Here is a 72089-nt window from a genome sequence, read left to right on the forward strand (position 1 = left end):
AAACAGAATTGTTCCCTCCCAATTGTTTCAATTTGTAAAATTTTATGTAACATTTTATGTGATGGAATATACAGATTTAAATATTGGTTTTGCTTTGGTTTGATCTACTATATATCCTTAATAAATTGTTAAGTAACACACATTTTCTACATTTTATTTACATATCAGATTACTATACTTTTCTTTTTCACCCAAAAGACCTTTGTAAGGGGAGCACCAGTGAAAGCAATGTATTAGAAAGAATCTGATAATCTGTTACTGCAAAATAGAATATTAAAAATGGATACAAGGAGCAGACATTTGTTGTAGCAGTTATGATATGGCTTAAGTGACTACACAATGTTGGGGTGCCTGAACTTCCTGACTTCTATCTCTACTTCTGATCTAGCTTTCTGCTAATCTATTCTGGGAATGATAATGTGGTATGTCAACTAGCTGGGTCACTGCCCAAAAGCTGGGAGACCAAGATTGTGTTTCTGTTCTCCTGATTTCAGCTTTGCCCCTTCATGACTTTTGTAGGCCTTTGGGCACAGAATCAACTGGTGGGAAAATATCTGTGTTTGTGTGTGTGTATGTGTGTGTTTGTGTGAGTGTGTTTGATTCTGTTTGTCAAATGAAATATAGTGTTTTAGGAAATTGATACAAAAATCGAGAATCTAGGAGAAGCTTGAGAAAAATAGACATATTTTCTGTTTCATAATTTTTTTCTGGGACAAGGTTGATGAAAATCACTAGTTTTGACCACTAGAATACAAAAGGTTAGGAAGATCAATTTTTCTAAATATTTCACATGGAAGAAAATCCTGAACACTCAATAGATCCTCTATGAAAACATTTAAATTTTGTTGCTTAAGTAATTATGATTCAACAGAATCTAAGCATACGCCTTTGTATTATTTTAAAGAACTACATATAATGATTGCTTTCAACCCAATCACTATTATCTAGAAATTCTGAAAACCCTGAGGAATGTAGAAGCTAATTTGACTTCTCAAAGTATGGATCGAAGTTAGTAATGAAGAGAGAGTAAAAACCTAGGTCTTTGTATTGCACTTCCCCTATAATCCCTGGAAAAATTGTGTTTTGAAAAGAGAAAAATATTCAGGTGGCTTACAGCAAGACAGTATGACTTAAGGTGATTACTAAATTCACTAAGCAATGTTTTGATTTTCCCATTTTGGTTTCTTAAATTATAATAATGCATCTTTAAAATCACATCAAGTATAATAAATAGTCTTTGCTCTTTCAGAGGAAACTTTTCATACTGCTCTGACATTAACTAGTGATTTTGAAATATACATCATTTGAAATCACCAGGGTTACCAGGGATTATTTATTCCAGCATTTTTATTTCACAGACATCAAAACTGAGGTCAACAAATAATTGTTATCAGGTCAAAAATGTTCAACCATCATTGTTTATAGACAAGACTAATATGTATGCCTTCTGACTTGCATAACCCATCTTGTTTACATAAAAATCTGCCATTTTGTGGGTTGGAAAGTGTAAATCACTGATACCCATTGGGCTTCTGCGAGAAATCAAATCTGAGAACAAGAAAGGCGGATTTCATTGTTTTGCTAACGTACACATAGGAACATAGAAGAATACATCTTCACAAGTTTGTCCATGTAGTTGCAGAAGAGTAGGGGGCTATTAAGCCTCAATTTCCTCTTCCAATAGCTGGGGGAATCAAGAAGAGTGTTTCATCTCAATAATAATTCTTATTGATTAGGAGGGAATGTGATTTTTCTCTCTGACACTATATAATGAAGATCTCAGGATATCTTATGCATGGGTATTTTTCGAAAGTTAATTTTTAAGCAAATGTAAAATAAGAGTAGAGTCCAAACACCCATTAAAATATCTGCATTCCACATCAGAAAATCTGAACTTGATATTCAGCTATTGGTCCCTGACTGCATCACTAGTAGAGAGCCTGGAAAGCAGGAGCGATGCCTGAAATAACTGGGTATTTGGGTTCCTATCCTCTCTGTGGGAGATAAGGATATCTCTTGGATCTTGGTTTATTTTGGCCCCCAGCAGTCATGACAGTCATCTAGATGGTACACGAGAAGTTTAGAGTTATTCTCTGTCTATGTTTGTTTCTTTGCTTTTTAAAATATGCAAGAAAATGTAGCTGGATCTAAACATACACTGATACTAAAATAGTGAGAAAAAATAAATGTATCATACATTTGCTACCCAGATGCATAACTAGACCTTCTTTGGGCTATTTGTCTTCTGCTCATTGGATAGTATGTTGCCTATTTCTTAGTCAACAGAACTAATACTGGTCATTAAGATTATTAAAAAACAAAACAAAACAAAAAACCTTTGGAAACATTCAAGACTGAGCACAAAATTTACTTCTTGTAAAGTGGCCAGGCCCATCCTGGGCAATATCAGAAGCCAGCAATGCATCTATGTCTCGCACGTGGATGGTGGGGCCTCAAGCATGTGGGCCATCTTCTGCTTTCCCAGGATCATTGTCAGGGAGCTGGACCAGAATTGGAACAGCCAGATGCTGACATTGTGGGTAGTAGAGGCTTAGCCTGGTGCACAGCAATGGTAACCCCAACAATTTGATCTTAACGCACAGGTTGTAAGCCAGAGAAATTAGGGGTTTAAATAGCTGCTCTCATAAGTGATGCTCACAGCTTTTCTGTGTAGTCCACCACCTGGAGCTAGTTTCCTGGGCCCCAATTTAGTTGAGAAAGAAGCCAGAGAGTGTGTGTACTTGCAGAACGTGATAAGCGCCAGGCATCTCCAGCACATACATGGGCCATGTTAATGTATCAGTTTCTGTACCCACATTTCGCTCAAAACCTCATGAAATGCACACCTGCAGGAATGATTTCATGATCATGGACATAATCATCAAGCAACCATTGTGGAGGAAATACAAAGGATGAAAATCATTCCTAATACTGAACTTTGCTCTTCAAATACGAAAGAGGAATATTATGTTTAATTTTATAATTAATAGTTTCATTATAAACCTCTAAGAAAATTCCACTTTAGAATCTTGAAAACTTTGCCTCTTTTTCATTCAATTACAATGAGCTTACTTTTCCTCATTCTGTCTTGAGTGCCCTGTACTCAGATATTTGATGGCTCTTTCTCATTCATTTATTCAAGTTTATTACAACTAACCACATTCCAATCTTCTTTGTAAAGTTGCTGCTTCTGTGTATCAAGACATATTGCTTTGTAGTCAGTGCCTTTTGGGCAAATTAATGTTTCTTTTGCTTTAATAACATAGTCATTTCTTATTTAATAAAGATTTATTGTTTGTTTAAAAGAGTTACAAAAAAGAGAAAGTGAGAAGAGACAGAGAACAGAGTGGGGCAGAGATAAAGAGAGCTTCTATGCACTGATTTACACCTCGAATAGCTTCAACAACAAGGGTGGGCTGAAGCCAGGGGCTTGATCTGGATCTTCCATGTGTGGAACAAAACACAATCATAATATAAAGATAGTGAATATTTTAAAAAAATGTTTAAGACTTATTTTTTATTTTAGTTGAAAGCTAGAGTTACAGAGAAAGACTAGGAAAGACAGAGAGAGATCCTCCATTCTCTGGTTTGTTTCCTAAATGGCTACAATGGTCTGAGTTGGGCAAGTTTGAAATGGATCCAGCAGCTTTTCCTGGGTCCCCCAGGTGGCTGCAGTGATGTAAGAAGAGACATCCTCTGATGCTACAGTGCCAGGGAACAGGATTGTAAGTGCAATCTCTGGGACTAGAACAAGCATCCATATGGAATGCAAGCACTGCATTAGCTTGATGTGCTGCCTATCAACCCCAATAGAATTTAAAACATTAAGCAATAAGTGGTGCCTGTGGGTTATTGTTACTACTTCATTAATTAATTCAACACAAATTTGAGCATTTATAACTTCCAAAGTCCCAGAAAGTGTTATAGAAATTTCTTAATCAAAATTCATGTGACCAGTGCAATTATAGCTCAGCTTCAGGTCTGTATATATAGTACATTTTACCAGTTTATATGCTAATTTCAAGAGTACTAAATACACTATTGCTCACTGACTGGAATTTCATTTTACTATGGAATGTTGCAAAGATTTATGAATGCAGGTAAAATATGACTGCAAAAGAAAAATAGTGCTGACTTCTGTGAAAGTCATGAATGTTTGAGACAGTTCATGTAAAGGTGAGTTATTAAAATATTATAGCCAATTCAGGTGTAACTGTAAATGATTAGAGGAGGGATAGAAAATATTTGAAATCAGTGTGTTGAAGAAATATATTCAGTTTTCTGTTCGTTTCAACACTGTCTCAATAGCCAGTTGTGAAATCAGTTTAAGTGATAATAAATCAATGTATAAGTTAAATGTGTATATCGTGCACACACACACAATGGAATACTATAGCTCCCTAAAAAAAGAAAGAGATCTTGCTATTTTCTATAACATGAATGGAACTGAGGGATATTTTCTCATTAAAATTAAGCAAGCACAAAAGTCAGACATTGTGTGATCTCACTTGAATGTATTTCTAATGTAATTGCCATACAGATGCAGAGAATAGAATGATGATTGCTAGAGGCTGTAACCAGGGGACAATAGGGACATGACAGTAAAAATTAGAAAAACTCAGCAAGGGAAACAAGAAACAATTCTATTTCTTTTTTTTACATACAACACTGCTTGTCCAAAATATTCAATAATAATGGATTATACATTTATAACTACCTAGAAAGTTGAAATATTTCTTTAACAAAAAAATATTTGAGGTGATGGATATGTTCCTGAATTGCTTTATTATCTAATATTGTATTCATATGATATCAGCTTTTACTCTATTGATAAAATATATGACTTTATTTTATAAATTTACCATAAAAATAAGTAACTTAATGAATTAGATTGATTCTGCACTCAGCAAAAATAAATAAGGCGTGATTTCAATTAACAGATATAAACTGAAATATATGGATCTTCGTTCAAAAGGCTGAAACTGCTGTGCTTTACTTTATCATTAGCATAATATATAGTTTTCCTTTAATGATCAGTCCCATAACTTTAGCTCAGAGATTTTTCAGCTCTATTATTCTTATTTAATTGATTGAAAAAAATTGACTTCAGATGAATTCAATGACTTTCCTTGCTCTTAACAACCAAAGGAGAATTATCTTGATTTCTAGTCTGCTGTTTGTCTTCTATACTGAACTACTTCTTATAAAGATATATATATATATATATATATATATATACACACACACACGTATCTTATAAAGACACATATATATTCACATACATACATATGTATATATCCTGCATCTTTTATATGTTATTGTATGTTATTGATCCTATATTCTGTAGCCTTGTTTTAGTTCTGAGAATGACTTTATAATGAAATGTCTAAAATTGCAATCTAAAGATTAAGGTTGGGGACATGGAATATGCTTCAAACAGCTCTTCAAGAGAACCTGCTGTGGGTTTAAGTTGAGTGCCATACTTTGCAAGGTGTTTCCAGGCAATGACTGAGCAGCGTCTGAGGCAGAAGAGCGCTGCTGTTGAGGAAATTCTTTAAAGGGCAAATTCTGTCACTAATGAGAAATAGAGGAATTTCCCCATGGAACTGCTCTAGGCAATGAGGCATAATCCATCCAAAGCTCTTTTGACTCCATCTTTCTGTTCCCTTTTCAGAAGTAAGACATTCAGCATAGCTGGAAGTCCTCCCTATACATTCATGCTGTTGCCCATTTTACAAGAATTTCTTCCATACATAACTTTTCATTAATTGTCTTTTTTGAGGATTTTCTGGCCATTGGTAATACTGGGATTAGTCTAAGAAAACTGGTGTGGAGCTAGTACTATTGCCACCTGTAGCAATGGAATCTTATGTAGGCACTGCTTCTGATGTTGGCTGCTTCAGTTTCAATCCAATTTCCTACTAAAATGCCTGGGAAAACAGTGAAGAATGACCCAACTCCTTGGGCCCCTGCACCCATTTGGGTTATCATGGATATCTCTGGGCTCCTTGCTTCAGACTAGCTTGGCTTTAGCCATTTATATCCATTTGGAAGTGAATTAGCAGGTGGAAGATTTTTTTCTCTCTCTGTATATTTTATAATACAAATAAATAAATGTTAAAAAAAGAAAAAAATATGAAAGTGTGGGGATTTGTCAACTGCTGTTTTTATGGCAAGAAAGACATCGCCTTGAGTGCAAAGTGATTGAAAGAGAACAAAGTGCCAGTTCACCCATTTACAGCAAGCCAATTCCCATAATAGCTTTAGTAACCAATTCATGAGTTTTGGATATGACAAACATTCATACCATAGCAGTGGATATTAGGGTTTCTAAGCAATGTCTCATGTTTTTAGCTATACACATGCCTCTTCACCCCAGAACATGACTCTGTGCTTAGAGGTACAGCTAGCTATGAAGAGCCACAATTAAGGCCTAACTCTTCCCAAAGCCACAGATTTCTGTGATAGATTTTTTTTTCTGATAGTTAATACTTGTGGTCAAGTTGTAACATAATGGAAATACTCAGTGGAAAGGGATTATATCCTAGCGGAGCTGTAAGAATTAGCTTGCATATTCTGACAAGGACCATGGTGCTACCAGAATGATCTGATTTTGGTCAGGGGATTGGAAGATAAGAATGGATAAGTGAGGACTTACTGATGCTTTTAGGGAGAAAGGCAGGATTTAGTAATGTGACAAAACCCTATAATACTGGATAATATCTTGCTGGAGTGATTCTTAACAGCCTGGAGAAGGCATGACTCATGTTGAAGAAAGTAGAAAACCTGAATCTCTCTGGTAGATTGAAGCAAAAGGAATAAAAGAATTAAGGAAATTGCATATTATGCACTACCAGAAAACCCATGATGGAATTATGTTTCACTTAATGACCTCAAAAACCACACCCTTCACCAGAAGATTAAAAAAAAAAAAATATGCCCTATTCTTTTGTGTCTCCCCTCTTCAGACCAATAATGACAGTATAATGGGTGTTTACAGACTTGAATTGTTAAGTGCTTTGAAGATCAAGCCCAACATTAACAAAGGACAGTAGTCTGACTTGAACTGAATAAAGTGTCCAACCTGTCAGGAGAAGGCCTGCCAGAAATTGTGGAGATTGTGAGTAAAATATAATAATTCTAGATGCATGCCATTGGGTATCTGCTGCAACTGCTTCTACATTTTTTTTATTTCCATTTTTATCTAAAAAAACATGGGGCAGGAAAGGTAGTGACATCATTCTTATGCTGGATCAGTTCACAAACAATGAGAGGCAATGACTAGGGCTGACCTAGTTGACCACAGAGAGGCAGGAACTCAATCTGATTATACTATCTGAGTAGCAAGGACCCAAATACCTCAGTCCCAAGTACTGCTGATTCCCATGGCACATATCAGGAGGAATCTGAAATGGTAGAACTGGGACTCAAATCCAGGTACTCTCATATGGAATGTAGACATCCCAAGAAATGCCTTGATTACTGTAAATATCCCAGCATGCGCCTTAACTACTGAACGCCACCTCCCCCAAAGTATTAGTTTTGACATCTAGAATTAAAAGATGGTAAGAACAGTGAAGAAGGAGGATAAGAGTACTTACTCTAATAAACTAAAAGTTGTGAACAAGTTAAGGTTCAGGCCCCACGCAATAGTCAAGTATGGAAACTATGATCTTACACTAAACAATTACACACTAAAATATCCACCTCTCTTAGGGGATTCCTGCCAGTAAGCCCCTGAAACCACGGAGAAGATGAGGCGACAGTGTGGTGTTCTTCAGAAAGAGCCACCACAGACCTTCTAATTGAACATGTCCACTCATTGTAATGCAAACACAAGCTTATATTGACTAAGAAAGGGTAAACCAGTGGGGCATCTGCTGACAGTCCTCCTACCCAACAATGGCAATGCCATTGGCTAGAAGGCATGTCTGTCTCTCTAGACCTTTTAATCATGTCATAGTTCATGTACAACAGTTATAGCTGGCAGAAGACTGTGGCCCACATAGGCAGGTGGGCTGGTGGGTGGGGCATGTGGACCATACTTGACTTCTAAGAGTTGCTTATCAGGGAAGTTCTAGCACAGCTCGTCCAAAGTCAGAGAAGAAAGACTGGGGTGCAGCCCAGAGCTCTCGCCTGTGTGACCAGTGAACAGGCCAGGTTGAGGCCAGGTTGAGGTCTCAGTTAGCCTAAACTGTTGTCAGTGCATTGCCCTGGAGACATGGTGTGCGGAGTGCCCATGACCTCCTGCATAGGCTAAGCAGGCAGAGATCCAGGGCCGATCTGCCATACACTTCCAAATATTTTCACGTTGGAAATTGGAACTCTACCTTGAGAATTTTATCAGGACAGGAGTTTTTAGAAATCTCTCCAGAAATTCCCTTTTAAACTGTCTTCATCTGCTGGTATACTTTGCAAATTGCCACAATAGCAGGAGCTTCTCCTGTGCCTTTCATGGAGATGCAGAGAAAAAAGCACTTATACCACTGTCTGTTGCTTTCCTGGGCGTGCTAGTAGGGGACCTGATCAGATGTGAAGCAGCTGGGACTTGAATGAGTGCCCATATTGGATGCCAGGCCTACTGGAGAAGGATTCATTTACTATACAGTGGTGTCACCCTTGAAAAATCTTAAATATAGAAAGAATTACCAAAATGTGAGGCAGAGATCTGAAGTGAATTCTTCTGTTGGTGCTGGAAGGGTTGCTGGATATGTGGCTGTTAGAAATCTTCAATTTGTAGAAGCTGCACCATCTGCCAAGTACAATGCCAAGTGTAGCAAGAGGCGTGCCTATACTGCTATTTTGTGTAGAATGCAAAAGTATTTGAAAAAAATGCTTCTCTTAGAAATGTGAAATTCAATACATTCATATATATATGATATTTTGATGATATAAACCTTTCCAGAAAAAAAGAAATGTGAATTTCAGAAAATAAATATATTTTTCTGACATTTTGATGATAATATTAAACTTCATGTGTCTCTTCATGTCTATTTTTTATTAGTTTCATAAGGCTGCTGTAACAAAAGTGATACATTTGGTGGCTTAACCAACAGAAATTAACTTTTTTCAAGGTAGTAGAATGTCTGTTTCTTCTCAGATCTCTCTCTGCTCACAGACAGCCACTTTCCAGGTCCCCAGATGTCCTGTATTCTGTGCTTTTCCTTTTACTAAGGATAATACATCATATTGGATATTAAAGCAATTGGAATTAAGTATTTGAGGTTCACATCTTGAATATTTGTGTTTATGACTAAGCAAGTGTACTTCTTCTCCCAAGGAAAGTTTTATTTGTGGTCTGAAAGCACATCAAAACTATGCTTTAATTTCTATAAAGGATACAGATTTTATGTATTTCATTTTCTGTGTGGTCTGGCATAACACTATATCCTGTGTAACATGTATTGTTGAAAATGTCCTAATTGCCTGACTTCTCCAGAGGAAATTTGGTATTTCTGAGTTGAAACATACAATTTCTGTGTATATGCATGCAGCATGCTCATTAGTATATGCAAATGTAGAGAGCAGAGACAGAGAAGCATGTCAATGCTCCTCATTACAAATTATTTTGTTCATGTTTTTCCCTTTCTGTATTTTCAAAAAATTCACTTTGGCGCTTTTTAAAATTATTATTATTTGCGCTCTTTTCTCCAAGATGCATCATCGTTGTAAATAATAGCAGTAATCTGGTTTCATATTCTTAAAACAACAATAGGCTACTGTGGCCCTTAGGTGATGTGAATGCAATCATACTGTATTTACTGCTATGAATTATGGGCAGGCTCTTTCTGTTTATAGAGTGAGAATGGGTGAAACGAAGCAATTGGTTCCTAACATGAATTTCTTTCACCAGTAGCTGTACTATTGCTTGCTTTCATTCTAAACTTCCCTTGATCATTATCCACATACAGATTCAGCACACAGAAGCCTCTACAGAAGCAAGCTTACTCAAATCCACAGGCAATAGTTACAGGAGCTCAGATCAACAATGAAGCCCATGACATAGGTCTCGCCCATCTTTGTCTACTTATCTTCTATTTTTGGAATGATGTTCACATTGTTGGTCAGGGTGGAAGGAATAAAGGGCAGGGGAAAGTGGGTGAGATCATGCCTCCAAATTTACTTTTTCCTCCTCCTGTGTCTGGGAGTCAGGGGGAAAGTGGACAATAGGAGAAGCCAAACCAAGCTTCCCAACCAATCCAGCACCCGGAATGGGGAACAGTCATCCGACATTAACCCAGGGTCCCTGATGTGGAGCATGTTCCAAGGGTTCTGCTTAAGTGGTTTTGCTGGTTCTGAGATACTGTGAATCTCATTGACTCAAAGATGAGGACATTCTTCCAACAACCATTGCCTGACACAATACACCCTAGCGTCCCCATTCACCCAGATATTTGCTGTCATCACATGGATGGGGTAGTGATATAATTTGTTCTGCCCTTCTTCCCATATTCGCTATGTGCAACTGTGGCATGCTGTCTACTGTGTTATCTTTTCCAGTGAGATCAGGTTCTGACACATGCACTGTACTGTCAGCTCATCAATAATGCAATTCCCTTATGGTTGGAATTTTGGGTCTAGCTATTCAGTTGGGGAATCCACAAAGAGACCTCATATGGTGATCCCAGACCCAATTCCTGTGTGTGCTTGCCATTACAGTACCTCTCTCAGTCCATCCCCTATATCAGTCTCTGTACACATTGGTAATGCATTTGCTGGGTCAGTTCTGTCCCCACCCCCGTCTCTTACACAAATCTGGGACTGTGCAGCTCAGACTAACATAACCCACTATACTCTTGGTGCTGAAGTACATTGGCAGGAACTGCAGCCTAATCGGAGTGACCTCCAATAATCCACAACAGACCTGCTCCAGCCCTGGTTCCTGTGCTTGCCAGTATGTGCAGCATGGTGGTCGAGTCTCTCCTACATCCCATTCCACTCTCTGTACACTTCAGTGGGCCTTGGAACATGGTTCAAACCAACTGACCCCAATATCGAGCTCACAATCATGCCAGAAGGGGCCACCTCCTGTTCAGCCAGGCTCTCATTGTAGCCCATTAAAGTGGTGCCCACAGTTTCCCCACTGAGTCTACTTCCAGTTCCAGATCATGCACTCTCCAGGTGGTTCTGCAGTCTAGCATGACAAGATTTGATCCTAGTTTCACTGATGCTGCTGCAATGCCCAACCAGCCTGCACTTACTCTGACCCATACATGCACAAGTGGATACACACAGTTAGTCCAGCCTGACTCTCTGCTAACCCTGGTCACATTCAGGCCAATAGGTGTTGCACAGTTGCCCAGCCTCGTCTGCCCAAGTCCTAGTTCTTGTGGTCACCAGTAGAAGCAGTGGCCCAGAAGAGGAGCCCACACTGCCCTCTACCAGAATTGCACCTCTCCCCCAGGGTCTCAAGTGTACTTGTGAGTACTGTGGCCCAGTCTGGGCATGGTCTGTCTCACATTGGCATTTGCCAGTGGGTGCTGTGAACTGAACCAGCCCAGTCTGCTCCTGCTTCCAACTCATGTTGGTGTTTGCTGCAGCCTAGCTTAGCCTAACTCATCCAGCCCCCAGTTCTGGCCCTAATGTGAACTGATCAGTACTGCAGCCCCACACCCCCCCGCCAGGGCTCAAAGGCCAATGTCTACTTAAGAAGAATTCTTAAGTAAGAATTCTGTGTAGGCTCATACCTCTGATAAACAGAAACATTTAAGTGAATGTTTCATGACTCACCTATATTTAATTTCTAATGAAATAACTGTTCTGTGCATGGAGCCTGCATTTTCATGACAGATAACACACAAAGTATATGGAAGAAGTTATCTCACAAAATATATGAGCTGTGAAATTTCTTCAACATTTAAATCAATTATTTTATCTATCCTTGTGGGTGTATCTATATTGCAAGCACTAATACTCATGTACTTGAGGAGTTTATAACTAAGTAAAATAAAGGTTAGCTGCACACAGTTTTTGTGGCACTGTTAACGTATTTGACTAATGAGCAGGTGATGTATTAGAATGTAGTATGGATACACTGAATGAGCAGATGATTTGTGATCTGGTAAGGACAGAATGAGATGATGCAAGATCCTATCATGTTATTCAGATTGATATGCAAATTTAACATTTTCTGATCACAATTGATGGTGTGCAACTAAAGCTTAAAAAAATACGGATAGATGAGAAGGATACTATTATACAAATTAACTATTTCTTAGGGAAAAAATGCTTGATACTTGAAGCCACAAATGGTTCAGATTTGGACTATTTCCAGATTTGGGCATATTACACAATGACAGTGAGATATTTTAAAGATAAAACCCTAATCTAAACATAAAATCCATTGATGCTTTATATATAACTAATTCACATATCCTTAAAGCAAATTTCCTTAACACTTTAAATAATTTTGTGCATAAAATTAAGTTTCATTATGTAGAGTTTCCACTGGTGGAATAATGTAAGTATCTGTGAATATTTGAATTTTCAATATTGGATTTTAAGATTAAGTGTTTTCAATGTATGCCACTCTTTTAGTGATCAATATTTAAAAGGTATAGGGATTAGAAAAATATACTTCATGTTCACTTTTTCACTTATCTGGGCATGGAAAACAGAAAGCAATGAGGGCTACAATAAAATCAGTCAAATATTCCAGTTGGATATGATGCTGGATGTTCACTCCGAGTTGCTGATGTGGATATCATTCCCATCCCTGCCCCTGCTCGCCCTAACTCAGGTGCTCGTCTCTCTCACCATCTTGATGAATGCTATCAATTAACTATTCTCAAGGTTCTGCAAAAGCCCAAAATAATTAAATGTAGAATGCATGAATGAGTTGTTTCTACTATTGTTGTCCTTTGATATGACGGCCCAAATATAAAAAGTTTGGTCCCAGTTTAAAAGATTTGAACTGTCGTCATTTGAATTGTCATAAACTTAACAGATAAAAGGCATTTATGGATACCTGTGTTGAATTCAGCAGTAAGGCATTTCTTTTAGTCAGAACACACAGTATCCTGGCAGTGAAGCAATTCAATGTAAGAGAGGAATCTCCAGGGGAGATCTTTGAACAAAGCAGACATTTAAAAAAATTTTTTTAATTAATTAATTTAGTTAGTTAGTTATTTAGGAACACAGCCTGGCAGATACTGCATTTGCACAAGAAGACTTTTACTACATGGTGAAGTTTGGGGTTATCTGTTTTTCTACATCAGGATTATAGGTATATAACATCACCTTTCTTGACAGTGTAGATTTAAATTGATTTTAACACAGCTGTACACAAGAAAGCATTATTATGGCAGCAGGACCATCCTGGGATTTAATGAAAGAAGAAACCAAGCATTTTGCATTCAAGAACTGCTCTGAAAAACACCTGTAACCTCTGAAAAACACCTGTAACACATCTAGTGGAAACTTTTGGAGAGCACAAAAGAAAAATTTTCATGTCACTGTCATTTCTTAGCCTTATCCAAAACCCAATGCTATAATTGTACTCTTGGCAAGCAAGCCTTTGTTATTTGGTGTCATGGCCTATTGCCCTGGCAAAAGAACTTCTTGAGTAAATAGGCAATTCCAAGATATCTCATCCCATACCTTTACAACATTATTTCCTTTTAAGTTCTTAAATCAACATATTGCAAGTTTGGTTAGAGTGATATGAATAGTACAACCTTCCCCAACATTTCTGTGTGTGAAGACTTATGAACTCTAGCATGCATTTTTGTGACTTTGTGCGTCTTTCAAAAATATGAGCATGATGTGACTCTCCAATGTCTCTTAATTCACAGCTTTGATAGTGGTTTCCTTTCATGATTTGGCTCCAGACTCAAAGCTCCTGACCACTCAGTTATATTCTGTAAATTTTCCAGTGTTCTCTAAAGTTCTTATTTTTCTACTTAAGTCAGTGTTAAGAAACAAATGAGAGGCAAGTTCAGTGGCGTAAAGGATGAAACTCCACTTGGAATTACCAGCTCCCATATGCTTGCTGACTCATGTCTTGCCAGCTCCATTTCCAATCCAGCTCCCTGATAATGGATTTGGAAAGTAGAGGTGGATGGCTGCTTGGGCCCCTGCACACATGTGGGAGATCCAGAGGAAACTTTTGGCTCATGGATTCATTTTTGGCTCAGCTCTGGCTATTGTGGCCATTCATGGATTGGACCAGTGGATAGAAGACCTGTGTTGATCTCTCCTGTTTGTAAATCTGCCTTTTAAATGAAAATAAAGAGATCTTTAAAAAGAGAGACAAATGACACATGAGTTAAAATACTTCAGACAAAATCTCTATTGTTTTTTTTTACTTTTCCTTTTAACAGTCGCTTCCTTCTCTCGCCTTACCCTTAAGCTTCTTTATGTTCTGCTTGTTTTAGACTGTATTAAATTGGATAGTGTTAAATAGAAGACATACTACCTCCTTAGGTGGGTAAAAACAAAAAATTCTCAAAATATAAAATCTTGCTTTGAAGATGTAAAAAAGCATGGTGGTGGCCTAGCGGCTAAAGTCCTCAGCTTGAACACTCTGGGATCTCATATGGACGCCAGTTCTAATCCCAGCAAGCCCATTTCCCATCCAGCTTCCTGCTTGTGGCCTGGCAAAGCAGTCAAGGATGGCCCAGAGCCTTGGTACCCTGTACCTGTGTGGGAGACCTGGAAGAACTTCCTGGCTCCTGGCTTTGAATCGGCGCAGCAGCTGTTGCGGTCACTTGGGGAGTGAATCATCAGAGGAGGGATCTTCTTCTCTGTCTCTCCTCCTCTCTTTATATCTTTGCTATAAAAATAAAATGAATCTTTAAAAAAAGGATGTAAAAAAGCATGGTTTTGATAATAATTGGCTAGGGAAATACTTTTGTTGCTGTGTGATTTTTATTTCTATATTTATATGTAGTAGTATTTATAGAGGGATATATATGTAATGATGAATTTGGTTATGCTTACATGTTTGTGGCAGTTTCATGTGTCTCCATGTATACATTTGTACATGTACACCTGCATGGATAAAGCAGTCTTAAAATGTCCTGAAATATCTCTACTAGGAAGCATATGTTATGAAGTTTAATTTTTTTTGCAAATAAATTGATCTGTTTAATTTTCTGTGAATTTTCTTATGTCCATGCTGATGGAGTCGTACACACATGCACACAATGAAATAAAATGTGCTTTCCAACATTTCATGAACACATTCAGAACTGACCAATGAGGTTTGCTTCAAGTTTAAAATGACTCAATAGATGTCTCTGCGGAAGAATAAGTACTAGAGAACCAAGTCATTCTGAGAAAAGCATTGTGAGAAAAGCAGAGGAAAAAAATTGTGCATAATAGGTGAAGAATAATTTGCCACAATTTATTTGTAACAACTAAATAACAGAACTTTTTTTTTCAAGCCAGAACAACAACAACAAAAAGAAACGTTTAGGAGACTCGCAGTTTTCATAGACATGTAAAGCTGCCCATTCAAAGTCTTTCTCTTTTGATTTCCTTGTTCCCCATCCCACCCCTGCACTCTCACATCTGTTAACTTGCTGGTATCTGCTCCCAAAGTTTTAGTGCAGGGACAATTAGTTGGTTACAATATTAGTAAAAAAAGAAAGAATTAAGAGCTAAACAAAAACAGTTTCTTCTTTTGATGACTTCTTTTTGATAACAGTGTGTGGAAATAGAATACATTGTGAAATAGGATGGAACTGAGAAAATTGACCTCCATTGCCCATATAACATTGTGTCTGTCCATCACTGTGCTGTTACATAAACCACTGCATTTCTGTATTCAAAATTTCTTTACCCATGGGATGAGTGTTGGTTCATATAATTTCTAATAATCTTTCCAGTTCCAACATTTGGCTTTAAATATGATTATAGGCTGCTTATTAGTTTTTTTCTCAGACCTCAGAATCTTTACTGTCTTGATAACCTTGTCGATGATTAAATTTTTAAGAGGCAGAAATTAGTGTAGCAAGGCTACATGACTCAAGGTTACACAGTCCTCAACCAACCAAAACAAGTCTATTCTCTCACATTCAGTCTTTTTCAGTTCGTAGATAATTACGCATCCTCCACTAAATGTACAAATGAGAATAAAAATATTCTCACAACATCATCCATATCCCAGAACTATAAGTTTTGGAAATGGTAGAGTCTCTTCAAATGCTGCAGTGTCAAGGTAACAGAACAGTGTTTTGTATAGAAGAAAAAGCAATGATGTGAATGCTATGACTTCCCGTAAGCCAAGGCCAACATTTGCACAGTTGAACAAGCTGACTTTCAATGACTATCTGTAATGACATGGGGCCCCTCTGTCGTCTTTCAGTATTTACTGAAAGGTCTTGAGAATTTCTAATAAATTTGAAAGCCAGGTCTATGCACTGCAAAACTATTCACAAAAGGATCAGGGTGGGTACTGAGAACACATTGATCTCTAATTTTTATCCAAATCTACATAGCTCAGAAGCCTATTTAATATTTGAAACTGGCAGAAATCCTCAGAATAGTTCTTGCCAGAACAATTTTGTGTAGACTGCATCATTGCTCTGTTATAATTATAGCAAATTAACGTGCATTTAGTGAGAGTTAAACAGACTTTTTCTCTTACAGTCAGGTTAAGATGTCAGAGTTGCTAAAATTAAATTTCTTCTGGATATTCTAAGGGAGAATCCGTTTCCTTGCCATTTTCAACTTTTAAAGGCAGCATGAACGCATTAAGTTTTGGCTCTATCTTCAGCTTCAAAGTCAGGAATGCATATTTAAGATCTTTATTGATGTCTCTGATATTTCTGCTATTATAAGGACTTTGTAACTTCTGGCTGTCCTGTAAGAATTGTATTGTTGGGCCAGTGTGGTAGACTAGTGGCTAAAATTCTCACCTTACATGCATCGGAATTCCATATGGGCGCCAGTTTGTATCCCAGCAGCTCTGCTTCCCATCCAGCTCCCTGCTTGTAGCCTGGGAAAGCAGTTGATGATGGCCCAATGCCTTGGGACCCTGTACCTCTGTGGGAGACCTGGAAGAAACTCCAGGCCCCTGACTTTGGATTGGCTTAGCTTGGGCCATTGTGGCCACTTGGGGAATGAATCAGTGGATGGAAGATCTTCCTCTCTGTCTCTTCTCCTCTCTGTATATCTGATTTCCAATAAAAATAAATAAATAAATCTTTTTCTAAAAAGAAAAAACAGCGATCCTGTTGATTATATAAGGCTTACTCGCAAAACACAGCATAATCTCAATGCCCTCAAATAAGTCACTTTTGGAAAGTTCTGTTGGCCGTATGTGGCAGCACGTTTTCAAGTTGTGAGCATGCAAATGTGGTTATCTTGAGGGTGTGGTGCTTCATTCTGACAATTTTAAACTGAATAAATCCACCTGGATTTGGTCTACTTTCTGAAACAATATTTATGATCTTTGACTGGATTCTCATTTGAATAAAATAGATTTCCAGTTACTACTGGTAATGATAGCATCTAAATCTCCAAAGGAGAAAATTCAGTCAAGAGCTATAGGAGGCTAAAAGACGTAACACTGATGGCTGAAATTCAATACTCTGGACTGCCAGGTGGAAATTAGAAATAACAGTAATCTTTGGTGCTGTTTCACATATTGTTTTTTACTTTTCTGCTGATTCAACGCAAGAGCACAGCAAGTTTCTTACTAAGACATCCTCCTTCTTCAAGGTATGTAAGCTGTGCCTTCTGACTAGGACACTTCTCAGCTCCTGCATACTGACTTTCTCACCTTTTTTTCAATCTTTGTGTGTTTTTTTCCAAGATTGATTTTATTGATTTGAAAAAGTTGAGAAAGAAAGCAATAGTGAGTATGAGAGGAAGAGAGCTCGCCCATCCAGTGGTTCACTCTCCAGATGATCACAAGAACTGAAGGCAGTAGCAAAACCAATCCAGGAGCCAACAAATTTTTGCTGTTCCCCTACTCGGGTCCACATATTTGAAAAATTTTGAACAGCTTTCCCATGTGCACCAACAAGGAGCTGGATTGGAAGTGAGTAGCAGGGACTCAGACTGTCACCATACATGATGTGTTGTGGCAGGTAGCAGCTCTTACCCACTAAGTCACAATGCCTATCCATCGATATTTATTATGATGCCATTTTCTCCACGAAGTTTCCTCTAACATGTTAATGTTGAAAAAATTCATTTTTTTAATGTGTCTAATCAATAGCACCATATTCTAGCATGGATTTGTTTTCACATGTCACTTACTATTTTCTTAATAGCTATAAAATGTACTTTCCTTGCCATGTCTTTATGGAACTGTCTTTTCCAGCCCTCAAAGTTGGAGTCAGAATCTAAACGACCAGAGTTTGTTTAGTCAGTTTTTTTTCCTTTTTTGTTTTTAAATGTGAGAACAGTGAATGGCCAGTGGTGCCCCATTAAGTGTTTTTAAAATTTTCATTAGCTGGCTCACTCACTCCCTAAATGCCTGCAAAAGCCAGGGAGTGTGACTGGAGCAAATATCAAAATGAGAAACAGAAGTTGCACGGGAAGCAGAATTTATTTACTTGAGTCATCATTACTTACCACCAGGTTCCATGAGAGCAGAAACGTGTAGTCAGGAAACCCATCCAGGAATCAAACACACACACCACAATAACAGCACAAAAGGGACACACATGTCTTACCCATCACCATAATCTCTAGGCCACGCTTTCCCCAAGATTTCAAATAACAACAGTTGACCTCAGAAACTTCAGCTAATCACGCTGTCATAGTCTGTGTCAGACTTCTGCTAATGTTCGTTGTTCAAATTTTAGTTCATAAACTGTCTCATTTGATTCACAGCTTTAGCTTGTGAATTATTTTTGTCCTTATATATATTTTTTTATCTTGTAGAACACTAACTGTCACTCAATAAGAAGTAAGTTTTTTTCTTTTCATGTCTTTCAACAGTGGCTATAACTATAAGGAAAATTCATCCAAGTTTCAGCTCTGAGATGCTAAACTGACACTTGTTTACTTCACAGATATCTCAAGTGGAGACATATAATCTGAAGCTGGAATATATACTTCATTAAAGTCCTCTCACTTGGATTTCAAACATTGCTAGGAACCCAAAAGAAAAGAATTTGTCATGAAAGTTAATGGCACTTGATTTTGTGAGCATTATAGATTATATAACTGTTTTCTTCCTGACCATTTCCTAAATACACTTGTCTTATTTTTTTCCCTTGAGCTAAAAGAAAACATTTTCTTCATAGCCTCCAATGATTCATTTTCTTTTAAAGCATTTCTGCAGAATAGAGTCTCATGGCATTAAAGCTTGTACAAGATTTATGTGATACAAAACACTGTGCAAGGGATGATGGTTTTAGAGGTGGGATTATAATGTCAGCTTCTGAAACACGCTAGTAATAAAACCGATGCTTTCCCAGTTTGAAGATCTGCTGACCTAGCCTAAGAATTGGTTACATATTTTGGATCAAATAATCTTGCTTCTAAGTGTTTTCTGAATATGACCAATATAAATGTACAATTCATTTGATATACTCTCCATGTCATATGAGAGTTGGGGTAGTAGGAAGAGTTCCTAAAATGCTAATAGCCAAACAGATAAGAATATTTAATTTGGCGTGTCATGTGGATCCTCAGGAAGTTAAACTCCTCACGCTGTCATGGCTATAATTCCTTTAACTCTCCCTCTGCTGACTTCACCACCACCTGGTGAGCTCACGTCTTGCATGCCATATTCTTCTGAAGAGAACGGGATGACAAGCCTGGCTCTGTGTCTGCAGCAGCACAGCAGGTGAGTTTTACTTGAATGAGCCAGAAGCCATTCTCAGCCAGAGAGATGTCTTATTAGCAAGCCAGAAAGGATTAGGCGCATTCAGCTAAAAAGTACTTTCCTGGAAACATTTTGTAAGCACATCAGAAGTCATCTATACTTATTTGTCAGTCCCATTATATGGAAAAGGCTTTTGTAGCTTAAAAATACTTGTTGAATAAACCTAAAATTTTCTTTTAAATAGAAACATATGTGAAGATATCATGTTTACATTATAAGAATTTATTATGTTGGTAGCAAATAGGTTGATCATGCTCCATGCCAAATTTGAGACCAAGAATTGTCCTAAGACAAAACAAATGAATATAAGATTTATGATAGTCCCAATTTTTTCCACAATTGATTTTTATAATGGATTAATCTGAAAGCAGCATTGCAGTTACATAGATGTTGACAATATATTGAAGCTCATATTCTTTCAAATACTCTCCCTAACTCTTTTTACTAATTGCTTTCCTAATTGATTTAATTGTCCCATTAAACCAAATTAGAAAAGCTTAACCAGTATCTGTAATCATTTTCCTGTTTATAATGAGTCTTACACTTAACTTTCCATCACGTTCTTTAGTTTTGAACTTATTCGTTTTTTTTTAAAGATTTATTTATTATTATTATTATTTTTTATTGGAAAGGTGGATATACAGAGAGGAGAGACAGAGAGGAAGATCTTCCATCCGATGATTCACTCCCCAAGTGAGCGCAATGGCCGGTGCTATGCCGATCCGAAGCCAGGAACCTCTTCCGGGTCTCCCACGCTGGTGCAGGGTCCCAAAGCTTTGGGCCGTCCTGGACTGCTTTCCCAGGCCACAGGCAGGGAGCTGGAAGGGAAGCGGGGCTGCCGGGATTAGAACAGGCGCCCGGGCGTGCAAGGGGAGGACCTTAACCACTGCGCCACTGCGCTGGGCCCTGAACTTATTCATTTTTTATCCCTTAGTAGTTCCACACCAACTCTGAGTCATCATCATCCTTGCCTCTAGCAAGAACTGAAAGTGACCTCCAGTCGGTTTCTTTATGTTCGCTTCTTGCTCTTGTATTACCGTTTTCCACATAGCATTTTATTAAGAGAATAAGGTTACTGTCTTGTATAAAATTGTTAATTAGCTCTCTGCTAGTCTAACATAAAACATTTTTCATATATTTCCTTGTCTTATATACTATAGCCTTTAACTATTTTTGTTTTATTATTTTCCCATGATACAGTTTTTTAAGTGTAGGGATTCGCATCTTTCCTGGCCCTTATTCCCTCCCAATTTTCTCCTCCCACTATTTTCTGCTTACAACAGTATAATACTTTAGTAACACAAGTTTAACACTCTGCTATAACGTATACTGAGGAATTGCAGGTACAGACAAAGGTAGAAAACCTAGTATCCTATTGTGAAGGAATGTTAAATTGCTTCACTGGGAATTCTCCTTTTGTTTAGGAGTGGAAATGCCTATTACAATAAGTATCCATGCCCTATATGCTAGTCTCTGATATGCAGTTCACCTATGAGAATATATGTATATACATACTCAACTATATATCTACTTGTTTTGTATATTGCATGAATGTTGCCTTATAACAGAGAGAATATATGGTATTTGTCCTTTTGGGATTGGCTTGTTTCACTGAGCCTAAGGATCCCTAGTGGGGAATGCTTTGTTGCAAATAGTAGAATTTCATTTCTTTAATGCCAGTGTAATATTCTTTGGAATACATGAACTACACTTTTTTATCCAATCCTCTTTTGACAGACATCTGTGTTATTTCCAAATATTCACTGTTGTGGATTTTGCTGCTATACATAGAGGGATGAAAGCCACTTTCTCCAACACAGACTTCACTTCCTTTGTATATATTCCCAGGAATGAAATAGCTGGGTCATACAGTACACCAACTTTCAGTTGTCTGTGCACTCTCCCTACTGACTTCCATAGTGGGCTCACTAGTCTTTGCTCCCCGACCATTTCACTGATGCTTCATTTATTCCTCTAATATTCCATGCCAATTCCCACATTTTAATCTTTGTCAGTACTTCTTCACTTTCCTGCAATGCATTCTACAAATCTGAATTTATGTATTCTCATTCATCCTGAAATCTCACCTTAAATGTCTTTACATCAAGAAAGCCTCCCCTAAATAATATCAGTTTTCTTTGTATATATCCATTGTATCTATACACATATACATTGGCTCCAATTCTGTCCTATATCTATAATACCTTTTCTGTCAACATTGACATTTCTTTATATGCATAAAAACATACATTTACATTCCCTATTAGACTATAAATTCCACTTAGTGTGTATCTTATTCAGCAATATATTATGAGTGGCTATAAAACTGTATAATGTGGAAAGATGTCCTAGTGACTTCTTCATAAAATAAAGACAAAATGAACCCTCCCCAAATTCACTTTTCATTACACACCTTCATTTCTAAGAAAATGAATTCTTATTACAGGGATTTAAACTCATTTATGTGGCTTTTGAGACTGTTATATGTTTTCTAAAACCTGGGCTTAATAAGTAGAGTATCTCTGTGAATAAGTTCTTGGAACAGAATTTGATAGATGATGTATCAGAAGCTATATAGTTCTACAGATACATTAACCACAGTTTTGTAAGAGGATGTAATTCAGAATTCATAAACTGAATGAAATGGTAAAGCACAGAATAGATTTAGGAATTTTATTACCATTTAAATACGGGTTCTGTAAGAGAAAATCAAACTTACCCTTTGTAAGTCTGAAACAAATGGCTGTAGCTCACCTCTGTTTTCTGTGAGGAGCAATGATGCGCAATGATTGTATGCTATGAGAACATCACACTTAGGTGACTTTTGAAGAGAAAATACAATATGAAACTGAGTTGAATAAATATGATATTTGAAGCAAGAGAAGTTTGCAGGAGACAAAATATCTTCAGCCATACAGGGAAGGCCCACTAGAGCCAGTATAATATATTATATTTCAGTTACATCTGACTTCTTTACTCAGTGATTTTGAAACAGCTCATGGCAACAGACACATATAAAAGAAAGTCAGTAAAAATCGAAATCTTGAACAAAAGGAGAAAGCAAGGAAAGAAGTTCAAATCATTCATAATTCCTGGTTTCAGCTAAGAGAAATGGATTATAGATTAAATAGACGAAACTCAAAGGAGCTATAGAAATCAGGTAGTGTAGTATCTTCAATTTTAACTGGAAAAGTTGGGGATGGTTTAAGCTGCATTGCAGAGCTTTCACAACTCAATTATATGATGCCATGACACATAACCTCTCTTTATAGTTTCTTACTAACTTAGTTATATTTCCGTAAACCCCTGAGATATTATATCGTGAGTCTTTTGTGTATTTATTTGTACTCATTTTCCCCAATGTATTGACATAAACTATTATACAAAGGGTACAAATAAAAGAGATTAGAGGTAAACATGGGAAGCAGGGCAGGGGGTGGGCCTGGTGGGGGTTATTGTGGTCACTCCAATAGGCTGAAGCTTCCGCTGGTTTAGGTGAGGGCCGAGTGTGTGCTGGGAAAAATCAGCCTGGAATACAACACCTATTGGTTCCAGTGGAAGACAGGGCTGGAAACAGAACCGATCCAGCAATTGGGGATGGGGTGATGGACTGTAGCTGGTCCTGCACTTGCAAGTACGCACAAGCATCTGGTCTGAGAACACCTCAGAGAAAGTTTCTTTGGGGATCTCACCAGTCGAAATGCCGGACTCAGAACACCAACCATGAAGAGAAGTGCAGGTTCCATGGTCTGCCATGGAGTGCAAATGCCAGAGCCGAACCTCCTCAGAGGCTCGGATGGAGCAGTGGACAGCACAATCAGGTGCACAAGGAGGATATGGCAGTCCATCGGAACCCGCAGAGGATACCTGGCACCACAATAGAGGACAGAACAAATCAATCAACTACTGCAGCCAGATGCTGGCAGTGAAAAACGGGGCAAACAGAGCCGCTAAGATGGACTGTGTCAGCCAGTGGATTCTGAAGAGATTTCATAGTGCTTGGAATGGCAAGATTGGCAACAATATAACAGTTGAACTATCAAAAGCACTTGAGCAAAACCCTCGGAGAATGCCACATATTGGGGATCTGAGATGGGTGGGAGGCTGGATGGGGCTTCTACCTTTATTTCTCCCTTTAACCCAGAACTCGGGTCCTGTTGCTGGTCTCCAGTGGCAACAAGCAATGCCCTTGGGCCTCTCAGTGGTGTGATTTTGAGGGAAGAATGCCAGAACTTTTAAAGGTCAGACTGAAGCACTAACCCTTGTTGGAGGTCAGAGACGGTGTAGTAGACTAACTGATGCCAAAAAAGAGAGAAAGAATGTGGAAATAATAGTCTTACCCACTTTCCTGTAGCCCTTGAACTTTTGTGCCCTAACTAATCATGTAAAAATTGTCAAAAATAAAAAAAAAATTTAAAGAGATTAGAAGAAAGCATATTACATTTCCCAGCAAAATAATGAATAAATGCAAATCAATCATTTTGATTTTAAGTAAAAGCATATTAGAATAATTAATTTAAACTTTGGATGGAACAACTGAGAGGTGATTGGTGGTACAGCAATGGTTTTACCTAAAAGGCCAGAGCACTAGCCCATCAACAACCTTGTTGATTACAACTCAATAAACTGGGAATAGAAAGATACTATTTCAATGTAATAAAAATCACATATGACAAACACAGTGAACACTCAATAATGAAAGATTAAAAACTGTTTATTTAGGGAAAAGAGTAAACGAAAGGCTCAAAGCTGGAGGGGCTGTCCTTCCCTGTGGCTGGCTCTCATGTGGCAGGGTTCAAATCTGGTAGCTCAGGCCCATCAGGCAACCAATATGTGGATCCATACAGTTCAGTTTGTCCCAACACAGGACCCCGTGCAGTGGAACTCGGGTCCTGTTGCTGGTCTCCAGTGGCAACAAGCAATGCCCTTGGGCCTCTCAGTGGTGTGATTTTGAGGGAAGAATGCCAGAACTTTTAAAGGTCAGACTGAAGCACTAACCCTTGTTGGAGGTCAGAGACGGTGTAGTAGACTAACTGATGCCAAATACCATCACTGGTGTACATTCAAACTTACTCTGGGGGCCTAACTGGCAGGGCTATATCACAGTACCCACTAGTGAGAGTTGGAACAAGGATGGGAAATGATAGGCTGGGCCACGACATTAACCGGCATGTGCGAGAACTGGGTTGGGGGCATGTTCTGTGAGGAATGTGTTGGCCCATCCCTGTGATTGCAGTTTCAACTTGTTTTCTTGTTACCTGAATGTGGTGACAGGCTGAGCTAGGCATGACCATGTAACCCTCCTACACTCATGGGTACTGGGGTTGGGTACAGGCTGGACTGGCCCAAGCTGCAGCGCACACAGGCACACCCAAGAATACAATGGGCTGCGGGATGCACCACACATCCACCATTTATTCATATGTCAGGACTAAGAGGATAATCTGTGACTGGTAATGATGTAGCTCCTGCTGGGACATGTGAGATCTGGATCTGGGGGTGTCTGGTGGTGGAACTTAAAAAACTCCCCTGGTGGGCCATATCTCCTACTGGTGAACATGTGATTCAGCCATGGGTGTTCGTTAGACCAATCAGGGTAGCTCCAGCTGTTGTCAAGTATGTGTATTGGTTTTGAAATGGGGTGGACTGGCAGGGCCATGCCTACCTTCACTACTTGGCAAGTGCAGTAGCCAGGATTAAATGAGCATCATCTCAGGCTGGGCTGTCACACCTACTTGTTTGCATTAGTCAGGGATGGGAGCAGACTGGAGAGGACCAGGATGTAGCGCTCACCAGTGAGAGTTGGGACTGAGGGCAGGCCAGGTCAGTCTAAGTTTTATCATTTGATGGTAAAGGTCAAGAGAAGGGATTGGCTATGCAGAGCCAGTCAGAGCACACTGGCATGTACTGGGAGCTAATGGGATGCACTGGCTGGGTTCTGGTTCCTACTGGTGAGTGTAAGAGTTGGCATGGGGAGTAGTAGCCTGTGCTAGATATGGCTGCAGTGTTCTTTTGCATTGGTGTAGACTGGTCTGGGGTGTGCCAGTTGGAATAGATAGACTTCATCATCCACTGGTGCTCATGAGAGCCAGAGTGGGTATAGAATGTCTGGGCTAGGCTACAGCTTCCATTGGGCCATGTGAGAGCTATATCAGGATGATTGAGAGTTGTTGGACTGTAACACGTAACAGCAAGAATCAGAAGGAGTATGGGCCAGTTGGGTAAGGCTACTGTTCCTGTCAAGACAGGAAGTGGGCTAAGCCAGCGTGGGCCAAGGACACAATGCTAAGTGTGAGATCTGCCACTGGGAGAAGAACCAATAAGGAGCTTGGGGAACTCCTTTATTGGGGTGTTGTCCTTGGTTCTGGGTGGAAGGGGGCGGTGTGTGACCCTAGTAGGGGAGTAATAACGAGTCCCCTACTGAGCCACTGTTCCTACTCATCACCGTGAGAGCTGGGACTGGAGGCAGACCAGGTTAGGTAGGGCTGAAATATCTTTTGGCCTACATATGAAGTGTGTTAGTGGGAGATCCACACTTTTCTAACTGATTGTATCTACTGGCACAGGTATGAGCCAAAGTAAGGGCAGGCAGTTTGGGCTTTGCCACAGAATCAGCTGGAAAGTGCTGGAATTTGTGGCAAGTCCTGTTGACCTAGAGTGCAGAACCACCTGGAGTGTGCAAGATCTAGGACAAGGAATGGGTAAATTGGGGAGGGAGACTGTAGACACCTCTGTGATGGGCTACAACTCCCACTGGTGAGTGTGAGAGCCAGGACTGGAGGAGGGGGAAGTGGAGCCGGCTGGATAGGTTTTGGCAGCCACAGATAACGATTCTGGGCTAGAGAGTAGAGTTGGTACAGTTGAGTTAGGCTTCAACACCCAATGATGTGCACAAGAGCTGAATGGGATGTGGGACAGATCAGATAAGTCCACTGTACATGCTGGCAGGGAGAGGAATCAGAGATGGGGACTGGTCCAGTGGAGATTACTGGGGGTCACTCTGACTGGAACATCTTAGAACTATCAAAGCAAGTTGAGCAGAACTCTGACCACAAGTTCCACAATGGGGACCCTGGGATGACATGTTGTACTGGGCAGGCTGAGCATGGTCTCTCCCATTGTGTTCTACCCTCCACCAGACATAGGAAGAACAAAACGAAAATGTGTAAACAATAGCCTTGCCCACTTCCCCCTGACCCTTGACCTTTCCCACCCTGATCAACTATGTAAACATCATCAAAAATAAAAATTTTTAAAAAGGAGTAAACTAAGGATCTCTCTCTCTCTCTCTTCTTTCAGCTATGATTCAACACAAACTGTCAAGAACTTTCAAGTATCTCTCACTTTTTCCTGACAAGAAGCAGTCTTATGTAAGCTTTTCTTTTTAAGATACATTTATTTTTATTGGAAAGTCACAAATTCAGAGAGGAGAGACAGAGAGAAAGATCTTCCATGTGCTGATTCACTCCCCAGGTGGCTGCAATAGCAAGAGCTGAGCTGATCTGAAGCCAGGAGCCAAGAACTTCTTTCAGGTCTCCCATGCAGGTGCAGGGTTCCAAGGCTTTGGACCATCCTCAATTGCTTTCCCATGCCACAGGCAGGGAGCTGGATTGGAAGTAGTGCAGCTGGGACATGAACTGGTGCCCATATGGGACTTCAGTACTTGCAAGGCAAGGACTAAAGGCTGAAGAATAAAGACAGTAGGCTACTGATCCAGGTCCAAGGGATCTTTTTAAACAACTTCTATTTAATGTAATATTGAATGTTCTTGCTAGAAATATAAGACAAAAAAGGAATCTAGATAAAAAGGGAGTAATGAAATTGGCCCATTTTTATGATGAATTTATATGTAAAAAATCCTGATTGTTCCACAGCAAAATCACCTTAATGAACCCATGAACTCAGTAACGTAGCAGAAAAAAAGTCAGCATTTATAATCAGCTGCATTTTCATACATAAATAATGAGACATCTGAGAATCTAGTTAAGGAAGCAGTTCTGCCTATCATGGCATCAAAAATGATAAAATACTAAGGAACAAACACGATAATAAAAGAAATGCACAATACAAAAATAAATAAATAAATAAGGAACTGAAAGAACCTACCCCCAAATGGTCTATACATTGAATAAAATTCATATCAGAATCCCAAGGACATTTTTTTCAGAAAATTAAACTCCTATGCAATTTGAAGGAACCCTGACTGAGTAAAATAATAGTTAGAAGAGCAAAGGTGGAAACCCTAAGCCTCATGATATGGAAACCAAAACAGTGTGGCACGGTATCATAAATGGTGTATAAACATAAAATTTTAAAAATCTCTTAGATATTGATAGGAGAAAAACAAATCCTCTGCAAAGGGAGCACATTGCATTTGAAGACACATTTGGAAGCTAAAATATGATTAAAATATGATGTTGGCCCCAATCATAACCATATCACTAAGGGCTGATTGGCATACAAAAAGCTACACTTATTTAGTATATACAACTTCCTAAATGAAATTCTAAAATAGCCATGAAAGATTTAGATATTTGGACATTTACTAATGAACTTTGAGCTTCTGATTTTTATAAAAATATCACATGACTGAGGACACATTTGTGTACTGTGAAGATTGGTTAGGCCTGAACTGCTGTGTCCTTCAGATTAGGTACAGGATCTGCAGTTGCCCCCGTGCTTCTCTCCCAACCTGATTCCCTCGCAGTCATTATGTGGCAGACAATACTCCGAGAAGGAGCCGAAGGCAGTACATTCAGTGTGTGTTATTTAGGCTGGCCATGTAGTGCCCTTTGATCCAATCATAAACTTTCAAAACTAAAAGATTAAGCTTTCAGTCATGTCATGGTATGACTTACTGCTCTCTTGTGGTTGTCAAAGGAACCAAGAAGCCACAGATCTGAACTCAGTTTAAAATTCTGCACTCGCTGAAAGCAATAGCTCCTGGGGGAGGAAGACATACCATACTCTCTTCACAACAAGATATGATTAGGTGGAAATAATTTTGAATTGAGAAACTAACTTGTATTTCAGTGTTACCATTGGTGTTACTATCAATGTAGGGTTATATTAGGCATAACTAGCTAGGATGTGGTTTTTCAAAATGTAAATAAAGACATTTGAAATTAGGATTCTTCACGGTCCCGTCTATCTTCAATATTCAGTTATTCCATGTGGAAAATTTTTATGCTTGATTATGAAATATTATTCTCATCAGAATCTAGAGGTCAAGGCTCCTAAAACAGAAGCGGTGGGGACCATTCTATGTCAAATTAGTCCAGTGGCCTCCTAATCTGTTTTTGTTTTTGTTGTTGTTGTTGTTGCTGTTATAAAATTAACAATGCTATCAAATATAGCTCTTTAAGTAGGAACCTAAATTTCTAGTCTTCAGTGAAGAAATTCATGGGATTCAGCAACTATGTTTTTCAGTGTTAGTTCCTGATGTCAAATAGCAGGATTCACTTCAGCTTTTGTTTTATGTGTGCTGTCAGTCAAGTTTCCTAAACAGAGAATTTCAATTGAGAACATGATTTGTTAGCATTTTCTTTATGCACAACACTAAAAAATATCTTTCATTATGGTGAGGGTGAGGAAATGCATCTCTGGTTGCATTTATTTTCAAACATAAATTTGCTGAAAATTATAAATTCTCTTTGGTCTCATTCAAGGCATAACTTTAATCCAGCAATAAAATATACATCTTAATGTATCTAGGCAAAAATGCTGCCCTAAGTCAACCCCAGAATTGATCTAAGTTGTGTTTTCCAAGGTTTAATCTGTTCTATGGTTTCCCCAACAAGCACCGCAGTAAGACTTGGACATCATTAGGCAATTGAAAAGCATTCAAGTCACAGCTCTCCCTTATCCTAGAGGTGTACAACTGCAATCATCCAATACCTCTGATTTTTGCCATATTATATATTTAACTGATGTTAAAATACATTAACTAACTCATATATTTGTGAATTAAATGAGATGGTATATTAAAAATGCTTACCTCCAAACTGATCCTAGATGTTAATAATAAAATCAGTATTGCTAATTCTACTAAAAGTTCACGCTTGTTTCTGGAAATTACCATTAACAATGTATCTAGCATAGAAAATAACCTTTTCTTATACCTGTGGGGATATGTAAAGTGTTGCGTCTCTCTCAGCTTTCCTTATATAGATCTAAGACATCTGGCACCTAGCTATTCAAAAACTCTACAGGTCAGTCTAAATTATCAAATTATTCAAATAAGATTACTTTGTATTTGGATGAAAAATAGACAAGTATGGAAAGAAAAGTAATAGCTACCTTCAGAAAATTTGCTAGACTGATTTTTTAAGTCTGTATCAAATGTCATCAACAGCCGTTTGTGCTGGACTCATTTATTAGGCAAGATGCCACCATTAGTGCTGGGCCCACTTGGTTGGCAAGTGGCAGGCTCATGGGGGATGGGGTTGCCAGCTTGCAAGTGGCCTGGGAATGGCATCAGAGGGGAAGTGTGGGAATTTAGGTGCTCTCACGCAGGAAGGTAGAGCAAGCCTGGGGTTTTCCCTATATCCTTGGTCCCAGGTGGGGTGAGGTGGCAGCATGAGCCCTGGGTTGGCGTGCTAGCCTGGTGCTCTGGTAGACCAGGCTTGGGGAACTTTAGATGGGCCAGGATCTTGCATATATGGTGCAATGGGATCTGGAGCCAGCACATATCCCAGGTAGTTGAACCCTAGTGGGCAAACAGAGCTCCGGACCAGCACATGACCACACCAGAAGACTGGACTTTGGAAGGCTGGGCTGGGGAACCCACCCATGTGCTCCCAGGTGCAGGGAATGTGGATTGATCAGGGAAATGGGGAAGGGGATGTGTGGTATGCAAAACCACGGAGTGTATTGTAAGTGAGTAATGATTTCTGAGAGACTTCCATCAACAAGGCCACTGTACTTAAAGGTAAGTGAAGAGGCTGAGACAACAAATTTTGAGGGGAAATAAGAGGACCCCTATGGATAAGCCCACATGGGAGACTTGAGTTGAGCTAATTAGCACTGATCACCACCAAGGGCTGGGGTCCACCTGGCAAAGCTAGTTAAGTATCTCACCGGTGAGAGTCAAAACAAGGGACAGGTAATGTTAGGTTGGGCCATGGCACTAATCAGTACACAAGAGAACCAGGTCTGGGGTCAGACTCTGTAGGAGATATACAGGCCCACTCTTTGGAACAATAATTGTCACTGGTTTGATAAAGAGCTAGGATGGTGACAGGCTGAGCTAGGCATAACCATGGAATACTCTAATACTCATGGGTACTGGGGTTAGGAATAGGCTGGGTTAGGCCAGCTCGTAGCACCCCAGGTGTATCCAAGCAGGGAGTGTGGTGCAGGTTGGGCAGCAACATCCAAAATTTCATACAAACGCTGAGATGGTGGGGTCAGATGATGCCTGGTAAGGGCCTAGGACCCACCAGCACTTGTGATATCTGGGTCTTGGAGTGGGCATTGTGGGGAAGCTTGGGAAACTCCCCTGGTGGGACATAGCTTCCACTGATGATTATGTGATTCAGGCCTGGGTGTTGGTTAGGCTGAGCAGGGTTATTTCACCTGTGGCAAGTATGTGGGTCGGTTTGGGGGCAGGAGGGGGGTTGGACCTGGCAGAGCCAGGCCAATCATAGCCCACTGGCATGTGCAGCAGCCAGACTTGAGTGTGGGTCATCTCAGACTATGCTATCACACTTAGCAATTTATATGAGCCAGGGATGGAAGCACACTGCGCAGGGCTAGGCTGCAGCAACCAGTGAGAGTTGGGACTGGGGCATGTCAGGACAGGCCAGCCTGTAGCATCCAATGGCAAAGGCCAAGATGGGGATGGGCTATGCCAAGCTGGGTCAGAGCAACCGCTGGCGTGTGCTTGATATGTGGCTTGGACCAGACCTGGTATGCCCTAGCTCAGTAAGGGTTCCCATTAGTGAGCATGAGAACTGGAATGGAGGTGACCATCTATGCTGAACACCCCTGCAGTGTGCTCAGCATGGGTATAGATTATGTCTGAGACGTACCAAACTTTGATAATGCTTACTGGTGCTTGAGAGAGCTAAGGTGGGTGCAGAATAGGCTGGGCTAGGTCTCTGCACTTGCTGAACCACACAGGAGTTGGGCATGGCCTAATGTGGCTGAGCTGTAACACCCAAAAGCAAGAACCAGAATGGTTTGGGCCAGTTGGGAAAATCAACTGTTCTTGACAGGACAAGAGGTGTACTGAGACAGTGTGGGCCAAGAACCCAGCAGTATGCCCAGATCTGCCACTGGAAGCTGGCCTGACAGAGAAGCTTAGTGGGCAATGCAATGAGCTGTAAATGAGTTTGCTCCCAGCTTAGCACATGCACAGCTTTGGATTGTCCCTCCAGCCCAACAACCTTTGCCACACTGTACAAAATGGTACGGGATGTGCAACTGGCAAAGTTCTGAATCTTCCTGCCATTAGGTCTTGGGGGCTATTTGGATCTACTGGGGGTGGACACTGTAGCATGCCAAGTTGGTACTGCTTTTGCTATAGGGCCACAGTTTCTCTACTGGGACTACTGTTGGATCTTTTTTAGTCTGGATGCAATCCCTGCAAGTGAACACAGGAACCAAGGCTGGAGGCAGCCCAGATCAGGACAGGTTACAGTACATACTGGTACACATGGAGTTACATATTGAGGGCAGTACAGTCTGGGCCAGTTCATAACATCCACTGGCAGATCTGAAAACCAGGATGGGGTTTTGAACAAGCCGGGCCTGGCTGCAGTACCCAACCAATGTACATTAAGACTGGGTCTGGTGGGCCCAGTGCAATAGCTTAATGGTTAAGGTCCTCAGCTTGAAAATGCCAGGATCCCATATGGGTGCGAGTTCTAATCCTAGCAGCTCCACTTTCCATCCAGCTCCCTGCTTGTGGCCTGGGAAAGCACTGGAGGATGGCCAAAAGCCTTGAGACCCTGCAGCTGCATAGGAGATCCAGAAAGAAGTTCTTGGCTCCTGGCTTTAGATCAGCGCAGCACAAGCCGTTGAGTGAATCAGCGGAGGAAGATCTTCCTCTCTGTCTTTCCTCCTCTCTGTACATCTGTCTTTCCAATAAAATAAATAAATCTTAAAAAAAAAAAACTGGGTCTCGCAATTGGCTGGGCTGTGTTGGACTGCAGGGATAACCAATTATATCCACTGGTATATGGATGAGCCAGGGTAAGTGCAGGCTGGTTTGGTTCTGCTGTAGCATCAGTTGGAAAGTTATGGGACTGGGAGCAAGTCTTGTCAAACTAGAATACAGAGCCACATAGAGAGTCCCCTTAAGGGACCCAGAGTCCCTTGAACAAAAGCAGAAGAGTATCAGATTTCCTTGAGTAGAATCCTGTGTATTATTTCAAAATGTGCTTTTTTTTCTTTCATCCAGTTGCTTTCAAAAATACCTCAGTCCTCTACTTGAGTGGATGTTTATGGGAAAGAAGATAAAATTAAATTAAAAACTTCCTTAATTATTGAGTATTTTCTTTGAACTCATATTAGTTTTTAGAGATCCAAATGTTCTTAAGATCCATTATTTAGAGTAGATATTTTTAGAAGTCAGTTGATAAACTTTTTGTTTTTGTTTTTGTTTTAACTGACATGAATCCAGAAGATTCAATGGGTTTCTGTTCCTAATCCATGGTTATTTCTCAATTTCCACAGTAAATAATTGAGAGACATTTCATCTGGCAGAGCCTCCTCCATCTTGGTTCCCTGAACTTTGGAGTGGGGAGTGATGAATATAATAGTTATAAATATTTGGTAAAATATTAAATTAAAAGCAATACTGTATTCATGAGTGGATTGTACAATTAGTTCCACTATCAGTGGCCTGAAATACATGATTATTATAATTCACTCATAACTTGCATTCAACTCACTTCTCTAGCCTACGATAGTTTCAGATTTTGGAGTTGTGTCATAGATTATTGGAAGGAAAACTTGATTATGACTCCGGTTATCATCACAGATGTGGTTTCATTACTGAAGTAAAATTAACAATGTAATTGACATACAACTACTGATCTGGACAAAGGTATTTGTCACTGTCTTTTAGTAAAGCAGAAGTTTGCTGTCAGTTGTCAAGGCCAGTGATTCACCTCATTGTCCTTTCTATTAGGTAAACCAATTCTTCATCCTGTGTCTTGGTATAGTCATCGCAGATGTTTATAATCTTTACTCTTTATATGGTGTGATAATCTATTACATGACCGTGTTGCTTTAGCATGGCAAAAAGTAGTAACCACTTTAGTGAAATGGGACACGTTTGCATGTCAAATGGGGAGAAACAAATGCAAAAAAAAAAAATCTTTGGTTTGACTGTTCCAAGAAATATCTGGCCAACACAGTCATTTAGGTGTTTTTGAAGGTAGTCTTTAACATTAAGGATAGGGCCCGGCGCAGTGGCGCAGTGGCGCAGTGGTTAAGGTCCTCCCCTTGCACGCCCAGGATCCCATATGGGTGCCAGTTCTAATCCCGGCAGCCCCGCTTCCCTTCCAGCTCCCTGCCTGTGGCCCGGGAAAGCAGTCAAGGATGGCCCAAAGCTCTGGGACCCTGCACCAGCGTGGGAGACCCGGAAGAGGCTCCTGGCTTGGGATCGGCATAGTATCGGCCCGTTGCGCTCACTTGGGGAGTGAATCATAGGACGGAAGATCTTCCTCTCTGTCTCTCCTCTCTGTATATCCGCCTTTCCAATAAAAAAATAATAATAAATAAATCTTTAAAAAAATTAAGGGTAAATTGCTTTATTTGTCCTCTTTTAGATTCAAGAAACAAGGCAAGTGTCAAATGTGTTGTTCTTCTGGGTGTCTGGGTGTGTTACTGGCATACCTTCTGAGTGACCTGAGAAGCCTCTATTTTAATTAATCAGTTAGTTAATTAATTATGTATAGTATTTAATTACTTAATTATTTTTAGGGCCTGTAATAGCAGGAGGCCCTAAATATTTCAAAGCTGCTTTATGAACTATTGTGTCACTTAAGAAAAAACATCCAGTGTAACCTAGGGCCCATGAACTGTTAATTATATGTATAATTATTAATTATATTAATTAAATTAATTATATATAATATATAAAATTTATATATATATATATAAATATATATAAAATGTTGGGAGATTTCTTGGCACGTCTGTGAAACTGAATTACAGTGTAGAGCCCTGGAATTTAGAAGAAAGGCATGCTATCCTCTGTGAATATAGACTGCTGTCATTAGAGACTGAAATCTTCAGCACAGATTCCAAGAAATCAGGTGACCTTAATGTTTCCCAAGGACCTTGGTGTTGTCTTAGCTGCCATATATTGTTTGTGTGCATCTAACTGCTGAATTACATTTAAAAAAATTGATTGGGTTGGAGAAGGTACTGAAGGCACACACATGAAATTCATGTAGTGGCTTTAATGTCCCTTTCATGTCCTTTGCCATATAATTTTCTTTTAGCTCAATTCAGTAGAACCATGGGGAGTTACTATCAGTTGGCTGAGGAAAAAAGTATTATAGATATTCCTATACAATATACAAATACCATCCAAAAATAGAAAATTCTATCACTACAGATTCTGTTTTTGAATAAATATAATGGAGAAATAAAATATTCTTATTGGCCATAATGGTGAGCAGAGCACCTGTTACTCTTACTTGTAAGAAAGCATGCTCAGGGCTAAATCCTGATGGCTAATTTCTTGCCTTGCTTATGCCAGGTTCCCGTATGAGCACTGGTTCATGTCCTGGCTGATTTTCTTCCTTTCCAGCTCCCTGTTTGTAGCCTGGAAAAGCAGTAAAGGATGGTTACTAGCCTTGGGACTCTGCACCCATGTGGGAGACTAGGAAGAAGCTCCTGGCTTCTGGCGTCAGATTGGCTCAGCTCCAGTCATTGTGGCCACTTGGGGAGCTGAGCAGATGGAAGATCTTCCTCTGTATCTTCTCTCTGTATATCTGTCTTTCCAGTACAAATAAATAAATCTTAAAAAAGAAAGCGTGTCCAGAAGTATACACCTATACGGACTGATGAGCTGTTGTAAATGTTTCACTAAATGTTAAGGAACTATATTAAATTGCTGATGGCAAGGAAGTCTGTGAAAGTGATAAGGGATTAGAGTTTTCTGAACTGGTAAAGAAAGATAGGATTCAAGTTCTGTTTGAATGTTAACCATTCCTAATCTCCCATGCCATTATTTAATGGACTTATGAACTATGTAAACGACGGTGGTTCGCAAAAATTAAAGTCACTAGTGGTATTAGCAATGTAGACTCAGTCAAAAATGACATAATCAGTACATTGATGAGTTCCACATCTACCATCAGAGAGACCAACACTTAGTGTCGGTATGGCCTCCTTCGGCGATCAGCCATCCAACTGGAGACAGGCAGATTCCCCTGGAATGTTATCATTATGTAAAGATAAACACTTTACTTTTACTGAATAGACACTCTGAATACAGATTTTCATCTCTGCGTGCAGTGATAAGCTAGAAGTACCATCTGCACATTGTACCATAGTACCAATGGCAAGGCGCTACCTTGCCATTTTGGGCTCCTCATGACTTACAAATGAAGTAGGAACCTGGAGTTTCCTTCTAGGATGATGGATCCTGACTATCTCCATAGCAACAGGGAGGAACAGAATCTCTGGTGTGCAGGAGATCCCTCAGAGGGTCCCTGAGTACGATCATGTCCTGTGATTCAATCAACGGAGAAATGTACAACTATCCAATGCATGAAGAATTGCTAAATGTCTAGGATCTTCAAAGAATGAAATGGTAAGTTATTTTAATGGGCAAAGAGTGACAAGCAAATAAAATGCTTGTTGAAGACAAAGAAACATGAGATGAGCAAAGGAAAAATCATAGTTATGCATACATGATGGTAGCAGTGATTATAGGAATGAGACTGTAATGGTTATGAACAGTTGCTTTTTACTTTATTATGAATAGATTCGTGTTTGCTTGTGTATATTTAGTATCCAAATCCTATTCACGCTGCATATTCTTCCATCTAATTTTTACTCTCAAGTATAAAATGTCATCATGATTCTATTGGTTTTAAAAAGCAAATGGCAAACTGGTTTTTTTTTTAGTAAGTATGTTTGGGAAGGCCATACATGTATTTTCAAATTACCATTTAGTATTTAACAAAAAAAAATTTCTCTGTTGTTTTTTCTTTTGCTTTCTCTATTTTTGCTTATATCATGACTGGAAAGAATCTGTTGAAATCTGAATGTTTTGAAAGCAATTGTTCCTGAAGTTCAAAAATCATGGTGAAGGGATAGGTCACATTCTAGCATTTCTCAGTTGGGATTTAGAATATTTATAATTTAGGATTTGATATTTAAACTTTATACATTTTTAAAAATTTATTTATTTTATTTCACTTGAAAGGCAGATTTACAGAGAGAGAAGGAGAAGCAGAGACATTCCAACCACTGTTTCATCCCCTAAATGGTCGCAATGGCCAGAGCAGAGCTGGGGCCAGTTCAAAGTCAGGAGCCTAGAGCTTCCTTTGGGGTCCCCCATATAAGTGCAGATGTCTATGTACTTGGGCCAGCTTTCACTGCTTCCCCAGGTACATCAGCAGGGAACTGGATCAGAAATGGAGCAGCCAGAACTCAAAGGCACCCATATGGGATGCTGGCCCTGCAGGTGGAGACTTCACTTGCCATGCCATTGGCACTTGCCTTGAAGTAATTCTTGAGGCAAGGAGATAAGTTAGAGCCTGATGGGTTGATTTGGTGGTATGGTGAAGAACTTGTCTTCACCTGCTTTGAGCTGCTAAATATAATAAAAGGAATAGAGATTTGTTTCTGTTGGTTCTGGATGCTGGAAAATCCCAGACTGAGGGATGTGTATCTGGCGTGGGCCCTCATGTTGCATCATCTGTGGCAGAAGCATATGGGAAAGCTGGGGTAGGGGGAGGGTGTCTATGCACTCGACCCTTGATAATGAACTGCAAGAATGGCCTTTCTCTCTCTATGGCAGGATAGCCCTTGTGAACAGGTCAGCTCTAAAAATCCCCATCTCTTAATATGGCATTAAGAGTTAAGTTTCCAAATCAAGTCTGAGTAGGAAGCAATGGGACGAAGAACCCCCAAGAATCCTTGTGTACCTACCTGTAAATGGAGTTTCAGCACTGCTAAGGCAAGGATGTACAAAAGGAGTCCTACAAGGTTCCAAACTTCTCCATCACGTCCTTTCCAAATTGGTCAGAGAAGCTCCACTTCAAATCGCTTCCTAATTCATTGTGAATTACACACATTACTTTTGGTAGGTTTTAAGCATGCAGTAACGCCTATATTTTCTTCAAATGTCTGGAAATTCAGCTTTGTGAAAACCAGACATCCAGCTTTTCTTGTCTTTCCTTTTTTTTTTTTTTAACATCAGGGAAAGAATAGATGGTAATATTCTCTGGAGATTATTATAATTTTTTTTCTCTCTTCAAGAACATTTGCTTTTGGTCAACATTGTGTATAGAATACCAGATCTTGAAAATTTTCCAGAAGATGGGCTAAGAATTTACTTACCATTATATTTTATGTGGATTAAACTTGTAAGAATGTCAACTCAACCAAAACCTCCTAATACTGCCATCACTATGGCAGCATCACCAGTTAGGCCAAGACAGTGGCACCTGTGGTGTGTATGTCTCACTGTGTGGTCTATAATAATGTTGCTTTCTTCTCTTCTTCTTCTTCTTTTTTTTATATAATTTTAAACTTCCTAATTCTTGGCAGAAGAGGTTTTAATGTCATATCTTGAGATCTACCTTTCCTAAGCTGTTAGTAGGACTGAAAATTACAACTGATGGATTAGACCAAGGACACAATGAATAATACCATTGTTGATACCCAAGATGTCAGGAGATGCTTCCACAACAAAGGCTATTGCTACTAGCTCAAAATTTGCTTTCCAAAAGAGATGGAAGTGAGAGCTGGAGAAGCAAATTGTTAAGGACTGCTGCATATTCACATGTTCTGGAGGACTGTATCATCACCCTTTATTGATGTAATTTTCTTTTTTGAATATAATAACTTACTGAGGCAGCATGGATAATCCCTTATTAGGAATCACCATGGAAATTTTCACAGGATTTATGGGGCTGTTCCTGATATAAATATTTCTCTGGCAAGAGATCCTTTTCTGTTCTACCCTTTGATTTCTATGAACCACCAAGCACTGAGAACATCAGAAATTTGCAGAGATAAATCATCATGCTTTTCCATTCTCGTTATTCAGAATTAGCCATGTTTTGTGAACATGGGTTCACAGTTACACATTTGTATACATGGTCTTTTTCAAAGAGTTTTGGTGATCTAGGCTATAGAAAAAAATGTTATTTGTTTATTCACTAGAAAAAACAATTATCTCAAGCAGGATTCAGACTCCAGTATAGCTGTTCAGTGCTGTGTTGTTATTCCCCCTGCTCAAAATAAGGTTGTTTCTTACTATACCTGTTTGCTATCCCTTTGTAGCAGGCAGGGACGCTTGGTCTCATACATGTTGATAAAACTGTCATCCTACTCAGCGATGTGAATAAAGCTTTATTAATTTGCAGAAAAAAGAAAAAATAATTATCTCCCTAATGCTTAAATTAGGTAATATGAAATGCTCCATGTACAAATTCTCAGTCCAACATGTGAATGACTAAAACCCTGCTTCTGTGACTCATTTCCCAATTCTAGTCTTCTTTTACAGCACCCCAAATTTAGAATGTTGTAGAAGTCCAATAATGTCCCCAAATTTGTCAATAGATTTCGAAAGAATAGCTGTGGGCAAAACATTTTAAATTTATTTTGTTTATGTACAGTTTCCTAATAGCAACATGAGCTATTGTCTTTGGAAGCTTGTACTGTTTCAAAAAAAAAAAATGACCTTTCTATAGGCCTCCAGGAAAATCTGTGCAAAAACATGTTAGCTTTCATTTGGTTGTTCTGTGTTTCTCTCCAAATTACGTATAAATTTTAAAACTTGTATAAACACCCACTATGTCCAATTCCTGTCCCAGACTAAGCACAAACAGAAGTGCTGGCTTAATGGGTTTTGATGTTGTTAAGATTCAAATTCCTAGGAAACAATTTTATTTGCTGCTTGCTGAATATGTATAACTTGCATTTCAATGTTGACTGCACAATTTCTCTGCCAGAGTAGGTGGTGGTGACAGGAATGTAATCTCTGCTCTCAGACCAATGAGTGCAGAGAATGAATTTGCATGTTTTTCTCTTTACCTTCTTTTAAACAGATCTTACTTTCTTCATTTTCCTACCATTCCTGTCTTCAGTAACTATACTGAAAAATATGTGTTTCACATAGTGGTATGATTATTAAAAAATTTGGAGTCATTAATAAACATCTTTGTTTAAGAGCATGAGAGAAATATTAATTGGTGCTATTTATTATTTACTTACCTTTTTTAGATCAAGAGGTGCCAATTAAGTAATAAATATTTGTAATGGCTTGGCACTTGTTTAGCTTGTAACTAATGTCCTTTATTTTTTCTTCAGAACCTCTCAGTTACTTTATTATGTTATGTATAAGGTCAACCAGAAAGACTAAGTTTCAGAAAACACGGATACTACCTACTGAGTATTAAATAGGAAAACAGGTATATATATATACACACACATATACATATACATATGATAAAAATTCTCAGAAGATTGAGTTTGGAAGGGCAGACTTTTCCTTGAAGTTTAAGTGACAAGCATGTCAATTTTGTAAACAAATTTTCAGTTCTTATCCGTATGCTCTATTTAATTAATTAATTCAGCCTAATTAAAAGATTATATGCAGTTCATAAAGAAAAAAAAAAGCTCTTACTAATAGCTTTGGTATTTTATTTTCCATTTCAATCTAAGGAAAGTAAGAGTCAAAAAATCGTGCCTGGGGCCAGGTACTTTGGCATAGCAAGCTAAGCCTCCCCTGTGGTACTGGAATCCTGAAGAAGTGCCTTTTATGGGAACTGGAAGCTCTACTTCCACTCCAGCTCCCTGCTAATGTCCTGGAAGGCAGCAGAACACAACTCAGGTCCTTGAACCCCTGTGCCCATGTGAGAAACCTAGACGTAGCTCTGGGTTGCTTGTTTCACACTGGCCCCACTCTGACGATTGGAGCCATTTGGGGAGTGAATCAGTGGGTGGAAGATTTCTCTATTTCTCTATCTCTCCTTCTCTTTATGTGACAGACTCTCAAAGTAAATAAGAGAGGAGGGATGCATTATATCACACAATTTGTTCAATACAACTAGATTAGTCACTTTTTATTTTTAAAGTTTTTAAGATTATTTTTTTATTTGAAAAGCAGATTTGATAGAGAAATAGAGACAGAGAGAGGTCTTCCATTTACTTGCTCCTTCCCAAAATGGCCACAAAGGCTGCAGCTGATCTGATACATGTGGATATAGGGCCTAAGGTTTTGGGCAATTACCTGCTGCATGCCCAGTCCATCAGAACTGGAGCAGCCAGGATACAAATAGTACCCATATGGGATACCAGCACTTGCAGATGGAGAATTAGCTATTTGACTCGGCTCTAAGAGCAGTCATATTTGTTAACCATTCTTTGGGCAGGTTGAGGTAAAAATTAATTTCAACTTGAAACTTATGTTTTAGTGAATGCTTGCTAAATTTTTAGGATAATATTTTTAACTTTTATGTTTCATTTAAATTCCCATATAATATTTGACCTCATTGCCAGTAATGGCTAAGTCAGAATAATGGACCTAAAATGCTATGCTTTTTATTTTACTAATTCATAGAGATGATTAGAGATTCACTTTTGCGTAATATAATAATCAGATTATTCCTTGTTTCGTGCATGTAGTTCTGTTTTAAAAAATAAGCATATTGGTCATTTTTCCTTTATGTTGGCATGAATGCTATGTAGGAAATGGAAGAGAAAAAATATAAATACTTTGCAGAGTATTGCTGCAAAGAAACTAAAAGAATTTTCTTTCCTGGATAGCAGATATGTGTAGTATATTTTAGAAAATTTCTTTCAAGGGATCACAAGAAGGAAACAGATGAATCAAGCCTTTGTGTCTGTAGAACAGCTAAAGATACAATGTAACTTGTCCTATGACACAAAAAATTCTTGTTAAGCAGGTACAGATATTTTCCTACCTCCTTCATTACTTCTGAAGAATCAGACATAATATTTTTTATTGCAAAATACTCAAGAGAAATGGAATTACTGTTTGTAGTAGTTTTCTTTATCGTCATCTTTTAATTAAATTTCCTTCATTCCCTAGTGATAAAAATGGTTGCAGTCAGTGTGTTCTGCTCCTGATGCCCTGGTGAAGAGTTATGAAGTATAGAGAAATCAAAGAGCGACTCGGGAATCTGTGGCAAACAAGGCCCTAGACACCAGTGTTACACAGCAACGCATGTACTTGTAAAGCTTCTGAGCATGCAGTTATTTCTCATCTCCTTTCACAAATACTCTCTAAAGCCAATAAGAAAGGCATGATACCCAAAATTAAACTCCATCCATATCATTAAATAACATGAGTTAATCATACACAGCATTATCATGATTATATATGATGTACTTGATAGATAAAGATAAATCAAAAACATAAATAATCCAAATTAAAATGAGAAGAGATTTTAACAGAGTTGCCGATTTTGATCTCTAGCAAAATCATCTGTTGTAAAAAACAAAAATGCTTACTTGCACAGGCTATTTTTTTTTTTTTTTTAGGGAATGTAATTGTCTTCCAAGCTGAAACAGTATAAGTTTTAAGCAGCTTCATTCATTGAGTCTCAGCAATTAACATGGTGATTCCTTCAAAACAAAGTGCAAATGCAAAACAAAGAATGTATGTGCTTTGGTTCAAGTTTAATTAGATAATAGGAATCAAACGCAATCCTGTGACTAAATAGGGAAAGTAAAATACTTGTCACATTGAATCTTAGATGCAGCTCTTGAAGACGAAAGATAATTTGAAATGAATTGACTCCAGTTTAGAATCAATCTACAAAAACATACTGAATGCTTATTATGTGATTAGACTAAATTGCCCGAATGGATGTCTCTTTGTGTCTGAGGCTACTGTGTAACTTTTGGGTTTGTGGATGAACCAGGTACATACAGCACGAGGAAGGAACAGAGAAGTAACTTGGAACCTAGGGAAATACTCTGCTGTGGGAGGTGTACCAGCTTGGTAGACCCAGACAACTTTGACTGCTGTGCTCAAATAAGGGCAAGATTCCAGTTATTCTGAACATAACATTTACTGAAAATGATTATATAAAGAACTATTTATTATAATACTATACATAAATGGATAAACAATCAACCATCTGATTCGTATAATCCAAAATCCAATTTAAACATTTTCCAGTGTCGAGCCGAGATGGTGTCTGAGTAAAAGCTCTGTTAAATACCTTTCCATAGATACCAATGTGAATTATTGCCCATAGATCAAGTACCATATAAGAGCTACGAAATTCAGGTGAATGCCTAGGACTGGAGACTCTGGACTTTCTCGAAAACCAAGCGGATATCTGTACCCTAATGAGTTAGACTTGTTTAGATGTCCATCACCACTAACCTCTTCCAGTCCTTCCCAACATTACCCTAGGGCCTGGTGACTGAGAGTAATTCATCGAGGCCCGACAGTAGAACTGAGAAGCAATCATGAAATAAGGATAAAGTGCTCAATTAAAAGAAAATAAGCTTTATAAATATAGATGTATACAGTTTTAAAACATTTGAATATATAGAGCTACTATTGGTATATCTGAGAGGACAAGATGTGATAACATTGAAAGCTTATTTTAACATCCCTCTTTAGAAATGATGGATTAAAAGGAAATGAAACAGTAGTGACACCAGTTAATAATTTTAATAACAATAAAAATCCCCTTTGAACAAAAATCATAGGAACAAAGTTAAACATTTAAAGTAGGAATGCAAATTCTTTGAAAATTGTTTCATAGATAGAAGAGGAAATTCTTTCAGATTCGCTATGTGAGGCTAGTGCTACCTTTGTACCAAAATCAACTGCAATAAAACAAAATAAAGCTGTATCATGGGGTCTTGGGGGAAACTAGACCAAACACACTCAGCAAAATAGCCACAAATTGAATCCCACAGTACACAAAAAAAGGTCTTTACCAATTATCTGGGAAAAATTAAAGCCACAATCAAATATCACCTCACTTTTTCATTATCAAAATTGAAAAAAAAAAAGGTAACAAGTGTTTGGTGAGTATGTGGAAAAAGAAAAGTCTTGAACATTATTTATTGGAATCTAAATTAATAAAGCCATGGTGAAAAACACTATGGATGCTTCCATAAATGTAAAAGTAGAGCCATCATATAATCCAACCCCCCCTTGCCTATATATAATTGAGATAAATCTATCTGTTGGGGATAAGTCTGTATTTCACATTTATTACAAAACTATTCACCACAACCAGAACAGGAAATAAGGTAAGTGCCCATCTATAAATGATTGAACTCAAAAAGTGTGGTACATGCACATAATTGAACATTCATCAGCCATAAAAAAGACGAAATTGTTTGGAGAACAATTTGGAACTGGAGGTCATTATGTTAAGTGAAATGAAACAAGCTCAGAAACACAAATATCATACTATTCCACTCATACGAGTCAAATATATGAAATTTCATAGAACTTAAAAGTATAGGGCCTGGAGCTGTAACCTAGTGGCTAAAATCCTCGCCTTGCACATTCCAGGATCTTGTATGGATGTAGATTCATGTTGCAGCAGCCCTACTTCCCATCCAGCTCCCTGCTTGTGTCCTAGGAAAGCAGTTGAGGACGGCCCAAGGCCTTGAGACCCTGCAGTCGCACAGGAGACCGGGAAGTAGCTCCTGGCTCCTGACTTTAGATCAGCTCAGCTCTGGCCATTGTAGCCACTTGGGAAGTGAATCAACAGACAGAAGATCTTCCTCTCTGTCTCCCTTGCTTTCTGTATATCTGACTTTCCAATCAAAACAAGTAAATCTTGTTAAAATATAATGATCATCACCAGAGGCTGGGGTGGGGAAGAATGAAGAGTTGGTAGCTGTATACTAGCTTGCACGGTTAGAGAACAATGCAAACTTTGGGTTTTCTGGTGTACATTAATGGGGAGATAATTAATGTTAACTCACTATACATTTCTCTATAAGAACTAATATAAAGGATTTTTGGATGCTAAATATTTGAAAGGATAAATGCTTATCCTGATTGGATATTATACAACTCATAACAAAATATCGCGAGTCCCCCTTAAATATGTGCATTTTTGCACATCTGTTCCACTGTTTTAAAATTTAAAATGCTGCAAGAAAAATAAACAAAATTAGAAATATTTTTTCCTTTTATTCTTTCTATCAAAATATACTTATTGGGCATCTTTCACGCACCAGATATTTTTCAGAATACTAGGAATTCAATTAATGAAATGTACATTTGTGATATGTACAGGTAATCAACAATAAGCATGATAGAAAGTGAAATGAATAATATGCTATACGATATATGTACATCATAATGGGACTCTTACATCAAGTAGTAAAGGGAAACGTGCCTTCAGGATGTGTGTGTCACCACCACTTCAGTTCTGGTCAGGGATAGGAAGGTTTATCCTGACAGGTAGTTGCTGCAAGCATGTGCAAAAGAATCATACCTCTGGCAGTTCACTTTACAAACACCAGCCATAGCGAAGGCTGGGCTACACTGAAGCCAGGAGCACCCAGTCTGTCTGGGCTTCTTATCTGGGTGACTGAATCCCAGGGCACTTGAGACATTCTTTGCCACTTCCAGGGATGCACATCAACAGAAATCTGGATCTGAAACTGGAGCCTGTATTCAGGTGTAGTATGAATCTTAAGAAGCAGCCTGTCCTATGTGCCATTGCACCTGCCTCTGACCTCCTTTTTGCTTTTTTTTTCTGAAACAAAATAACACATAATATTATCAATAAAAACTGAAAGTTCAAGATATGTCAGAGTCATACTTCTTCAAAATGCTCCGCTGGGAGATGCTGCTGTTGTCTCAGTTCCTGGTGGTGGCAGGAATTTTGTTCAGTTTTTGGTGGTAATGATGCTCCAATATTTTCCTCCATTATCATTTTGTTTCTTCTTCCTTTCTCTTTCAAATTTTGATTGAAAGTCTCTCCTAAAGACACTTGTCATGGGTGAAATTTCCAAACAATTCATTATATATGCAAGATACATTTCTATAAATAAAGTCATTAGCATCTTCCGGGCCTGAGGATGTAGCATGACTTCTTAGGAGTCAGATTCTCTTTGTGTGATTTAAAGGGTTTTTTTTTTCCTTTTATATTGAAGACTGTGAGATGTATTCAATGCAACTGAAGAAGGGAAAGAGCAAACATTGTGAATATCAGCTTCCGAAACAGATGGAGCTGAATTTGAATTGTGGCATCCATCAACTGCTAACTATACTACGTTAGGCAAAAAAGCAAAAAAAAAAACCCTCAAGTTCCTGAACCTCACTCCCCAATCTTATTAAGTATAACTGACAATTGCTATCTTACGAAACTTGTGAAAATTAAAAGATACAATGTGAAGTTTGTGGTACACTGTCTAGAACCTAAATTAGTAGGTAAAATATAATTCTACCTGAAACAACCTATTACTAAAATTTTAACATTATTAAGATACTCAAAATAACTTTTCTGAGTATATGAGAGCATTTCAAAAAGTTTACATAAAATGCAGTTAAAACACGAATGTATTTTGGTGCAATGTTTTTTCATATATGGAAAAATTAGCGTGGGCTTCACTGTTTCATATAAAAAACTCTATTACTATTTTCTGCAGCTTTTTGGATTAACTGTGTGTGTTACTAGTATGACAACCATTATATCTGATTACATTTATTTTAAAATTATGCACAATTTTGTGCTAAATACATGAAGCATAATATAAAACATATTATGATTGAAATTTCCATTCTTTATTACATTAAGTTTAATTGATAGCTTTGTACTCTTAATGGATCTCTGCCCAAAGATGATGCATGATTTTTGTGATAGCATACAGTGCTCATAAGAAATATTAACTCGTTGACTAGTAATGAGGGAACTTCTCAATGTTGACATTCATGATATAATATTAAACATCACATTAATTAACATCAACATTGAACTCATCAAAAAAGTTTTTAAGAACTGTGAAACTGTCAGGCTCACAGAGGTAGGAATTGGTTCTTGAGTTATAACTTTTGAATACGTACATACTTCAGTTTCATTAAATGTACTTACAACAGGGCCCGGCGCGGTGACGCAAGTGGTTAGGCGCGGTGACGCAAGTGGTTAAGGTCCTCGCCTTGCACGCCCGGGATCCCATATGGGCACCAGTTCTATCCCAGCAGCCCCGCTTCCCTTCCAGCTTCCTGCCTGTGGCCCGGGAAAGCAGTCAAGGACGGCCCAAAGCTTTGGGAACCTGCACCAGCGTGGGAGACCCAGAAGAGGCTCCTGGCTTGGGATTGGCATAGTATCGGCCGTTGCGCTCACTTGGGGAATGAATCATCAGACGGAAGATCTTCCTCTCTGTCTCTCCTCTCTGTATATCTGCCTTTCCAATAAAAAATAATAAAAATAAATCTTTAAAAAAAATGTACTTACAACATACAGTGCTCAAGATCTGTAACTGCTACTCCCTTATTCTTTTTCGCTTTGTAATGTAGTTGTCAACAGATAATCCTTTTGATCACTTACTTTATTTGAAAGAGTGGCAGAGAACAAAGCCCCATCTTCTGTTTCACTCTTAATGACCTGGGTTGGACAGGTTGAAGCCAGGAGCCCACATTCCAGTTGAGACTCCGGAGCGGATGGCACTTCTCCAAGCTTGGGCCATTTTCCACATGCAGTGACAGGGAGCTGCACTGGAGGCAAAGCAGCTGTGACTGATATCCATCACTCAGCTACAGGATGCTGACATGGCTATTGGTGGCTCAACTAGCTGTGACACAATGCAGGTCCCTCGACTGATTATTGATTCTTCTTTTATAGCATGTTAAATTTATGTGCGCTATTAGAACTTTAAAAAATATCCTTTTATTTCTGTCCTGTAGTTTCACCATAAATATTTTGTTTCTCAATATCTCCATAGGAAAATTTAAGTAGTATATACAAGGTTAGGGTATAAAAACACAGTTTAAAAGTATAATCTAGAGACTTGGTGATTAGTCTCATGGTTAAAATACCCAAATCCCATGATAGAGTATATGGATTTGATTTCTAGCTACAGTCAATGACTTCATTTTTGTCTGTGAAAATTCTGGGATCCATCAATGGTGGTTCAAGCAATTAGGTTCCCAATATCTACAAGATCTAGACTCCATTAATCACTTTGGGTTTGGACCCAGCCATTCTCCGAGCATCACTCTTATTTGGAGCAGTGAATGAGTGGCTGGAAACTTTACTTTGTCTTTCTGTCTTTTCTCCTGCTCCCTTCTTAAACAGAGCAAATTAGAGAAAAAGTAGAAATTCCATTCCATAAAATATATGAGGAAAAAATTAATAACTGATTTATTCATCTAAAATTGTTTAAACATATTGCTTTATATAAGAGTGTTGCCTTTGCTTTTGAATAAAAGAGGAAATCATTTAGTGGTTGCTGTTTATTAAAAGTTTTCAAGATACTATGAAAATAAACCAGGATGATCCAGTTTGCAGATATTGTATTGTCAAGGTGTGTTTCAGGAACTAGTATAATAATCACTCTTTTTATTGTCATTTTTGTCGTCTCTCAATATATCTGTTTTATTCACTTGGCATTTCTGTGAAAACACATATTTTCAGATTGTTGGGGCTTCTATCCTGATAAATAGCTTAACTCTTCCTATTGTACATCTGAGTGTATGCACAAAGAGAATACTGACTTCTTTAGGCAGGGAAAAGTCTGCTTGATGATTTTGTCTGATTTTATAGCATACAAAGACAAAGCAAGATGTCCTTTAATTAAATTTGGTTTAACATTCACAGCAAAACTTATTCCAACAAAAAAAAGCCATTTGAGATTGAGCTTGACCCAATTATTACACTCTCAGCAGGAACAGAGAATGCTAATGGGAGGGTCTTAGCTGGATACTGCCATGTCTGGTAAAATACTGTTATTCACTAAAATTCATAGGACATGTAAGATTCTAATTGCAGCTTCCAAAATATTTTAAAGAGGGACAAAATCAGACTGTTCCTGAGTGAAGACAAGAAGCAAATTTATCTTCCTTTCCTTAAGAAAGATTAAATTGATGTAGAACCATTTGATTTAAACATAAAAGCTATTTTAACAAATGGCTGCATGCTGCTGATTTTTAATCAAGTCATGTCCCCTTGAAACTCTAGGTTTGCAATGGAAATGATGACAGATTATTTACCAGTTAGGCCCTAGTAAGTACAAACATAACAAATATAATCCATTTTGTTAACATGATAAAGTTATCATAACTAAGTAGTTGGTAAAGAAAAAAAATCATTATGAGTTTACATTTCCAACTTTTTAAAATGAAATCTGATTGTCAAATAAATGTGTGTCATGGGGTTTTCCCACAGTGTACACTAAGAATTTAGCCAGAAAAACCACTCCTGTCATTCTAGCCAGATATTTTTAACAAGCAGATTTTGAGTCCGTTCTGGGAAACTCTTTCAACCTGGTGCTTTATGTAGCTCTTGTTTACGAATAGTTTCCAGTTTAAACCAGATAATTGGTGAATTGAAGTATTGCTGTCATAGTTTAAGCCCATAGGTATTATAATTTTTGCCATCTTCTAAAAATTCAGCAAGTTGTTAGCAGCAGGTATTAGAGGAATAAAGACACTCCAAGAAAGGAGTGAGCATCCCTGAATCAAATCAGCTGAATTCCAAAGTAGATGGTTCATATTCTCAAATCTCCTTTAACTAAGGAGTTTGAAGCAGCCAACATAATCCTTGTAAACATATTGGTATAAAATGGATTCCTTTTCTTTTGGCATGAAAAAGGAATAATATGATGATTCCTCATATATAATGCGCTTCTGCACTAATAGTCCAACAGAGTTAAGACCATTTCATAAAAATGGAAAACTTGATAGTCTCCTTTCTGTGTTTCGTAGTAACCTTCTTTTGGTATAGTCACTTTCTATCATTAAAAAGAATGACTTTAAAATTAGTTTATTTCTTATTGTAATGGCATCAAGTTTTCCTAAGAACAAACAAGGTGGCACTCAAGATGATAATGCCAAGATTTGATATTGATAGTTAAGCTTCTCTATGAGGAATCTTCGGGAAGTTCTTAAAAATGCACATTATGAAAAGTGTGCATGAATTTCAAAGAGCTGGGCATCAGTTATCTTGATTATCTATGAAATATATGAAGTAATATTGCACATTGTAGTTGATTATACTACATTAAATGAGAGAGAGAGAGAGAGAGAGAGAGAGATTCATTACTTGTTTCCCTTTCCAATTGCACAACAGCTAGGCCTGAGACAAGTCAAAGCTAGGAACCCTGAATTAAAGATTAAGTAATAGTTGAGGTTATCACAAGATAACTGAAACTTACATGGAAAAAAAAAATGATTTGCTTCTAATCAACTGATTAAAACTTTTTGCTCAATGTGGTATAGTTATTCTTGGGACCTGAAATTAGTTTCATATGGCTTTTGGATGTGTTGTTATTTTCACAGGATGATTTATTATAACAACAAAGAGATTAACTTGTAGAATGAAAACTTAAATTGGAGTAAATTTGTCCTAGTTCCCATCTGAGACTCGCTATCTGCAATGAAACAGTCCTTGCAGGTGGAAAATCATTAAACAAAACCAGAATGTGGTGGTATCTAAGATTAGCAGGAAAGTTCCTTCATAAACAGATGAATAGATAACAGAAATAAAAGTAACTAAACTCAATATTCCTAAAAATTGGACTCCTTAACCTATTATTGAAATACTTACCTACATATGTTCCCTTTTCATCTCTTCTTGGATCTGTCGTATGTAATAAGCCAGGTGGTTTTCTAAGTTTGAAATTAATTAAAGCTTAGAAATATTCTTATGGATTAGAATAATTAATATTATCAAAATGTCCATAGCATCCAAAGAAATTGCAAATTAAATATCAATGCCTCTGACGTTCTTCTCAGATTTAGAATAATGATGCTAAAATTCTTGGGAAGACCAAAGACCCCAAATAGCTCAAATAATATTAAACAATTAAAAATTCCAGAGTGATCACAACAATGGATTTCAAGGCACACTGCAGTGCGTATAATCAAAATAGGCTGGTACATGAAGACTAACGCAGACGAGTAGAAACCCCAGAAATAAATTATGCATCTAAAACTACATCATTATTGTTATCTCTCACTGAAACTCCCTCCTCCCTCACAATGATTTCCCCTATATCATCACAATAACATAGTTCTTCACAAATGGTGATAAGTCAATTATTGCAGGCATGGACAATGGTATAGTCCAGTGTCCCATTGTTAAGACATGTCTCACAATTTCATTGGGACTCCATCTTTGACCTGGAAATAGAGATGCATACTGCATTGTATCCTCACTTCTGGATATCGTAGTCTCCATTACACAGTTACCCTACATCACTTTAAATGAAAAGCCACAAAACAAAATCAAAAATGGAAGAAAATAAAAATTTACAACACCATGAATTCAGTAACATGCTACGGAATGACTAATACGTTGCTGAAGAAATCAAAAAGAAAATCAAGAACCTTCTTTAAGAAAATGACACTACTGTATGACCTATGAGTCGATGAAGAATCTGAGAGAAAACTATTTTGAAGAAATGAAAATGAAAACAAAAACATGAAAATTCATGAGATGTGGTTTCTGCTGATCTTTGTTGGTTAGATGTGTCTCCTATAGGCAACAGATAGATGAGCTTCATTTATTTGATCCAGTCTACTGATTTATGATGTTTGATTGATGGGTTTAAGCCATTTACATTTAGGGCTAATATGAATAGGTGGTAATTTGGTAATGTCATTTTAGCAATGGATAATTCATTGTTTGATATAGGCTTCTGTTGTTATTTTACTGACATATTATTTATGTTTACCTTGGTTTTGGTGGGTGCTATATACTTTTCTCTGTCAAGAGAACTGTGCTAGTAGCAAACTCACTTCTAGCCAGCTCAGTGCATTGCACTGGTCCAACAGGGAAAATGATAGACTTTGGTATGCTATGGATCAAAACAAGTCTGGGTGGCCCTCAAACCTAAAACTACCTAACTTTTAATAAAACCGCTTAAATAAGTTCTTAGAGGAAAGAGAATCTCTTCTACAACTATTCATAGAAAATTAGATTCATGCATGAATGAATTAATACCCTGATATTGCACACACACACACACCAAATGGATCAAGTAGCTAAATTTATTACCTGATACAATCAAATTCCTAGAATAAAACAAAGGGGAAACTGTATTTGCATAGGCCAATATTTACTGGAAAAGACCCAAGAAGCATAGACAATAAAAGCAAAATAGACAAATGTGATAATATCTAGCCAAGAAGTTTCTGCACAGCAAATGAAACACTCAACAAAATGAAGAAGCCACTGACAGAGTGGTAGAACATTTTTGCCAATTATGTAACTGATAAAGGATTAATATTCAGGGTCCACAAAGAGCTCAAGAAACTGAGCAACAATAAAATACACAATAAGTGTGGAAAGGACGTGAACAAGCATTTTTCAAGGGATTAAATTAAAATAGCCAATAGACACATAAAACATGCTTAGGATAACTACTGATAAGGAAAATGCAAATAAAAAATCATGGTGGGGTTTCACTTCTTTTTGGATGATTGGTTATCAAAATACTAACTACACACATGACAGTCAAATAATGCTGGCGAGGATGTGGGCCAAAAGTTTCCTTAACCTTCTGTTGGTGGGACTATAAACTAATACAATCATTATGGAAGACAGAAATACCATTTCTAAGCAGTCTGAAAGCAGAGCTACAGCACGTCTGAGCCCACGCCTGCAAGTTTATCTAAATCGTTAGTGAATTATTTGTTCATACATGTTAACTACAGTTCAATTCATAGTAGGTAATATCTGTAATCAATACAGACATCAATTTCATCAATTTCTTTCTGGATAATTAAATACTGTGGCATAATCTTCTGTCTCAAAAAATAAAAAAGAATGAAATACAAAAATCGGTGTAACTAGGAACTAGCAGGCTTAGCGAAATAAGCCTGTGACATGTTTTCTCTGATATGTGGCAGTTAATACAGAATACTGAAAATGAAAAGGAACAAAACAGACCACTTATAATATTGCTGCTTTTAGTTTGTGTTTTCTACTCCTATAAGAGTGTTGTCTGTCTACATTTTACTCGTTGAAAATTATGATTAGTAATGAATTCAGTCTCTGATTTTAGAGGGGATTAAAATTATATATTTGCAAAAATTAGATGAAAGAAAGGAAGGCATGAAAAAGGGCTGAGAGTGGGAGAGAGAGGAATAGTGGAAGTATGCACATAATCTGTACCTATTAAATAGATGAAACATGCTTGGTTTGTATTAGTAACAAGTTAAAAACAATAAATGGACTCAAAATTTAAAATAATAGACCAATTAATCTATACAAGGCATCATTTACTCAAGGAGTAGACTGCTCAGCTTGTAGCACTTCATTTTAGCATTTTAAAGATAAATTTAGAAGCTTTAATAAAACATCAAGCAATAATTTGAAGGATTAACTAATTACTATGATTAAAACAAATCAATTATAACAATATAAATTTATGAAAAATCTGCTATAGTGGAGGTACCTTTTAAAATTTTATTGATCTTTATTATTTAATCAGAATAATTAATATTTAACAAATACTTGTCATACTTTAAGCCCATTATACTAAGCACATTAAAAATGGTTATGAAAACGAACAATAAAATGGCAAATACTTACAAACTTTTTCTTATGTTTTAGGTGCTGGTTTAGCTGCCTTGAATTGGTTAGCTCCCATTTTATCATTTCAGTGTAATAATGGGGTTACTATCCACCATTCATTTTGTAGGGACCTAAGCTTTGATGCCACAGGTTAGGCCGCCTGCTGTAATGCTGGCATCTCAAACAGGTACCAGGTACCGATTGAAGACTTGGCTGCTTCACTTCAGATCCTGTTCCCTGCTAATATGCCTAGGAAAGTATCAGAAACTGTTTCAAGTCCTTGGGTCTCTGCACTCATGAGGGAGATCCAAATGACGCGCCTGATGCTTGGCTTCAGCCCAACCCAACCCCAGCCACTGTGGGGGCTTGAACCACCGCCGCATGGATTATATGTCTCTTTCTCTCTCTCTCATTAAAACAATAAGTGAATCTTTAAAAAGAAATGGGAAATTTAAAAAAACCACATTCATCTCTTCTAATTTTGTTTTCCTATTGTTTCTATAACAAATACGTACAAACTGGGCACTTGCTCTAAAGACATTTATTCTCTCAGAGTTCTAGGAGCTGGAAGACCGAAACAGAGGTGTCCTGTACTCTTCCTGGTGGCTCTCAGGACTACCTGTTTTACACCTCTCTCTTAGCTTCTTCTGTTGTCAGTTCTTGGCATGCCTTGGCTTGTAAGTACACTGTTCCAACCTTTGCCTTATGTTACCACATGGTACACTGTTCTCTACGAGTCTCTCTGTCTCTTCTTTCAGTGTGCCAGTCATATTAGAGGTCATTTTAATCATCTCAGTTTATATATGTAGGCTCAATTTCCAAGTAAGATTATTTGGGTGTACTATGGTTTAGGACCTCACCATATATTTTTGTGGTCACTTTTCAACTCATATCGTTGCCCATTGCAAAGGCTATTAAACACAAAATGACAAGGCTGGAATTTGCACGCGGGTTTTGTTTTCTCTAACTCCACAGTCTGAATACTAAACACTGTTTTCCTTTTCTGTGCAGCCTAAAAGAACTGAGTCATCTTCAGTTCCACAAGTTCAACTAAAGTTGCTAGTCATCTTGACAATCATTAAGCAACAAAGAACCTGAAAATACAAAATTAATATGTGAATCAAGTGTTGCAAATGGCATTGTAGCTCTCATGCCAAATTCCAACTCCTAAAATACACTTTAAGTGTAATTTATATTATCCTATTACATTCAGAATATTAACACTAATTACTAAGTCTAAAATGTCTAGCCCTGTTACAAGCCTTTAGAAATATTTATAGTGCAAAGTTCAGCTTTAATATTAACTAAATATTTAAATATGCAGCACCTACCTTATTTCTGAGTAATCATGGGCATCCTATTTAGTTTGTCATTATGTCATAATGTAGCATATCCTGCATTCCAAAAGCGAAGTATCTTGGTAAAATTTGACGTGATTCATTTATTTTCTTATCATCCTTTAAGATCATCCTACAATTCTGGAATGTCTGTCATTATCTGTCCCTACAAAGTCAGGACACATTGAAACCACAGAATAATAGACATGAATGTTTTTGAAGACTACACTACTATAATATTATAGAAGAAAATAGTTGAGAGGAGGAAATTCTGGTGATGGGCTGTGGATTCCTGAGCCTATGGAACTCTATCATTACATACATACATACATACATATCATTGCTATTGAAATACTGTACTTGGAATTGTTTTTGAACAAATAATGAATTTTCAGAAACATAAGAAAATAATATTTAGAAGTAAAGGTGCAGTAAGAATATTTTAAATGATAGTAAAACAAGGGAAATGTAATTTAAACATGAATTTGAAGGAGTAATTCAGTATACATGTTTGTTTATATATTTTATTAATTTTTATTTCTTTAAAGATTTATTTATTTTTATCGGAAAGTCAGATTTAGAGTGAGAAGGAAAAACAGAGAGAAAAATCTTTCAACTGCAGGTTCATTCCCCAAATGACTCCTAGGGCCGAAGTTGAGCTGATGCAAATCCAGGAGCCAGGAGTTTCTTCCGGGACTCCCACATGGATGCAGGTTCCCAAGTCTTTGGGCATCCTTTACTGCTTTGCCAGGCCATGAGCATGGAACTGTAAGGAAAGTGGAGCATCCGGGACACTAACCGGCACCTATTTTGAATCCCAGCACATGCAAGGTAAAGACTTTGGCTATTAGACCACCACTCCAGGCTTATATTTTACTATTTTTATTTTGCTATAAATTTGCAACTATTTTAATAAGTGAGACTAGTTTAATCTTATTTTTTTGCTTTGGCTTATTTTGCTTTCTTTTTAAAAATTTCTCATATGAGTTATCTATTAATGAATCACAAAGACTTGTTGAAATACACAAATGAATAGGAAGTGTAATACAATAAAATTCATAACAAAAATAATTGGGTCTGAAACAAACAAAAAACTATAAAATAAAACAAGAAAGAGCCATGCCCTAAGAAGATGAACAAAACAACCCCTCAACCATATTAGCAATGAGCATCATGAGAAAATACCCATTTAAAATTAGACATGAAAGAGAAATGGTTCCAACTTTCTGTTTTTTATGTGGGTCATGATGCTGTTGGCATATGCAGTGAAACAGTTTTAATTTTTTGCTTTCTAGGCATGTATTTTAAGAGCTTCATTGGGAGTCCATTTTCATCCTTACTAGAAATGCATTCTGTTGATTTTCTTGGATTCCTGGTACTCTGGCCTCCATTTCATCTTTCATTTATGTAGTCACATTTGTGTGTGTTTTATTCTTTTTGTTGTTGTTGTTTTGTTTTGTTTTGTATTTTTCATGGAAGTCATCTTACATTAGAGTGAACACATGATGTGTTTCCTTCTGGGATTGCCTTATTTCACTTACCATAATGGTCTCCAGTTGGGTCCATTTGGACGCAAACGATAGAGTTTAATTTTTAACAGCTGAGTCATTTTTCATAGAGAAGATGTGCTATAGTTTCTTTATACAGTCCTCTTTCAAAGGACATCTAGTTTGTTTCTACATTTTTGGAGTTATTGATCGTGCTGCAATGAATACAGGAATGCAGCTTGCTTTCTCATTATATGTATCAGATATTTCAGTTATATTTCCAGCAGTGGGATTGCTGGGTCACATAGTAGGTGAATTTCCAGTTGCCTGAGTATTCTCCATATTGGTTTCCAAAATTGCTGCACCAGCTGCCAATCCCAACAGCAGTAGAGTGGGGTGCTTTCCCCTCACTTTCTTGCCAGCAGATGTTGTTGACTGTTTTTTGTATGTGGGCCACTCTCACTGGAGCTAAACAGAACCTCAGTGTTATTTTATTTGATTTTTCCCTTATTGCTAGGTAGCTCATTTCACTTTTGAAATTTATATTAGCTTGTGAAGACAGAAAACATGCTCTCTTACTACACAGAGTTTTGCTAGATATTTTAGATGTTTGCTACTTTTATTAGTTTATTTTTAAATTTTGAATTGTGATTGATTCTATTGCCAATTTCATGATCTTAAGCTACCCTCCCTACTTTTATATTTTTAGTTTCTGTAATATTCCTTAGCAAGAATATTATTATTCTTTAAAAAATGCCTTAGTCATGATTATAATTACTATTAGGTTTATAGTTACCTATTTCATGTGTGTTACTTTTATCTGTGTGATTTGGGCAAAATCTCATGTTTCTTACCCTGGAGCTCCTCAATTCAAAATGTTTCATTTTAGCCCTATTTTATAGAGTGTATATTATTATTAAACTTTTAAGTGCCTGGCAGAGTGCTGACACTAATTATACTAATTATGGGTTATAGATAACAGTGATTATAAAGATGGTTACCATTTTGATGACATGACACTGTGCCTTTTAGATCAGTAAAATCATTTTAGGTCATTTTACTATTGAGTTATTTGCTTTCACATTTCATTGACCTATTCTATGTGATTTCCATGAATATTTATGTGTAGAAAATTATGAATAAGGTAGGGCTTTGTCAACAGATAATTTATTGTAGTCTAAATGCTTTACATGACCTATTTTAGGAAATTAATTCTTTACATGTGCTTCCAAATAAATTTTGATGTGTGTGTACTTACATCTTAGGATTAATGAGGTAATGTCTAAAACAACTATGAATCCTTTGGAGAAAATGCAAGGTCAGAGTTTAAATAGGACTTACACATATATTTGCAAAGTATAACAGTGTTGTTTTAACTTAAAAGGACATGGGTTGACAAACACTAGTGTACTTGAAGAGTATAATAAAAATTCTTTAAAGAGAAAAGATAAGTAGATAAAGGTACAGGGCTCATTAAACAAGTTAAAAATAAATCCTAATAAAAAATAATCCAGAAAATGCTATGCTAAAGCATATCTGAAGAAACAGTAAAAATAATATAAGATGATCTTACTTAGTACAGAAGTGTAATACAATTTATCAATGACTTCTCAGCCATTGCTAAGATAAACAAATGTCAAACATGTGGCTCAGAAATCAACCACTAAAACTGTTTGTTAGAGTTTCCAGCCCGATCAAATCTTTCTTTTGGTTTCTGCCTCCTTATCACTGTTATGTTTTCCATTTGCACCTTTGGAATCATATACATTGGTCAAATTCTATTGCAAGTACTTCAGAAACATGCAGATGAACATGAATTTGTGCCCACACATCCTCATCTACTGACACCAGTCATTCATTCATGTGCCCAAGCTTAAATTCCATCATAGCTTGGTTATAATCTTGCGACTCCACACCAAATAGCCAGTTTTTACCAAGTCTCATATTCAGAACTAAACAAATGCTCCTTGGCGTAATGCATACAGAACACAGACCTCCCACTTTGTATGACACTGTACTTCCATTAAGGCTGATTCATATCTGATTAGCTCTTTTGGCAGCTACACTAAGGGACATTTTACTTGAGTGTAAAACTGTAATGTCTGAGGCTGCTATATCATTGCTGTAATTAAGATATAAAAAGCAATGTTCTAGCTCATGAGATAATCTAGACTTTCATGTCATTTTTATTTTCTCTCCCTTTATTCTAAAGTTATGAAATATTCTTCTACTCTTTTGGAAGAGAGGAGTAAGTGCAAATACAGATCAAAGGCAAAATAGAATGAGAAATAAAGATGAACAGATACTAGCATGCCTATGAGAGATGAGTGAAATAGCACATTTTAAAACCTATTTAATGTATTAAATACAACTTTGTATTTCTAATATTATTGCTGAAGAAGAAATTCTCAAAGATTAGTGAAAAGGAAAAAATACAGAAAAAATCGGACTCAAATATTTACTTTACACAAAGATTTTTCTTAGGTAATAAAGTCACATAATTATAGTTCAAAGTTATATACTTATAATTTCTGGGGTATAAAAATTTTAAGTATCATGTCTTGAGAAACATGCACATATATGTTTTTTAAATTACTTGATTATTTGAGAAACAAAGATAGAGAAAAAGAGGGTGATTTTTCCACCTACTAATTTATGTTTCCACTGGCCTCAATGGCCAGAGCAGTCCAGGTTCAAGTTAGGAGCCTGGAATCCAATTTAGGTCTCCAGTATAGTTCCAGGGTCACTAGTAGCTGGGCCATATTATTCTTTTCCAGGGAAATAGCAGGAAGTGGGATCAGAAGAGGGGTAGTTGGGACTTGAACTGCAATATATAAGAGCTGCTGGAATCACAGCTATCTACAATGCTGCTATCATACTGATGCAATGTTTCTTCTTTTAAAAGAGGAAGTGCGGCATTAAATCTTTGAGCATAATATATATCTCAAAAATTTAATAAGAAAGAGAAATGAAAAAAATTAAAAAGAGAAAGAAGAACGAATGACAAGAAAACTAGCAGTAGCTTCTGCTGTCATCGGTTAAAGAGTTCTGGCTTTTTAGACTCTATAAGACATGAAATCACATGCAGACTTTGACATTTCAAAAGCCGAGTATGTCTGTCTCCAAGAGTTGCTTGGATCTTGGGAACATTCGTTGAGATAAAGGGAACTTATTTTGGAAATTGATAATAATCCTTTATTATATGAGGAAGTTTATCTTAAGTCATCATACCAATTTTGTGTTTCAACAAGTTTCAAAATCACCATAAATTTATGGTAACCCAGTAAGTTGTTAAATTGATTTACTTTGATACTTTGGATTTTAAGCATCAGTAAATAAAAGAAAACAAGGAAAAAGGAAGGAAATCTAATATTCTTAAAATTGTACTTAGTAACTAGAATCTGTGCATTACTATCACATTAACATAAGAATGTAGAATTGAGTTACAGTAATTATTGTGCTTTTGCTTTGAACTTGAAATACAATGTATTAGTAAATACCTTAAAAATAAAAAAGAACATAAAACAATAATAACAATAAGAAGAAAACTAAATGTTAGCTCACCCCAGGAATGCTAGACTTTGAATCACAGCAATTTGAGCTTGTGGACTGTAGGGCTTAAATTACTTTAAATTACTTGTTAGAAACATTCTGATGGCAAATGCTAAGAGAAAAAGCAGGAAGGAGCTTGCAAGCACTGAAAGAGAACAAAACTAAAATATGACCTGTTGCAAGAGCATCACCATGACACTCCTATTTTGTTTTTACTGTCATTTAATGCTCAGTTATGTAAAACAGTTAGATGGAAGTGTACAGTTAGATGGAAGTGTACACTATGCCAAGGAGATATTCTGGGTTTTATTTAAACATTTATTTATTTGAAAGGCAGAGCATTAGAAAGATTTGGAGGTTGGAAGAGAATTTTTCATCCTCTGGGTATTCTCCAAATGGCTACTATAACCAGGATTATGCCAAGCTGAATCCAGTAGCTTTATAGATTTTTCCCACATGGTTGGCTTGATGACTTAGCACTTGGAGCACCTTACATTGGCTACTCTGCTTAGTGCATCAGCTGGATCAGAATCAGAGTAGCTAAGACACAAACCAGAACCCAACATCTCCAAAATAGGCTTAACTCATTCTGAAACAACACTGGCCACTGAGTGTTTTTAAAACCTTATGTTACAATTTATTATTATTATTATTATTATTTTTAACAATCTTGACATGTAGAAAGGTTCAAGCACTACAGGAAGATGAGTAAGATAATTAGTTACATATTGGTTCCTTAATATATCTGATGTAAAAGGAGATTTTAAGGGAGAGGCCCCACCCAGTCTCCCACCCACTCCCGGTCCCTGACGTGAGGCATGCTCCGAGGGTCTTGCCCAAGTGGTTTTGATAGTTCAACAGTTCTGAATTGCTGCCACTCTCACCATTCCAAGCACAATGCGGTTGTTGCAGTTTCCACTAATCGACATAGTCCAACATAGCGTCTCCATTTGCCCAGTATTTTCATCGCCAACATGTAACTGAGGTGACAGATCGACTTGTCCTGTCCTCTGTAGTTTGATGGTTAGCATTCGGAGTCCAAAAGCTTGACCGGGGGTATCCCCAAAGAAACTTTGTCTGAGGTGTTCCCAGACAGACTCTTGTATGTGCTAGCAAGCACAGGGTCCAGTACAGTCAATCGCCCCGATCAGCTGGTGGTTACAGTTGCTGGGTTGGTTCTGTTTCCATCTCTGTCTTCCTCTGGAACCAATGGGTGTTTGCAGTCCAGCTTGGTTCTGCCCAGCACATACAAAGCCCTCACATAAACCAGTGGGAGCTGTAGCCTAGCCGGAGCGACCCACATTAACCCCAACCAGGCCCGCCCCTTACCCTGGTTTCCCAGTATGTGTGGCAGACTAGTCCAGTCTGTCCCACATTCCCTTCTGCTCTCATACATGTCAATGGGTATTAGCTCCACTATCCAGCCTTCACGGATGTTGTTGGGTGTGTGTCTAGCCACCCCAAGCCCTGTCCTAGTTTTCATGCCCTCCCATGGGGGGTGGCAATCCAAGAGGGAGGAGCCCACTATTTCCCTCCCAGGTCACTCCCATTCCCAGATTATGCACTCTCCAGGTGGTTCTGTGGTTTGACTTGACAGAACTAGCCCCCAGTGCCAGCTTCTGCCAGCTGATGTTGTGGCTAAGCCCCAACAACCCTCACCCACTCTAATTGTAGCTTGCACCAGTAGGAATAATCAGCCCAGCCTGGTTTACCCCTGATCTGGTCCACATGAGGCAGACAGGTGCTATAGCCCTGCCTAGTCTGGTCTGTCCCCATCCCAGCCCACGCTATCCAGTGGGAGTAGCTGTTCAGCTAGGGAACCACTCCTTATTCCCCTGCCAGCTCTGGCCCCTCCCTTCCTGGTTCTTACGTGTGCTGGTTGGGCGCTGTGGTCACATCTGGCTCAGGCAACTTCACCTTGGCATTCCATGTTGTGTACTGATTTTGTCACAACTGAACCTGGCTGCTGTTCAGATTTGCCAGTGGATGACATGAACTGATTGAGCCTGGTCTGCCCTGCCAAATGTATGCCAGTGGGACTCTTTCCATGATCTCTTGTCTGTTTCCTTCCATGCTTCTCGCACTTACCTGCAGGGTCTGTGTCCTGCCAGAGAAGTTGCCTGGGCTCCTCCATCAGAACCCCTCCAAGTGCCAGCTTTCATGCATACCAGTAGGTCCATGAGCCAGTACTACTCGGTTCGCCTCCTGTTCTAGCAGGAACAGTGGCTTTTCCTAACTGGCTTTCAACCCATTCTGGTTCTTGCTGTTGGATGTTTCAGCCCAGCCCGGCTCGTCTATACCCACATATAGCTCATATATGCCTCAGTTGGGGTTGAGACCTAGCCTAGTCTGTCCCACATCTACCCTGGTCCTCCAGAATACCAGCAGGTGTTGCATTCTGGCCCAGCCTGGTGCATCTTGTCCCAGTCCACAGTTGTGCCAAGGAAGACAACAACTGTGTCCTGACCAGAACACAGCCGCATTCCAGCTCGTGCGCCCCTTGGTGGGAACCTCCACCCAGCTAGGGTGTCCTCTTAGCCCCCAACCAGGCCTATTCCCAGCCATAGATTGCACACATGCCAGTGGTTGCTCTGACTCAGCTTGACACAGCCCCTCACCTGTCGTGACCCTTGCCTTAGACACTGTGGCTCGGCATCTGTGGCTCATGCAGACCAGTTGGTACAAAAACCTAGCTGGGCATGTCCTGAGTTCTACCCTGGTTTCCAAACTTACTTGTGGGCTAAGGTTTGCTCGGTACTGCCCGGTGCACCTGTTCCATCACCTTTTCATACACTGACAAGCCATTGGTGCTACTCTGCCCAGCCTGTCCAACCCCCACCATGACTCCATCTCTTGAAGTAACCTGTGGGGCAAGAATTTCCATAGGGTTTGGCCCACACATTCCCCCACAGAATCTTCCACTGGGTATGGTTCTCTAGCATGTTTGTTGATCTCATGGCACTGCTTAATGTGACTGGTCTCCGCTGGGTCAGTTCTGTTTCCAGCCTTGTCATCCACTTGGACCAGTGGGTATTTTGGTCCAGCTCAAGACTACCCACTTCATACTCGGTCCAGTGGGAGCTGCAGCCCAGCTGGGGTGACTCCCCATAATCCCCACCAGGCCTACTCCCTTCCCTGGTTCCCATGCATGCGAGTATGTACCACAGGCTTGTTCAGTCTGCCCCTCCTCCCATTGAGCTCTGGTACTTATCAGTGGGCATTGAAGCCTAATTCGACCCAACCAGCCCACTCTCCAGCCCTTACACATACTGGCAAGTGCCCTTCTGTTTAGCAACTTTGCCCCTGTTCTGGTTTTCATGCTCTCCGGTGGGAGTAGTTACCCATGAGGGAGATGCCCACTACCTCCCTACCAGGCCACTCTAACTTCTGGATTGCACACTCTTCAGTTCTGGCATTTAACTTAACAGAATTTGCCCCCAGTGCCAGTCTCTGCCATCTGATGATGTGGTAAAGCCCTACCAGCACTTTCCCACTCTAATTTTGCTTGCACCATTTGGAACGGTCAGCCCAATCAGGCCCTTCCCCGACCTAGCTCACATGAAGCCCTCAGGTATTCCCCTTATCTGTTTCAGCCTTTGCCTTCAATGCTGTGGCATAGTATCCCTGCCTCCTGTAGATCAGTTGTTGAAAGATCCTGGGGTGGAATGACATGTGTTCCATCCTGATTTCTATTCTTTTTATTTTGAGTTGAAATTTGTTTGTCTGTGCCCAATCTGCCCCCTTCCAGTTGCAGCTCGGCCCACTCCACATCCTGTTTTGGGATGCTCCTTCGGGTGTTGCTGCCTTGACCTGCCCAGAATGCCATTGGTTCCTTTACCCATAAGTGATGACTGGTGCCATGGTCACTCCTAGCTTAGTCCCTCGCCACCCCAGTCTGAACTAACCTGCTGGGACTTGTATTTCCACAGAGTTAGGCCCACTGTTCCCCCATACAGCTTACTCCTGGACCAAATTCTGTCATGTGGTGGTAAGTGTCTTGACCCTGCCAAATGTGACCAGTCCACTGTTTCATCACTCAGTCAATTTATGGTGCCCAGCTAGACAGGCCCCGTCCATAGCTTTGTTGTGGACTGGTGTGTGGCCGTCAGTGAACTCTATGCTAATAGCCATTCTCAGGATTCTTAATTTGGCTGGTGAATCAGTCTGGCCCAGAAAGATTTTATAGGCGCTCCCCTCCAAACCTTCAGGTCTCAGTCCCACGCTTACCCTAAAGTTTCATGTTCCTGTTCCTGGGAATCACCAGGAATTCATGTCTTACCTACACTAAAGCTGGCCTTATTTATGAGTGTCCCTAAGCAGCTATTTCATAGCATAAAAACCCCAGAGTTTGTTGCTGGGCGGCCGGCAGGCAGAACCTGGCATCGTTTGGTGCACTGGCCACCCAAAGCCAAGGGCTCAGCCACTGCCTTTTGGCAGTGGCTTTGGCCTGAGTCACCAGTCAGATTCTGCCTGGCAGGGGCACTCCTCACAGCTGCCACCCTGTGGATGGTTTCAGACCTCCCCCACCCCCAAGATTGAAATCCACCCGGCTTGTCCTGCAGCCAGCTTTTGGTGGCAGGGCGGAGTTAGAACATTAATCTAGCTTGCAAGTTTCCTTCATGGCTACTCACCCTGAGGCATGGTTGCTCCTGGGCCAGGATAAGCCGAGGATTCAGCCACCACCTTGCAGCGGTGTCTTTTGTGCAATTTGTTTTATGATAGGGCTGTATTTGAGAAGATCCCATAATTGACTCTTACACATAGATGAAAAATAGTCGCACAAACAAATATTAAAACTCACAACAGCACTAAGTGGAAGGTAAATAAATTGCACTTTTACTAATTCTGGATTTTTATGGTGAGTTCTAAAAATAGATACCCATCAATTTAAGGAAGACTTAGGAGAATGGCAGGTGAATATACAGCAAAGAAACCAAGGAAAGAAGACTTGCCCTGACAAGAGCACAAACAGGGATAAAATTTTTCCCTAACTTTTGAGTAAATAAATGCAGTGTCCCTTTAATAGCAGAAACTAAAATAAAATTAGCAATGTTCAAATCACATACAGCATCACAATCAAATAGTTTAAAATTGGTGATACAAGAACCTAGGATTTAAAAAGACAGTATTGTTGAACTATCTTCAATAGGTCTTTCATGTTTCTTTACAACTAGCAAACATGGCATTAATTGTTCTTTTAAAAGATTTTTTAAATTGGGCCTGACATATTGGCTCAGTGGCTAAAGCCTTGTTTTGCATAAGCTGGAATCACATATAGGTGCCATGTCATGTCCTAGATGTTGCACTTCCCATCTAGCTCCCTGCTTGTGGCCTGGGAAAGCAGTCCAGGATGATTCAAGGCCCTGGAACCCTGCATTTTGGGAGACATGGAAGAAACTCCTGGCTTCTGGCTTCAGATCGGCTCAGCTCAGGCTGTTGTGGCCCCTTGGGAAGTGAATCAACAGACAGATCTTCCTCTCTGTTTCCTCTCTGTATATCTGCCCTTCAAATAAAAATAAAGAAATCTTTTAAAAAAAGTTAAAATTGTTTGTTCTATCAATTTAAAAGGCGCATAAACACTGAACTTTCATTCTGTGCCTCAGAGGTCCCAAATGTTCACAGCAGTGGGAAGTGGCGCAGACTGAAGCCATGAACCTAGAACAGGAACATGGCCTTTTGTGAAGGATGCAGCTCTGGAAGCCATCATCTGTGGCTTCTAAGAATGTGCATTTGCTGGGAGCTGGCATCAGGAAAAGCAAAGGGACAGGGAGCTCACTCTAATGTGTGATGTCAGCACCCCAAGCTGTGTGTAAACCACTGTGTCAAATGCCAATCTGTATTCAATACTGTTTATCCAATACTGCTTTTTTTTAAAAGATTTATTTGTATTATTATTATTTTTTTATTGGAAAGGCGGATATACAGAGAGGAGAGACAGAGAGGAAGATCTTCTGTCCGATGATTCACTCCCCAAGTGAGTGCAACGGCCGATACTATGCCATCCGAAGCCAGGAGCCTCTTCCGGGTCTCCCACGCGGGTGCAGGGTCCCAAAGCTTTGGACCGTCCTTGACTGCTTTCCCGGGCCACAGGCAGGGAGCTGGAAGGGAAGCGGGGCTGCCGGGATTAGAACCGGCGCCCATATGGGATCCCGGGCGTGCAAGGTGAGGACCTTAACCACTGTGCCACCGCACCGTGCCCTCCAATACTGCTTTTTAAAAAAAAAGTCTGTTAATGAAGTGCTAAATTTGGCTTCCAGAGCAAAGAGAACTCAACTTAATTTCCATCCTGAAAGGTATGCATTCCCCAAAGTTAGGGTTCCCCGATAAAATTCAATCTGCTACATGTGCATATATCATTCCTTTGCCTTTTCCTTTTACATTGTAGAAATTGGGGTTCTGTGACTGGAATAAAAATGTTGACCTTTTGGCTACTATTACTTATGTAAGTAACAGTAATGGGTTATTCCATTGTCAGGATATTCTTAAATAACAGAATGATGAATTTGTGACTATTGATGAAGAACTATACTATTGCAATAACATAGGGCAAAACAGTAGGGGCAAGAGGTGAGAGCGAATGGAAGGGGAAATCACTGAGCCCAAGGAATTATATCATGAAAACTAAAGAATAAAAAAAACAGTCAGTTTGTAGAATATTATCCCAACTTATTTTCTCCTGTGTATTTCTAATTATTTTGGTTACTATGTGTTGGTGTTTTTGTGTGTGTTATATTCTATGTTTTTGCTTATTTATCTTGTTTTAAAGTTTTTTCCACTTACATAAAGACATCAGATGGTAAGAATGTTAGAACTTCAAAATCTCTAAGTACTCTCATTAGTCAAAGTCCTTAATAGACCCAAAATATATTCAAGGTTGTGTCTCTTAACTCATTTCAATACTTCCTTCTAAATGTATGATTGAAAAAGTTCTTAATTCTCTGTTATTTGAAAGCACATAGAAAGGATAGAAAAACGTCCAATAGTTTTAATATTTTTCTTTCAATTGAACGTGATTTACTTGTTTCTATTTATTGTCTTGCTCACTCTATATTTTTTAAGATAATACGTTTTGATTGGGAAGGCAGATTTTACAGAGAGAAGGATACAGAGAGAATAATCTTCTCTCGGTTCACTCACCAAGTGGTTGCCTAAGCCAGAGCTGAGTGAATTCGAAGCCTGGACACAGGAGCTTCCTCTGAGTCTTCTTCATGGGTGCATGGTACAAGGCTTTGTACAAGCAGGGAGCTGGATTGGACATAGAGCAGCCAGGCCATGAACTAAAGCCCATATAGGATTCTGGTTCATGCAAGGTGAGGATCTAGCAACTGAGCCATTGGCAGGGCTCTCAATCTATTGCTTATTCTTGTCTCTGAAGAGCAAAATTCTCTCTCATTTTAAGTGAAATGTTCATAATGATATACAAATATAACATTATGTATACCTCCTACATTTCGCTGCAAACAGAACATTATCCAGTAAGTACTGGTTGCATTTTTTGTATTCTGAAGGAATTTTTAGAAGCCAATTGAAATGTGATTCACAGATTAAAAAGAAAAAAGTTTAACCTACACATTTTGCTATATCTTGGAGAGATGTCCAACTAACATTTTTTCTTGAAAGAAGAGACAGTTTAGAGAACATGTGCATTTTCCCCCCTCCCCATCCTCTTCCTTAAAATGATCTCCACCATTTTTTGTTGATGTAACCTAAGGAACAGCTGCTGGATAAAAATAGAAGAAAATCTTTGTCTTATAATAGTTTCATGAGCTCAGAAATTAATATGAAGGATCTCACATCATAAACTGTCTCCCTTCTGTTGTGTAAGTCATCTGAGATGACCAGACAGAAGGGAAAGAATTCACACCTGCTTCTATCACACTTTTAAAATAACTCTTTTATATATCTGACAATAGTTTTAAAATTATGTCTTGGCAGATGCAGCATAGCCACTACATGGTAAATGTCTCAAGAAGTGATTACAGAACCAATTTAATAAATATGGACTAGAATATCAAAAGTGCTTGGTAACTGTCTATTACACACATTTATTCTCAGTGTAAAGCATAACTGTGCTTTGTTCAGGTTTAATGCTGGCTGATATTGTAGTGTTGCTTAGTGTTGACTTTCTGATCATAAGCATTACTGACCTTGGAGACTGCAAGAATTCTTGAGTTATTAGAAATATCAGCAAAGTCCTATTCATGTTGTCAGTCCCTGCGTGTTATGAACCAATTCACATGATTACTAATTGTTGAGTCTTAATATGGGGATACACTTTCTCAAGAATTTTCACAGCTATATTGTGACATGTCAAAAAAAGTTCTAAAAATTAAATTGTGTTATAAGGAAACAGAATATTTCTTTTTGATAAACATAAAGAGTACAGATTTTATGAATTCCACAGGTAGAGTTTTAAGAAGCCGATCTACTTCCTTTATGCTGCTATTCCTCCTCCAGTCCCTTACTCTCTCTCTAGCATATGTGACTATCTCTATATGTACATACATCAATTATGTGTTCATATATGGATCATAATAAATTTTAAAAATAATCTTTTGCATAATAAATATAATTCTAATATAAAGCTACATAAAAACAGGGAAATGCACATATTATATAAGTATATGTATTGATCTCAACTAGGTAGAATTTTCATACAAAAGATAGATAAGTTGGATCATGGACATTTTGATCTCATTATAATTTTCTATGTTTTTCAGTTATACAATAATATTAAGTATAATTAATAATTTAAAAATAATTTATAGTACACATAGAGCTCCTTATAACATAAATATATTTTAAATTATACAAACATTATATCTTATATAAAAATACTTACATCTATACAACTATATTTTAGAAATAATTTGCTAGGAAAAATTATATATATGAAATAAATTAATACAGCCAACTTACTTTAAATAAAATTTAACAGATGCCTCTTTTAAGCTAGTATTAGAAAAGTAGTAACTGTGATGACAGTGATATTTTTTATATGCAATAAGTAATATGAGGTCAGGAAGCTCATTGTTAAGTGAGGAATAACACAAAAACATATCTATTATTTTGTAACTATACTCTCAAATTAGTATTAATACTTAAGATCTGGCTGAATCCTTGCCTTGCATGCTCTAGGATCCTTTATGGGTGCCAGTTCATGTCCCAGCTGCTCCAGTTCCCATCCAGCTCCCTGCTTGTGGCCCAGGAAAGGAGTAGAGGACGGCCCATAGCTTTGGGACCCTGCACCCCCGTGGGAGACCTGGAGGAAGCTCCTGACTACTGGCTTCACATACGCTCAGCCTTGGCCTGTGTGTAGCCACCTGAGGAGTGAGGCAGCAGATGAAAAATCTTTCTGTCTCTCCTTATGTCTATAACATCTCCTTTTCCAATAAAAATGAATTATCTTATAAAAATATCCATACTTAGACACCCAGTAGCAAGAAGAAATCCACAGATTTGTTGGATCTCTTAGATTTCACTGAAGTGTCACAGCCAAATGAGAGCCAGAAATTCATTACCTTCAGTTTCCAAGGTGACTTTCAGGCCCTTTTACACTCTCCTCTGCACATTGTAATGATTCAAGATGGATATTAGCCATTAGTTATCATTTGTATCATTACAATTATCTGCCTTTGTGCTGATAATGCAGTGATGGAATAAAAACAAAAGGGAAAATCAGGCTTACACATGCTTTTTTTCAAATAATTTTGAAATTTGCAGAGTTTGCAAGTAACATGCCAAAAAAAAAAAAAAAAAAAAGAAAAACCCCTTATTTTCTGAATACTGGTAGGATGTACCAGCATGTCCAATGTTAGGTCCAATTATCCCAAAATGTATTGTGTATATTCCTACAAGAAAGAACCTTCTTACATATGAACATAAACAGCCATCAAGATTAGAAAATTGACATTAATATATTTCTTCTGACTTGGACACCATTTAGATTTTATGAATTACCCCATTATGGAAAAAAATTACTTTTAATTGCCTTAATGTTTCTATAAGACTAGAGGCTAGAATTTTCTAGAATGTTGCTTGGTTTGTGTTTGCTGCACATTGCATCTTTCAGTAAGCATTCTGTGAATTGTTATCACAAAAATGGTCCTGCATTCCCATGACCTCTTCCCTGTGAGTGATTTGTATTTGTCCTACTCTTAAAAAATTGAGTTATATTATAAATTTATTTTTGAATTAATTTGTGTTTTGCCAGGTTTCTTCATTTCAATTGATACATAATATAAATTTTTTTTATACTAAAGTTGATTTTTACGAAATTATAAGAATTTTATAATTTAAATATTTAGTTTCTCAGCGAGCATTAAACCCCTAGGTTTTCATTTCTTTCTTACATGATAATATAAATTCATATATTATCTTCATTTATCAATTCTTCCATCCTTTTTGCATTTCTACTATGAAGCAAGTGTTGAGGGAGAGACTTGGTCTGAACGTTAATCCTTGGTTTAGTACACTCAAATCTCATATCAACACTTGGATTCAATCCCATTCTCCCTCTCCTTTTTCCTGCTCTCTACTGATGTAAGTATGTGGGTCCTGGGAGACAATAGTTTGTTACTTCTTCTTCTTCTTGTTTTATTTTGTCATAGAGTAGAAAAATGAGCAAAGAATATTGAACATTCCACAAACATCTTCATGAATTCCTACCAATCAAATTTTTGAACAACTTGATCAATGCTGGTCATGGTCCATTATAGCCCATTGACTTTATAGTGATAACTAAGTGATTATAGGCATGAAGAAGGAAAAGCAATCGTGTGAAAGACAGAAGAGCAGACACAGAGAGAATGAGAGATGGAGCGAAGGAGAAACTATCATCTAATTGTTCATTTCCCCAAGTGGCAGCAATGGGAGTTGGGGGAGCAATGCTGATTTTGTTCCCAATCCAGGTCCTGCATGCTGTTAGCAATAATTCATTGACAGTAAATTCACAACATCTCTCATTTCTATCTAATATAACAAGATTTATTTTTTTTTATTTATTAAGTACATTGCATTATGTGACCCAGTTTCATAGGTTCTGGGATTCCTCCCACCCCTCCCTATACCCTCTCCCCATGGTGGATTCCTCCACCTTGTTGTAGTATTACAGTTCAAATTCAGTCAAGAATCTTTCTTTGCAAACATATACCAAGCATAGAGTCCAGCATCTAATTATCCAGATAAATTCAACAAGATTTATTTTCATCCCCTCCCTTCCTATTCGGTTTATGGTTAGACTAGTCCTCTGTGATGAAAACCTCCAGATCACAATTGTGACTCTTTGCATAATGTTTTTAGTTACTCTTTTCAGGTTCTTTTGCTTATTCCAGATCACTGCTGTCTCCTGTAGATTATAAACCCATATCCATAGCATAGGTATACACCACATGAACTTTTCTTGATCCACCTGATGGGGTTTGAGTTGAATTATTTAGAAATATAAAAAGAAGGAAAAAGGAATGGCAATGGGACTATGATAAATGTGTAACATGACCGTATTATAATGTAGATTCTTTAAGACAATATTTCAAAATTTAAGTTTCATTTCAATAATTTATCCATACATGCACCTATATGCTTACATTTTAAAAAACTTGTACTTTGGCCTGGTGTGATGGACTAGCAGCTAAAGTTCTTACCTTGAACACACTGAGATCCCACATGGGTGCCAGTTCTAATCCTGGCAGCCCCACTTCCTATCCAGCTCCCTGCTTGTGACCTGGGAAAGCAGTCGAGAATGGCCCAAAGCCTTGGGACCCTGCACCCATGTGGGAGACCTGGAGAAGGTTCCTGGCTCCTGGTTTCGAGTCGGCACAGCACTGGCCATTGCGATTGCATGGGGAATGAATCATTGGACGGAAGATCTTCCTCTCTGTCTCTCCTCCTCCTCTCTGTATATCTGACTGCAAAAGAAATAAACCTTTTTTAAAAGAAGTTCTATTTTATTCTTAAATAGATTAATGAGCTTAATAATATATCACTAAATGTTAACTTGTATGATTTTGTTATAAAATTTCATTTTACA

The 72089-nt window shown here is 38.3% G+C and overlaps 1 non-coding gene across 1 annotated transcript; it reads left to right on the forward strand.

Moving 5' to 3' along the window:
• The first annotated feature begins 39167 nt into the window (after positions 1-39167).
• On the forward strand, positions 39168-39298 carry LOC121156987. Its single transcript, XR_005883965.1, has one exon. It is a non-coding gene; the product is annotated as a small nucleolar RNA SNORA63 (small nucleolar RNA).
• The last annotated feature ends 32791 nt before the right edge of the window (positions 39299-72089 follow it).

The sequence above is a fragment of the Ochotona curzoniae genome, unplaced genomic scaffold (assembly GCF_017591425.1).
Source record: "Ochotona curzoniae isolate NIBS_2020 unplaced genomic scaffold, NIBS_Ocur_1.0 contig_3498, whole genome shotgun sequence".
Lineage (NCBI taxonomy): Eukaryota > Metazoa > Chordata > Mammalia > Lagomorpha > Ochotonidae > Ochotona > Ochotona curzoniae.